This window comes from Hippopotamus amphibius, chromosome X (genome assembly GCF_030028045.1).
Source record: "Hippopotamus amphibius kiboko isolate mHipAmp2 chromosome X, mHipAmp2.hap2, whole genome shotgun sequence".
Classification (NCBI taxonomy): Eukaryota; Metazoa; Chordata; class Mammalia; order Artiodactyla; family Hippopotamidae; genus Hippopotamus; species Hippopotamus amphibius.
The window spans coordinates 9,635,057-9,707,145 of NC_080203.1; the positions used below are offsets into that span (position 1 = coordinate 9,635,057).

General features: G+C 40.9%; 1 protein-coding gene across 1 annotated transcript; it reads right to left on the minus strand.

Moving 5' to 3' along the window:
• Window positions 1–29,408: 29,408 nt before the first annotated feature.
• SLITRK2 (SLIT and NTRK like family member 2) lies at window positions 29,409–32,299 on the minus strand. The gene has a single exon (XM_057718684.1). The coding sequence runs from the start codon at window positions 32,285–32,287 to the stop codon at window positions 29,750–29,752; it is 2,538 nt and encodes an 845-aa protein (XP_057574667.1). The 5' UTR covers window positions 32,288–32,299; the 3' UTR covers window positions 29,409–29,749.
• Between the last annotated feature and the right edge of the window lie 39,790 nt (window positions 32,300–72,089).

Here is a 72,089-nt window from a genome sequence, read left to right on the forward strand (position 1 = left end):
GAAAGCTGGAGTAGCAATACTCATATCAGACAAATTAGATTTTAAGGTAAAGACTATTACCAGAGACAAGGAAGGACACTCCATAATGATCAAGGGATCCATCCAAGAAGGACACATAACAATTGTAAATATCTATGCACCCAACATAGGAGCACCTCAATACATAAGGCAAATGCTAACAACCATAAAAGGGGAAATCCACAGTAACACAATAATAGTGCGAGACTTGAACACCCCACTTACATCAGTGGACAGATCATCCACACAGAAAATAAGTAAGGACACACAAGCTTTAAATGACACATTAGACCATCTCGACTTAATTGAAATTTATTGGACATTCCATCCCAAAACTACAGAATACAATTTCTTCTCAAGTGCACACGGAACATTCTCCACAATAGATCCCATCTTGGGTCACAAATCAAGCCTCGGTAAATTCAAGAAAACTGAAATCATATCAAGCATCTCCTTCTCTGACCACAATGGCATGAGACTAGATATCAATTACAGGAAAAGAAGTATAAAAAATACAAACACAGATAGGATTAAGATGGAGGAGTAGGAGGACATGTGCCCACTCCCTTTTGCAAGAGCACCAGAATTACAACTAACTGCTGAACAATCATCATCAGAAAGATACCAGAGCTCACCAAAAAAGACACCCCACATTCAGAGACAAAGGAGAAGCCGCAATGAGACGGTAGGAGGGGTGTAATCACATTACAATCAAATCCCATAAATGCTGGGTGGGTGACTCACAAACTAGAGAACAGTAATACTGCAGAAGTCAACCCACTGAAGTGAGGGTTCTGAGCCCCATGTCAGGCTTCCCAACTTGGGAGTCTAGCAACTGAAGGAGGAATACTCAGAGAATCAGACTTTGAAAGCCAGCGGGATTTGATTGCAGGACCTCCGCAGGACTGGGGGAAACAGAGACTCCACTCTTGGAGGGCACACAAAAAAGTGTGCTCACCAGGACCCAGGGGGAAGGAGCAGTGACCCCATAGGAGACTGAACCAGACCTACCTGCTGGGGTTGGAGGGTTGCCTGCAGAGTTGGGGGGCAGCTGTAGCTCACGGAGGAGACAGGGGCACTGGCGCAGGGGTTCTGAGAAGTGCTCATTGGCATGAACCCTCCCAGAGTCCACCATTAGCCCCACCAAAGAGCCTGTAAGCTCCAGTGCTAAGTAGCCTCAGGCCAAACAACCAACAAGATGTAAACACAGCCCAACCCATTATCAGACTAGCAGATTAAAGTTTTACTGAGCTCCACCCACCCAGCCCTACCCACCATCAGTCCATCCCATCAGGAAGCATGCACAAGCCTCCTACATAGCTTCCTCCACAAGAGGGCAGACAGCAGAATCAAGCAGTATCAGCAGTATTTTGTCTTGTGGAACTGAAAACCACAGCCACAGAAAGATACAGAAAATGAAAGAGCAGAGGACCTTGTACCAGATGAAGGGACAGGATAAAACCCCAGAAAAACAACTAAATGAAGAGGAGATCGGCACCCTTCCAGAAAAAGAATTCAGAATAATGATGGTGAAGATGATCCAGGACTTTGAAAAAAGACTGGATGCAAAGATCGAAAAATTTACCAAAGACCTAGAAGAATTAAAGAGCAAACAAACAGAGATATGCAACACAATAACTGAAATGAAAAATACACTAGAAGGAACCAATAGCAGATTAGCTGAGGCAGAAGGGTGAATAAGTGACCTGGAAGACAGAATGGTGAAAATCACTGATGCAGAAAAGAATAATGAAAAAAGAATGAAAAGAACTGAAGACAGCCTAAGATACCTCTGGGACAATGTTAAACACACCAATATTTGCATTATAGGGGTCCCAGAAGGAGAAGAGAGAGAGAAAGGACCCGAGAAAATATTGGAAGAGATTATAGTTGAAAAGTTCCCTAACATGGGAAAGGATATAGCTACCCAAGTCCAGGAAGTGCAGAGAGTCCCAGGCAGGACAATCCCAAGGAGAAACATGCCAAGACATATAGTAGTCAAATTGACAAAAATTAAAGACAGAAAAGCTATTAAAAGCAACAAGGGAAAAACGACAAATAGCATACAAGGGAACTCCCATAAGGGTAACAGCTGATTTCTCAACAGAAACTCTGCAAGCCAGAAGGGAGTGGCACGATATATTTCAACTGATGACAGGGAAGAAACTACATCCAAGAATACTCTACCCAGCAAGGATCTCATTCAGATTTGACAGAGAAATCAACAGCTTTACAGACAAGCAACAGCTGAGAGAATTCAGCACCACCAAACCAGCCCTACAACAAATGCTAAAGGAACTTCTCTAAGCGGGAAACATAAGAGAAGAAAAGGACCTACAAAAACAAACACAAAACAATTAAGGAAATGGTACTAGGAACATAAATATCAATAATTACCTTGAATGTAAATGGACTAAATGCACCAACCACAAGACACAGACTGGCTGAATGGATACAGACACAAGACCCATATATATGCTGTCTACAAGAGACCCACTTCAGACCTAGGGACACATACAGACTGAAAGTGAGGGGATGCAAAAAGATATTCCATGCAAATGAAAATCAAAAGAAAGCTGGAGTAGCCATACTCATATCAGACAAAATAGACTTTAAAATAAAAAACGATACAAGAGACAAGAAAGGACATTACTTAAAGATCAAGGGATCCATCCAAGAAGAGGAGATAACAATTATAAATATATGAGCACCCAATATAGGAGCACCTCAATACATAAGGCAAATGCTAACAACTATGAAAGAGGAAATGCAAGGCAGAAATAGAGACACAGGTGTAGAGAAAAAACACATGGACACCAAGTGGGGAAAGCAAGGTGGGTTGGGGGGGGTGAATTGGGAGATTGAGATACCAAATTGTACACTTTAAATATATGCTGTTTATTGTCTGTTAACTGTATCTCAATAAAAGTTCTAAGAAAAAAATAAAGAAAAATAAAATAAAATAAAAAAAATACAAACACGTGGAGGCTAAACAATACACTATTAAACAACAAGAAATCACTGAGGAAATCAAAGAGAAAATCAAAAAATATCTAGAAACAAATGACAATGAAAACACAGCAACCCAAAACCTATGGGACACAGCAAAAGCAGCTGTAAGAGGGAAGATTATAGCAATACAGTCCTATCTCAAGAAACAAGAAAAATATCGAATAAACAACCTAACCTTACACCTAAAACAATTAGAGAAAGAAGAACAAAAAAACCCCAAAGTGAGCAGAAGGAAAGAAATCATAAAGATCAGATCAGAAATAAATGAAAAAAGAAGGAAGGAAACAATAGCCAAGATCAGTGAAACTAAAAGCTGGTTCTTTGAGAAGATAAACTAAATTGATAAACCATTAGCCAGACTCATCAGGAAAAAAAGGGAGAAGATGCAAATCAACAGAATTAGAAAAGAAAAAGAAGTAACAACGGACACCACAGAAATACAAAAGATCATGAGAGACTACTACAAGCAACTCTATGCCAATAAATTGGATAACATGGAAGAAATGGATAACTTCTTAGAAAAGTGCAATCCTCCAAGACTGAACCAGGAAGAAATAGAAAATAGGAACAGACCACTCGCAAGTACAGAAATTGAGACAGTGATTAAAAATTTCCCAACAAACAAAAGTCCAGGGCCAGATGGCTTCACAGGAGAATTCTATCAAACATTTAGAGAAGAGCTCATACCTATCCTTCTCAAACTCTTCCAAAATAGAGCAGAAGGAGGAACACTCCCAAACTCATTCTACGAGGCCCCCATCACCCTGATACCAAAACCAGGCAAAGATGGCACAAAAAAAGAACATTACAGGCCAATATCACTGATGAATATAGATGCAAAACTCCTCAACAAAATACTAGCTAACAGAATCCAACAACACATTAAAAAGATCATCCACCATGATCAAGTGGGGTTTATCCCTGGAATGCAAGGATTCTTCAATATACGCAAATCAATCAATGTGGTACATCATATCAACAAATTGAAGGATAAAAACCATATGATCATCTCAATAGGTGCAGAAAAAGCTTTTGACAAAATTCAACATGCATTTTTGATAAAAACTCTCCAGAAAATGGGCATAGAAGGAAATTACCTCAACATAATAAAAGCCATCTATGAGAAACCAAAAGCCAACATCGTTCTAAAGGGTGAAAAACTGAAAGAATTCCCTCTGAGAACAGGAAAAAGACAAGGGTGCCCACTCTCACCATTATTCTTCAACATAGTTTTGGAAGTGTTAGCCACAGCAATCAGAGAAGAAAATGAAATAAAAGGAATCCATATTGGAAAAGAAGAAGTAAAAGTGTCACTCTTTGCAGATGACATGATATTATATATAGAAAACCCTAAAGATTCTACCAGAAAATTGCTAGCACTAATCGATGAAGTTAGTAATGTAGCAGGATACACAATTAATGCACAGCAATCTCTTGCATTCCTATACAATAACAATGAAAGAGCAGAAAGATAAATTAAGGAAACTCTCCCATTTACCATTGCAACAAAAAGAATAAAAGACCTAGGAATAAACCTGCCTAAGGAGGCAAAAGACCTATATGCAGAAAACTATAAGACACTGATGAAAGAAATCAAAGACGATACAAACAGATGGAGGGATATACCATGTTCCTGGATTGGAAGAATCAGCATTGTGAAAATGACTATCCTAGCCAAAACAATTTACATGTTCAATGCAATCCCTATCAAATTACCAATGGTATTTTTCACAGAACTAGAACAAGGAATTGTATGATTTGTATGGAAACGCAAAAGACCGCAAGTAAGCAAAACAATCTTGAGAAAGATGGAGTTGGTGGAATTAGGTTTCCTGACTTCAAACTATACTACAAGGCTACAGTGATCATAACAGTATGGTACTGGCACAAAAATAGAAAGGAAGATCAATGGAATAGAATAGAGAACCCAGAGGTAAACCCACGCACGTAGGGGCACCTTGACAAAGGAGGCAAGAATATACAATGGAAAAAGAAACAGCCTCTTCAATAAGTGGTGCTGGCAAAATTGGACAGCTACATGTAAAAGAATTAAATTAGAACACTTCCTAATACCATACACAAAAATAAACTCAAAATGGATTCAAGACCTAAATGTAAGGACATACACTATAAAACTCCTAGAGGAAAACATAGGCAGAACACTCTATGACATACATCAATGCAAGATCCTTTGTGACCCACCTCCTAGAATCATGGAAATAAAATCAGGAATAAACAAACGGGACCGAATGAAATTAATAGCTTTTGCACAGCAAAAGAAACCATAAACAAGACAAGAAGACAACCCTCAGAATTATAGAAAATACTTGCCAACGAAGCAACGGACAAAGGATTCATCTCTAAAATATACAAGTAGCTCATGCAGCTTAATACCAAAAAAGCAAATAACCCAATCCACAAATAGGCAGAAGACCTAAATAGACATTTCTCCATAGAAGACATACTGATGACCAACAAACACATGAAAAGATGCTCAACATCACTAATCATCAGAGAAATGCAAGTCAAAGCCACAATGAGGTATCACCCCACACTGGTCAGAATGGCCATCATCAAAAAATCTAGAAACAATAAATGTTGGAAAGGCTGTGGAGAAAAGGGAACTCTCCTCCACTGTTGGTGGCAATGTAAGTTAGTCCAGCCACTATGGAAATCTTTTTGGAGGTTCCTTAAAAATCTAAAAATAGAACTACCATATGATCCAATAATCCCACTCCTGGGCATATACCCAGAGAAATCCATAATCCAAAAAGAAACATGTACCATAATGTTCATTGCAGCACTATTTACAATAGCCAGGACATGGAAGCAACCTAAATGCCCATCAACAGGTGAATGGATAAAGAAGATGTGGCACATATATACAATGGAATATTCCTCAGCCATAAAAAGGAATGAAATGCATCTATTTGTAATGAGGTGGATAGACCTAGAGTCTGTCATACAGAGTGAAGTAAGCCAGAAAGAGAAAAACAAATACTGTATGCTAACTCATATATACAGAATCTGAAAAAAAAAATTGTACTGATGAACCCAGTGACAGGGCAAGAATAAGGATGCAGATGCAGAGAATGGACTGGAGGACACAGGGTTGTGGGGTGTGAAGGGGAAGCTGGGACGAAGTGAGAGAGTAGCATAGACATATATACGCTACCAACTGTAAAATAGATAGCTAGTGGGAAGTTGCTATATAACAAAGGGAGATCAACTTGATGATGGGTGATGCCTTAGAGGGCCAGGGCAGGGAGAGCGGGAGGGAGTCGCGGGAGGGAGGGGATATGGGGATATATGCATAAATACAACTGATTCACTTTAGTGTACCTCAAAAGCTGGTACAAAAGTGTAAAGCAATTATATTCTAATAAAGGGCTTAAAAAATAAAAAGTAGTACCCAAAAAGAAAACAAACAAAACAAAAAAAACTTGAGGAATGTTGAGATAAAGACTCAGTTGATGTAAGTTATAAAAGGAAAGGTAATAATAACAGTAGAGATTAATTGAATACTTACTATTGTCAGGCATTATTTAAAGTACTTTGTATGCATAATCTCATTTAATTGTCACATCAACTAATAATATAATTATTTTCCATATGGGGAGACTGAAGATCAGAGAAGTTAAGAAATTTGCCCAACATCGTACAACTAGAAAGTGATGAAACCAGGATTTAAAATCAACTAGTGTCACTGCAGATTCCACATATTTTTTGTTTAATTATTTTTTATTGGATTATAGTTGATTTACAATATCGTGTTAGTTTCAGGTATACAATAAAGTGATTCAGTTTTGCAAACACACAAACACACACACACACACACATTATATATATTCTATTTCAGATTCTTTTGTATTATAGGTTATTACAAGATATTGAGTATAGCTCCCCGTGGTATACAGTAGGTCCTTGGTGGTTACCTACATTATATATACTAGTGTGTATCTGTTAATCCCAATGTCCTAATTTATCCTTCTCCCCACCTCTCTTTCCCCTTTGGAAACCATAAGTTTGTTTTCTATGTCTGTGAGTCTCTTTTTGCTTTGAAAATAAGTTCATTTGTATCTTTTTTTTTTTTAAGATTCCAGATATACACAATATCATGTGGTATTTTCTTTGTCTGGCTTACTTCACTTAGTATGATAATCTCTAGTTGCATCCATGTTGCTGCAAATGGCATTATTTTGTTCTTTTTTATGGCTGAGTAAAATTCCATTGTATGTATGTGCCACATCTTCTTTATCCATTCATCTGTCAATGAACATTTAGATTGCTTCCATGTCCTGGCTATTGTGAATAGCACTTCAATGAACATTGGGGTGCATGTATCTTTTCAAATTATGGTTTTCTCCAGACATATGTCTAGGAGTGGGATTGCTGGATCATGTGTTAGTTCTATTTTCAGTTTTCTAAGGAACCTCCATACTGTTCTCCATAGTGGCTGTACCAATTTACATTCCTGCCAACAATGTAGGAGGATCCCCTTTTCTCCATATCCTCTCCAGCATTTATTGTTTATAGACTTTTTGATGATGGCCATTCTGACTGGTGTGAGGTAATACCTCATTGTAGTTTTGATTTGCATTTCTTTAATAATTATCAATGTCGAGCATCTTTTCATGATTCCATATTTTAAACCACCATAATGTACTGCCTCCTCATGAGGGAGCTTTTCTCATTATCCCAAAATGGTATCTCGGAAAGGAGCAGAGGGCCACTAGACAGCAAAATATTTCATAAAGACAACTCAGCTATGATGCGGACCTTGGCTTACCCAAGTAGAATAGTGTGGGCACTTCCAAAGACCTAAATCTACTTTGGCCTGGCAGGCAGGGAAAAGAGAGCTGTAGTTGAAATCAGGTGACCTAGATATGAGTCCTTCTGATGCCACTTTGAGTAAATTTGTACTCCTCTTTGGCTCAGTTTCCCCAAATATACAATGAGGGTTTTGAACCAGAATGTGAGGGTGAGCAGTGGTCTCAACCAGGGGAGCACATTGCTCAGGCCCAGTCCCAAAATTACTGAGTGCCCAGTGTGGGCTGAGCTAGGTGCTGGGGAGTTTAGAAAGTTAAGCTTGCTTGCTTGCTTGCTTTGTTTTTCATTTATTTATTTTTTAAATTTGTATTTTATATTGGAGCATAGTTGATTAACAGTGTTGTGTTAGTTTCAGGTGTACAGCAAAGTGATTCAGTTATACATATACGTGTATCTATTCTTTTTCAAAGTATTTCTCCCTATAGGTTGTTACAGAATATTGAGCAGAGTTCCCTGTGCTATACAGTAGGTACTTGTTTATCTATTTTAAATATAGCAGTGTGGAGAGTTCAGTTTTCTAAGACCAGCTTCTCCTTTGCAAAAAGTCTTTATGGCTTGATGCATAAAGAAACAATTCTACCGATACAGGGGTTTTTGCTGTGTTAAAAGCTAGAGGTGCATATGTGAATCCAGCTAAATCTGTAAAAGCAGCAATGCTGTCACACTTTCATGGTAAAGGACACTTGAAAAGGCGCCATGGGGAAAAGCTGAGGCTCAGCGGCCAAACCACACCTATAAGGACCCAGAACAGCCTGCTGAAGTGAACAGACCTCGTGCTCTGACTACTGGAAGCAGATCGCCATATTCGAAATCCCAATAAAGTGGTGAGGAACAAGGACAAGGCCACTGACTTTGCAGTCATGTGTACTCACTGGGAATCACAGATTTGTGATTTACCAGCTCCGTCCCTTTGGGCAAATTTATTTCACTTCCCTGAGCTTCCATTTCTGCAACATGGAGATGAATAGTACTGGACTCATGGGGTTTTATTCCTGTTGTGTTGTGTTGTGTTATTGTTCACATTTATTGTGTCCTTTCAATTTGCCAGGTGTTGTTCTAAGCGCTTCACATGTGTGATTTCATTTCATCTCGACTGAACCCCAAAGATTGTGTCCAAATCACCCACCTGGTAATCAGTCAGCCTGGATCCAGCTCGTCTGATTGCAGGGGACATGCCATCTCTGAAAGAAGGTGGATGCTCCGGGATTACTCGTTCCACTCTCCCTTCTTTCCGCTTAGCATGGACCACAGCTCCAAATGGACGGAAGCTACTAAATTGCCTCTTTACAAGCTAAGGCCATTAAATCCTCTCCATTATGAAAATGGCTTCTCTAGTTCCAGAAAGTGCTTTTTACAAGATTCATTAAACTCCCTTTCCCCATGTACATGTCATTTTATCAGGGTGTCAGAAATATAACTATTAGTGGCATGGGTTTTCATAGACTCATAGAATAACAATGTTAGAGCTAGAAAAGCCCTGAGGCATCATTTAGTCTGTTCCTCTCATTTTACACATGGGGAAACTGAGGTTCGGAGGGGATAAATGATTTAACCATGAAAACCCACCAAACTTGTGACTGAATCACAATAAAAGCCCAGGTTCTCTATCACCTAAGTCAATGCTCATTTTACTTTATCCACTCACTAATATCAGCAAGAGACCTTGCAAGCAGGTACCACTGGTGATTCATTCATTCATTCATTCATTCATTTACTCAAGAGATATTTACTGAGCACTTACATGTGCCAAGCACTGTGCAAAGCCCTGGGGTGAGGAGAAATAAACAGTGCTTGGTTCAAGCAACCCATAGTCACTCTTACTAGAAAAGGTAGGAGGGTTGGGGGGAGATCAGGGGAACCCTGTAAATCAGCAGTTCTTGATTCTGACCTCAGATTAGAATTACCTTGGAATCTTTTTAAAATGTCTAGGGACCTACCCTAGACAAGTTGGATAAGAATCTCTGCAGGTAGGGGCCTGGCCTCTGTGGCACCTGAGTGTAGCAGTGAGCCCCTAAATGTGGTAACCTCTGCTCTAAGTGCATGCTCTTCTGAACGTGGTTGAGAAGAGTAGAGAAAAGATAGTGCTTATGCTAACGCTTCACAGGAAATTGCTGCTGCAAGTTAAAGGAAACCTGGCTGCAGGGTCAGTGGGTCTAGGAACAACCAAAATATATTAAATTGGAGCTCATAGCTTAGCACTCGCAGGAGTGGGACAAGCCACATGGCATAATACTGACTACTTCCTCATTCCTTATACTGACAGATTATCTTAAATTTCTGAATCAACAATTGGGTGCCAAGTCCTATAAGAGGCACTTTCACATCCATGAGTGCGTTTACTCCTTATTTCACTGTGAGGTAGGTGCTATCATTATGCCCATTTTCCAGCTGAGGAAACTGAGACTCAAGGAGATGAACCTGCTTGAGATCACAGAGGAAGTGGCAGAACCAAGGTTTAAAGATACGCTTTCTGACTTTGAGACCCTTTTCCACCACATCATGTTGCAAAGGGAATGCCCTTTTATCAAAGAGACAGGATATGCTCTTGGGTCCTGTGTGATTGAAATTGTACAGTTGGGATGCTGATTAATAGCATGTTACGCTGGTTTCCTCCACCCTGATTCTGTTCTCCCTCATCCTCCCTGCCTGCTTCCAGTCTGTCTTCCTGCCAGACCAGCCAAAGGTGCTGTCCTGAAAAATAGAGCAAAGGACGACACTTGTCATTCAACCCTCCCTCTTCTATGAGGCACGAACACATTATCTCCCATGACTTTGGAATCACTTCTCATAATGAGTTTTGCCAGAGAACAAGCACAAAGAACTGTGTCTTATTCTTAGCACACATTCTCAGCAAGCCTTTTAATGACTCCCGTGGAACCAGTTCCATGCATGCTGTGTTTCTGTCTATACTGAACATTAGCAAGCACAAACAAACATTTCTCTACAGTGGTTTGAAATTAGCAAGACAATGTTGAGCACATTTCTGCTCTTTGGTTGTTGAGAACTAAAATATGTATTTACTCTCTTCTGAAGCAACCAAAATTCTCAGACCACACTGTGCTTGTCTGTTTTGTCTGCGTTTAAGATTGAAAGGAAAGCACAGCAGTTGACATACTATGTACTGTGTACGTAGTATGTAGATTTGAGCCCTGGTCTGCAATATTTTCACCTACTACCTAGGAGATGGTAGGAAGAAGGATGGAAGTATTTTTATTTCATCTGTTGGCAGCCCATTCCCACATCCAATGTGCTCATGAGAAGTCTCTGCAATGAAAAGCCAGCATAGGGTGTCAGAAGAAATAAAAGGCAAAGCAGATTTAATCGTGGGATTTTTATGGGTACTGCGAGGGAAAAGTAAATGTCACCACGCTGCCTGCAAGATGCTACCACTTTCATGCCAGCTTCCCTTTCCAGTATGACTTATCAACAAAGTTGAGTAGCCACTGAATGAGAAGCTTTTTAGAATAAAAACATGCTGACACATACAGGGGCTCCCAAGACATTCACACCCAAGCAAACACAGACCCAATCTCGCAATATCTGTAGTTGATACTGCACTGAGGACTTTGGGGGACAGGGGCATAGGTAAAACCCACCACACCCTCCAAGGTCATTCATGCTTAGGCCGGGGGTAGGGTGGGTGAGATGTAATCATAATCAGAAAATAAACTCATTACCGCAAACCACCCCTATCGTTTCATGAGACTCCTTAGCAGAAGGAGGCCTCCGTGCTCAGGTTGCCAGAGTAAATGAGGTAGTCAAAGCCATGTCCCAAAACTCTCACTAAAGCTGGAGCAGATAAGGGATCCTTAGTGTCTCACAATACAATGTTGAATTTCCGCTCACTTGCTAGTGACTGTTCAGACCTGGTTTTAACATTCTATTCATGGACTTCAAACATCATTAAGCATGTAGGCTTCCATAAACATTGTGTTGATACAAGTGCTTTTTTTTTTTTCTTGAAATGGCAACCTTATTTTTTTATTTTATTCTATTTTTTCGATCTTTATTGGAGTATAATAGCTTTACACTGTTGTGCCAGTTTCCTCTGTACAACAAAGTGAGTCAGCTGTATTTACACATATAACCCCATATCCCCTCCCTCTTGAGCCTCCCTCTCACCCTCCCCATCCCACCCTGCTAGGTCATCACCCATCATCGAGTTGATCTCCCTGCATTAGGCAGTTGCTTCCCACTAGCTATTTATTTTAAAAAGTGCTCAGGGAGACCAGGACAAGCGCACTGTCTAGGTAGCCAAAAACTCTCCCCAGAAAACTAAAAAACACCATGCACATTTCCAGCATGGCCCAGCAGCCGGGCTCTGCGGGCACCCTGGAGCACTGTGTCACTCTGTCACTGCCCTCATACACTCCGGATGAGCATCTGAGCTGCGGCCCGGCTTTCACGGAGAACCTGCTCTCGCGCACTTGGGGGAGAACGGCTCTGCAGGTCGCCTCTAAAAGGGGGCTCTCCGTTGGTCGTACATCTGCCTAAGCAAGAGGAAAATTGGAACAGCAAGCACTCTGCGCCGGGAGAGGCCCGCGGGAACCTGTGCACGGGGCAGAGCGGTGCCCCCAGCAGAACATGGCAAGAGCGGCCGCTCGGGCTCTTGGCACCAACAAAATATTTCTTGGGCATGAAAGGCTGCCAGGCCAGGGCGGAGTGCCATGGTAAGAGAGGAGAGAAATGAACCAATGAAGGGAATTTCGCTTGCCTTTTCTCAGAACCTCAAACTAAAAATAAAACACAGGACACTCTGAACTACTGAAAATACAAGCCACACAAGGGGAGCACACCCCCAGCCCTGCACACAGACACACAGGCGTACACACTCGCTCAGGTGGGTGGGAACATGGCCTGGGCACTGGAATATCGTGTGACACAGATTAAGTGCTATGTGACTGTTATCATTATTACTTGCACGAAGATGGGCCTATCTCCATGTTGGACCAAAGGAAGAAAACACACTGAGTGGCTCAAGATATTTGCTTCACAATCCAGTCTTGACAAGAATAGATCAAGTTGTAAGAGGACTCACCTTTGCACATTAAAATTAATACAGAAAGAGAAATAGAAGAAAAAATGGGAGCAATTAGGATCATGCTACACATTGAAAACAAAACATCTAACAATATCATAAGCAGAATCCCAGAGAAAAGCGGGTATCAGGTGACCAAATAAGATCAACAGACTTGGGAAAACCTTTTTAGAACCTCCCTCCTCTTCTTGAGTATTAGGAATCTTGTCAGCAGCCATGTGATTACAGAGGATAAAGGTTCCCAGACTTACAGAAATCAAATGCTGCAATTATTTTCCTACCTGCTTACCTTCTCCTGGAGGCCAGAAAGGCCCTGCTTTAGTCAGTATGGTAGACAGACTGTCTAAGTGTATTTAACACAACTCAGACTGAACCTTCCCTGTTTGACATCTGGGTCAGGAGAGGCCCTATCCACCAGGGTGCTTCTCACACATAAGCCTCATTCATCACCCTCTTCAATTTTCTCTTTAAGTTATCACCCTTGAGAGATATTTAGAATTCTAGAACGTGAGAGCCGAAAGGGGCCTTTGAGATCAACTGATCCAACCTCCTTGTTTTACACTCACAACTGATAACTGCATTCCAAGTTGTCACCAACGTTGCTTCTGGCATGATGAGGGTTGCTAACACTGGGAAAATGGTAAGCGTTCCTCTTCCCCGCATTGTCAGAAAGGCCAAGGTCATAGTCACCCCTCCCCCAGCCAGCCTCACACACAGTTTTCAGTGTTTCCTTTCTGCTGCTGTGTGAGGCAGCTCACAAAGCAACAGCTCTTTGTTGCCCAGGGAAGAACAAAACCCAGGCCTCCCAGCAGTGGAGAGATTTATAAGAGCTCAAGGAAGGTCAAAAGGGTAAATTACCCTGTGACTTGTATGTAATCAGCATCTTTCTAGCATACTACAGGATGAGGCTGATTACAGGGAAGGCAAAGGTGGAAAAAAAGGAACATAAATAATCACAGAAGATGAAGCTTGAACAAGTTATGGACTTCATCTTTTTTTCAGTCTTTACACAGCATTCTGCTAAATCTTTTTTGGAAAAGCATTTAGGAAGAACAAATATTAAAGATTCTTTCTGCACTTATTTAAAAGTAGGAATAGGAAAAAAAATAAAAGTAGGAAGAGGAAATAACGTGATACTGTGTGTGATTTTCTTTAGTTGTAGTCAAGAAAGAATATGCCCATAAATTGGAGGGGTGGTCCAGAACTGGGAGCTGTAATTATCGAGGAATCACTTCTGTTTGGAGCAAGCAGCAAAAGCTTCACGGAGAAGGTGTGACTTTCACATTTCTTTCTCCTCTTCCTGTTTCATTCTTTATTGTTTCCTTTTACAAATTTCTGAAAGAATATGGCTATATTTAAGTAAAATTTGGATAACCATACCTTAACTTCTCTCTCTCTCTCTCTCAATCCTATACATCATGCACAGAAGTCTCAAGTGGGATCCTGGAAACTTTCAGTCTCTAGTTAACCCCCCTTAGCACTCAGAGCACTGCACTGCAAGTGCTCCCTAGGACACAGGAAGCTCCATGAGGGCAGAAGCCTTGTCTGTGTTATTTACCACTGTGTGCCCAGCACAGAGAAAGTGTCCAGTTGACTGAATGAATGATTACAGCAGCAGCTCTTTGGAGAGCTATGTGGCTATGTGGCTGTGATTTCAAATTGCAACTAAGAAAAATATATTCCTAGGCAGTGTTTTCCCATGTCCCCTTGACCTTTATGAGGGCCATTGCCCATCTGCCCCATCCATGCAGGATTCTGGTACCTAGCATGGGGCAGGCACTTGAATATTGGTGTAACAGCATAATGAATACATTATAGAAATCATTTAGTAAAGCAATCATAGTAGACCTAAAGGTTTTGGGATAGCCCCTTTCAATATAAAATATGTAAGCCCTTTTAAGTAACAAAATTGAGAAAGACTCAAATGTGAGTAATAACCCTACAATCCTCTATTTGAGTGCTTTCCGATTGCTGTGTGTAAGACATGATTGACATCCAAATTATATTGACCTTCCACCCAAAAATCACCCAAGTTTTACAATAAATTCACATATTACCAGGTTCCCATAGTCCATATATAATTTATATGCTTATACAGTCACCACATACACGTCCATTGTAAAGAATAGATACAAGCTAATGTTCATGATTTGGAGCAACTGTTAAAATATTCATTACTTAGGGCTTCTATCCACGTCTCTGATGGAAGTACAGCCATTTGTTTGAAGCAAGTCATTTATCTACGAAAGGCCTTCAGTGCATGTGAAGAAGTAAAAATGTCTATGCTTTACACAGGTACTTTGGAATTCCACACAAACAGGGATATGGGCTTAGTTAATGCTTTTTATGCCAAGACTTTATTATGCAAAGCTTTAGTTACATATATGTGAATATCTCATACAATATAAACATACAAGATTCTAGAAAGATTTGACCCCTCCATTTTTCTGACCTTGCAAAGATAACAATAATAGGTCCTCCAACTCTTTACCTCCTTTTCTCATTAGATTTCCATAACCCTACCTTCAGCTGGTCCAGCTCCTGTTTTGACTTCTAAATTGTTTTCCCATCGCAGGTTTCTCCCTACCCTAGTCCATTATTCAAGGCACTAAAGAGATTTTCCTAAATACAGATTTCATCTTGTTACTACCCTGCTCAAACCCACAATGCCTTCAGTCTCCTTAGCATGATGTTCGAGGGCCTTCATGAGCTGACTGCAGCTTCTCTTATCGCCTCCTCCTTGCCATTCTCCCTCTATGCTTCAGCCTACGGTTAGTCCCACTGGATGTCTCACCTTAACCAAAACAGGTGACGCACTTTAATCCCTCTGTGCCTCTGAATCTCTGTTCCCTTTTCCACCTTTCATAGCCAACACAATTCTACTCACTCTTCTAGGTCCAGCTCTAGGGTAAGTTTTGCTAGATCTTCTGCTCAGACAGTCAGTGGCTGCCTCCTCTCTGTTCTCAGTGCACTCTATATATCCTTTTGTTGTGGCATTTATAGCTCCGCATTAGCATTCGTTTTATGCATGACTTTCTGCACCACTTGATTGTGAACTCCTAGAGGATTAGAGACAGAGTTTTGCGCAGTGTTTAATAAATGTTTGTTACATGAATGAACGAGTGAGCTAATGAGTTAATTATTTCCCCCTGCTATGGACATTAGTCAGCATTCAAAACAGTCCTTTTCCATTTGGGAGTCTCTTTATTTCCATTTGGTATAATGAGGCCTCAAGTCTACCACAGGTCTGGGAAAAGGAGATGTAATAAATGGGAAAATATTTTTAAGTAGGCATGTGTGGGCATTAGCTTAAACCTTTTAAAGACAGAAGTTACATGCCGGAAAATATCATGAATGAGAATGTTGAAAAAATGGTTTGTTGAATAGTAGCTAGGAGTGAAAAGCTCTTGTCTTTAAACCCTGGGGGCAGTAAGGGGATAGCCTATACTTTAGTCCTCTCCCCCTACTTGCTCTTGCCAGTGTTTACCGGATGAAAAAAACCCATCGAGTTCTTTCATCTAGACTTCTGGTCTCTAAAAGTGAAAAGGAAATACTTTCATATTAATTGTTCTTGATTTTCAAAATTTTATGAAAATCAGGTGAATTTACAAATATAGTAGTACAGTTTAAAAAATAAACTGCTTGTTGTAGGCAAAAATTAGTTGTTCAGTTTACAAAACCATGGAAATTTCTTCATCCAAAATTTAATTCACAAGTTTATTTAATATAATTCTAATCGTGGCACAATTTGTAAAGTAAGCCATAGAATCATGCATTTTTGATCAAAAGAGGTTTTTAGGACCATTTTTGTCCAATGTAGATAACAGTTTGGGGAGATTCTGATGTCATTACTACTTAAAGAAAAGTAATTGGCAATGAGATATGTTGCAAATAGCGACACAGCAGTTTTTAATCCATCAATTCTAGGGATAACAGAACAAATGGAAAGAATTCTTGATTTGTCTATTTAAGCATCAAGTCAGACACCTTTGTACTTATTTTCCAAATCTTTCTTTAAGATTTATTTTTATGATCTTTACTTGGTTTGATTTTTTATAACAATCATGAATGGAATTCAGTAACATTAAGGTTATTAGGATAAAACAAAACAAATAATGCCAGAATTTTTTTTTGTCACAGGCTAGTCTCTACTGTGATTCAGCAACTTTTAGCAGTTGCAGAGCAAAGCTTTCTGAATCTGTAGCCATCTGACCAGTCTCAGAGCTCAAGGAGAGAAGCTTCTGGTGCCTGAATCCACACTTCCATGCTTGAGGAAGCAAGGCAGCCAGCCCCGCAGCGGAGCTTGCCTCTCCTCAGCTCAGCGCTCAGGGCCTCTGTGCTACTTGGCAATATTGAGATTTTGTCAGCCCAAGGAATCAATGGGCAATGTGCTGAGTGCTTTTATTAAAAAAAGTAGAAGAAGAATGTAAGCCCCAAACGTTGAGCCTGACATACAGTGTGGACTTTCCTAAGTCACACCCATGCCCACACAGCCCTTCAATAATTGATACGTTTTCAGGTCAGAAAGCCCAAATACATCAATCAAAGGCATGGTTGTCCCTAGGGCTCATTCATTTGCATTCCAAGTAAGACCCACAGTTTGTGGGTCAGATGTAAACAGAAGACCGATATGTGGCCCAACATCTCAGGCTTCCAAATGCTCCCGGCTTCAGAGGCAGCTGTGACAGTTGCCTCCAAGCTCCTCCTATGCGCCTGACAAATGCTTGATAGAAATCTGTGCATGGGCGTCGGGGGAGGTTTTGCTTGTACAGTGCTGTCATGATGTGACCTTTCTCGTTTACTATTTAAAGAGTTTTGCTATGAATAACTGTGAAAATTTATCTGGCTGCCATTTAATGGAAATCCTCAAAGGCTTTGGAACAATTTCATTTACAAGAAAGCAATAGAAAACAATGGAAGTATCCTGATCCCGTGAATCAGGCTTTCATCATATCCAGCTCTGCTCTAACTTACAGTGTCAACTTTCCCTAGTTCCCTTCCCCTCAAAATGTTTCCATTTCTTTATGCTCGTAAATGGAGAAAATTCTGCTTTCTTCTTTTCCATTTCTTTCTAAGGCTGTTCTCATGATGAATGAAACCTGGGCCCATTGGAAGTTATTCTTGTGATCACAGTCTAGATGACAGAGATAAATGGAGAGTTTAAAAAAGTACACAATTTCCTTCCCACAAAGCCTATCCAAACCATACAAAGCCATTTTTTTAACCTGCCCTGCAAAAACCAAATTGCTCTTCTCACATTGCAGGATCATTTCACCGCTCTCACCAGCTGTACACTGTTAAGATAGCAACAAGGCGTGCACAGAACAGAGACGCTGCCTCCCCCCACCACTGCCGCCTCTTTAGCCCTGGGAGCTTTCACTTACCTTAAATACACATGTGCACACACACGCACACATTCTGAATTAGGTTAAAAGTGTGTCAAATGTAAATAAAATGTGTTTAAAAGGAGAAGCACCCACACTTTCATTTAGTGTGAGATGGTGTATGAGAGACACTTGGCCAGAAAGATGAGAGAGGGTGGGCTGTTCAGAAGGTAGAGGTCCTGGTACCCACAGATCTGCCTTAGGCAGGAGGCACAGGTGACACGTTCGAGTCCTTGGTGTCACAAACCCTGGACTAGTCACATCACTTGTGAGGCCCAGTGCAAAGTGAACACGTAGGGTCTCTTGTTCAAAAGTTCTTCATAATTTCGAGAGCCGTCAGAGCAGCAGAGCATTAGAGCAAGAGTGGGACACTTCTAGGCACTTCTAAGCTTGAGTCTTGGCCCTGCACGGATCTTCTACCCAGAGGCCAGTGAGGAGCTCGGGGAAGCCTGAAATGCCTCCCCAGATTTCTCCGATGGTCGTCATCAAGCCCTTTGAGGTTCTCTCCCTTCAGAATCCATGAAGTCCTTTTTTCCTTAGCCATTTTGCCTTATGGTTTTTCCTTAGAGAATAAAAATATTACTAACCTAAGAATCTGCTGGTGATAAAAAATGGACGTGTTACTAAATATGGCTCCCTAAACCATCAGCCTATACTCATGGACGTCTGCAGTTGAACATAAGAGCCGGGTCTCTTGGCTTCATCTTCCTCCCATTTACCTCATCACGGGGCCCACTTCCTTCATCCCAAATCACCAGAGCAGCTTCCTGGACCCCGATCTTCTCTCTGCCCAAATGCTCAGATCACTCTTTCTGCCAGATGACTCACTACTTCTCTGTTTTATCCAGGGAGACCCAGTGATGGCGTGGATAGGACATGGGTTTCAAGTCAGTCAGAACTGGTTTCAAAGTACACCTTTGTCACTTTTTGTTTTGTTTAAGAAATATATTTAATTTTGCAAATATTAAGTCACTGATTCTCATAACCACCCTGTGAGGGCAAATATGATCATTGTCTCCTTGTTTCAGATGAGAAAGCTGAGGCCCAGAGAGGTGGAGTGACTTGCCCAAGGTCACACCATTGATGAGTGGCACAGCTGGGTTTCAAATCTCAGCATGTGGGCTCCAGAGTGCCTGCTGGCTTGGGAACACCTCTCTGTGCTGACTCATTGAACTAGGTGGCCTCTCCCTACACTCACTGGGTCACAAGGCAAATACTGAAACTAGCCTCAGTTTTGTCATTGTAACCCAGATATAATCATCTCAAATGGTAATTGCAGGCATTACTGTTAGAAATGCATGTGAAATACTTTATAAGGCCCTATACAAATAGTAACAGTTCTACAATTTTTTACTTTGCTTGAAGAACCTTCCATTATTTGTGGAATCGAGTTCAAATTTCTTACTCTGGCTTTCAAAGCCATCAAAAGGTACATCAAACCAGCCTTCCATGCTCTTCACTATTCTTCACAGGCCTATTTTTTTTTCTTTTCTTTTAACCTTTTTAATTAGTTTTTATTATTTGTTATTTCTATTGAATTTTCAAAGTAAATTATGTCATCTGCCATTATGGGCAATATCTTTATCCCATGCCATTGCCTTGTATTTTTTTAAACTAATTTTTATTGGAGTATAGTTGCTTTACAATGTTGTGTTACTTTCTGTTGTATAGCAAAGTGAATCAGCTATACATATACATATATCCACTTTTTTAGATTCTTTTCCCATATGGGCCATTACAGAGTATAGAGTAGAGTTCCTTGTGCTACACAGTAGGTCCTTATTAGTTATCTACTTTATATATAGTAGTGTGTATATGTCAGTTCCAATCTCCCAATTTATCCCTCCTTTCCCCCTTGGTAGCCATAAGTTTGTTTTCTTCACAGGCCTATTTCTGTCTTTACATTTTCAAGCTTGCTGATTCCTCAAGCTTTTCCCCAATTCAAGGCTCTTTTTTATGCCCTGCCTCCTTCCAGCAGCCTTCTTAGATAATTCCAGTCTAATCTGCATTGATCTTTTTCTTTTCTGACCCTGACCTCTCCTATCCCTTTCAAGTATAAGTAGCTCACCTTCCCATGCTGGTTATGTATTCCCTGAGGGCAGGAGCCACGTCTTCCTTCTAGTGTACATGTATATATCCCCAACATATAGGAGCCGATTTTTTCATTTCCCCCCAGTCTCGTCTCAACGCCGGGCACTTGCAGGGCCTTCAGGAACACTTGTGGATTCGTTTTAGATGTGCACAGCAGCTGCTAGAGTGCTCAGCACACAATGAGCACTCCATAAATCATATTTTTAGAGACAATCTGTTACCACATAAGGACTACCAGAAATTACTCATACTCTTTGTGTAAATGGATTTATACAATTATAATGTTTTGGAGTTCGAAGAAGGATGAGGGAAAGAAAATCATGAGACTGTTTTTTTTTTTTAAGCTGAAAGGAACAATAGAACTTCTAGTCCAAATGTTTTCACTGGGGTGTCACAGAACAGGTGTGAGGATTGTTGAAAATAAATTGTTAGTAATGATAGTTAACGTGTCAAGTTTGCAAATGATTTACTACTTTTTATGAATTGAAGTGGATTTCAGGTTTTCCCAGTAGTAAGCTGGTTTTTATTCAATTGTTTCCTTGACTGGCAAGGCTAAGTCTAACTACTTTCTTTTTCAGATGAGGAAACGGGCTCAGACACAGGAAGGAACTGGTCCAGTGTCACCTGGAGAGTTAGCAGAGACATGGAGGCTAAATCCACGGGCTCCTTGTCTTCTGGGGAATGGTCCGCTCACTGTTCTCAGATCCTCCTTCGTCAGCAAATCAGAAAGAATCAGTGTGATTGAAGACCAAAACAAAGCAGATCCCAGTAAAACCCACAGTCTTACTCACATAGGAAAATGTTTGTCTCCTGGTCAGGAATCAAGGCTTAAGAAAGATTTCTTTTGGAGAGGCAAGGCAAGAAGATTTTGTGACACTCCCCATTTCCTGGCACTGTGTTACAGATCATTCTAGAAAGTATCTATTTACCCCTCTCTTCCTAAGACTTGACCTTGTCTTTGTACAACTATCCATCCTTGGACATAGAAACTCAGAAAGTGTGATTGGAAAACAACAAACTATATCAACACAGGCAGAGCCTCCTCCCCCCCCATTTTAATCTGTAAGAGCAGAACAGTTAGCTTATTTTTTAAATTTCAGAACATTTGAACTGTTTGAGTAGTAGAACTGAACAACTTTGTGATGAATTTGCACAAAAGAAAATCTGAATAAATGCAGTTTAAAACAGAGTCCTTCAAAAAGCCCTGCTCTCAAATTACCCAGATTATTGCTTAAAATGTATTTGCTTTTCAGAGATCTATTTAGTACATAAAATAGGTTTTGTTCCAAAATTTCAAGTTAAACATTTGAAATGTAATTATGCTTTAAATCCTTATTATCTCAGTGGCATCCTATTTTTTAAAATTTTTAAGATGATGCCTTGGACAAGAATAGCCTACATATCCTTTTTCACAACCTTCTATAATGTGGCAGAAGAAAACCCAAAGCAAAGCATGGCTGGATTTTCCTTTTATTCACTAGTGCTTTTAATAAGCCACTCAGACACCTGGAAAGCAGAGGAAGTTTTTGAGTGAATGTTTTTCTCCTCTTTTCTATCCTTGCAAAAATTGTGTCAGCTGACTGTTACAAGATTGAGGGCTTTATTTCTTTGTTTCCAGTTAAAATCTGTTTGACCAACTAGAGACACGTTGACCGAGCATTAAAACTATGGCTGAAGTCTATGATCAGGAAGAAGCCAAACACCACTTGTCAGCTAAGAGCTTTGATCACTGGAATGAATCATTGAATTTCTGAAGCTCAACTGAGTTGTCCAAGGGTCCATCAGTTTGCCTCATGATAAGAAACTTGACAGTGTTGGATAAAAGGGTGAGATGATGAGCAACCACATGGGAAAACTGCTTTGTGCCCTGAAATGTGATAATATGATCTTCCTAGACTGATGCATATCCTTAACTTTCCCAATTAATCACGCAGAATAAATTCATCAACCCCACAGAAAATTCCCCTGCAACACAGCTAAATGAAAATCCCATCACCTCCCTCCCTTCCCAAAAAGCAGTAGAATATTGTGATTTACAAAGAAGTAAGAAAAGTGGTTTAAACGTTTTTAAAGTCAGGTTTAGGAAGAGAAGTTAATGCAAGGCAGATGCTACATTTGAATCCTGTAAAAAATAAAATCAGAGTATGGCTATCCCAAATTAGACACTGGAAAGGAGAAGAAGGGTAAGAGATTTTCAGGCTTGAATTTCCAGAATAATTGCCTCAATGCGCTGTTTGTGTGTACAGTCACTCCCCAAATAGCCTAGAATCATAGAGCATGGCCATTGAGTTCATCCCAGCCAACACTGTTCCCAGAGGGGAAAACTGAGACCCCAGTGAGAACTATGACTTTTCCTCACAGTTTGTTAGCTGCACAAAGATCAGCATCACAGATCCTGGGCTCTGTTATAGAACACCACCTATAGGTTCTTATTTTGTATAAATCACACTTTTTGAGACAACTGCGTTCTGACAGAAATATGACTTAACAAACCAAATACACAGAACCTACGAAGAACTAAATGATAAGCTCTGGAAGAATTCATCATTCAAACCTGTCAGGGAGCGTGTTTTGTCTCAACTCAGAATCTCCGATTCCAAAAGCCAATAACAAGGCAATCTCAGCCCTCAGCAGTAAAGCTACTTTTAACTCTAGCATGAGATCATTGGGTTCAATAGACAGACTCAGGTATCACTTAAAATTGGGTCCACCAGCATGTAATAAACTTTGAACCTTGGCTGTGTGTTACCATAACTTCTCTGCCATCCTCATGTGGGGTGTGTGTGTGCGTGTTCTTCCTAAGTTCTGAAAATGGTCCAACTAAATATTTGTTTAGGACTTCCTGGAACAGCTAAGAACACACTGTAATTGCTTTGAACTTAGATCCTTCAGTTTTTGACCCTTCTTCACTGTTCAAATGAGAGCCAGAGTCTTATTCATTTATTCATTATGGAAATATTTATGGAAGGGTTATTATGTTCCAAATCACTATGTCGGGTGTGAATGATGTGAAGGTAAAAGGGGCTTAAGGAGTAACAGACTTGGCCAAGGATTACCCGGAGCAGACCCCATTCACCTCTCTGGTCTGCCCAACAGTCACCTTGAGCCAGAAATTACCTTATATTTTATGTTGTAGCCAACATTCTGTCCAGATCAAATCTGCTCCAAAATGCCAGGTAACTAGATCTGACAGATAATTAGCTTAAATGTTCCTTTTTAGGATAATGTTGATAGCAAACATAAAATAATATTTGAAAAATCAAATTAATAAAAATGATGTATAACTAATCACATACTGGTTGCCCAGGGAAACAGGGATCAGGTGCATTTCCAGCCCCCTTTCAGTAATGACATCTATTTTGATGGTCTTTTCCCAGTATCAACAGACATATATGACTTGCTGACGTCTTATATGACATCTGTTCAGAATGGCGAGCTGTACAACCCTTTCATTCCTATTCCACTTCCACTCATCTTTGGAAAGGATGAGATAATCTAGTGTACTAAGTACCAACTCTCATTCTTCAGTAAAACACTCTCGAATGAGACTGTTCCAATTGCTTTACCAACTTGTGAAGGCCACACAAATAAACTGAATATATCGTGCATCCAGCAAATTAATAATCTCAAGAGATGATAATTTGTTTCAAATCCTCTTGGCCGTCACACAAATCTCAAATCCTTTGTTATTTTATACAGTTGTGAATGGAGCATACCTGGCAGATATATTCTGACGTTCAAACAGTGCAAAAGCCAAATAAGTCACTTTGCTATAATAGTACCACAATTACAGCAACAAATGCATCTCTCTCCTCATTTTTTTGACTCTAGTCTTTAGGAATACAGTAATAACATCTTCTTTAATGGATTCGTGATTTATATTCCTTGGATATTCCGTCAATGTTTCTCTTATTTTACGGATATAAATTTATTAGATCACTTATGGTATTAGAATTTTATAATGAAAAAGTTGTCTGTTGTGTGGGTGGGTGTGTGTGGTAGGGGGAGTGTGAGATCAGACGTTCCTTCAGTCCCTAGGGAGACATCTCTACTTGAATTGTTTTTATTGTTCTTTCTACTTTTCATTTTTAAGGCTGATACTAATGGGCATTAATGGAAAGGTATTAATATGTTTTTAAAAGCACATTTACCCTTAATATGTAAATTATAATCATATAAAGAAGAGCTTAATTTGTAAACACTTGAACAGTATATATGAAGGCAAAGAGGATGTAATACTTTGTCATTAACTCCTCTTGAGAGTCTAAAGAATTTTTCTAACTAATTCAAATGTTCATTTTTAGTGCATATTTATTTATTAACTGAGCGCTAACTACAGCATAAAATAACTGTATAAAGTGTATCCAATAAAACACAATATCATTTTCACACACATTTTCAATATTTCATTTGCCTATTAACAGCCCGAAATATGGCATTCAGTTTTTGAAACAATGTCACTATTTGGCACAGAAGTCTATTTACACGAGAGCTCATTTCATTTGCCATTTATTCCAATAACTTGAAAACAATTATCTGCAACTAAATCTAACAGTATTTGTACAAGTACCTTCAAGCTAAAATACTGCTAAAAAATCCCAACACACATGCAACTTAATAGGTTTACATAATAACATACTTATTATAAAACCTGTGACTCTAAGCACTTTATAGAATGTGAATACAGGAGTCACTCTACCCTCTACGGAATCATGGCCACGTCTGACAGAGAAGACGCTGCTGAGCAGAAGAGTCCTGTGTTCGATGGAGCTGAAATGGGTTGACTACTCAGACTGTTCAGGAACGCTACTGCACCATCACAGGATCGCTCTATAGCTCAACTGAAACTGCAGTGGATTTTCAAGTATAAGGCCTTAGCAACCAAGAAACTGGTAGCACAAGCAGCATTGGCAAAACACTCATTATGCAAGTGGGCTCTGTTTTAAGCAAAGTCGATATGAAACTCCAAACATACAAAACAGATAAATTAGAGAGTGATTATTTGTATTATAAAATGGTTTTCTGCTTTATAAAAGGATTCACAAGTTTCTTCTAAATGGCAGCTCTCCTAATGCACTTAAAATACAATTTAACTTACAAAACTTCAATTTACATGTGACTTTTCGCAACAACCATCGTGAGAAGCAAAGTACACCTATATACAGTACTTAATTTTCTCTCTCAGGATTTAGGTAAGTGTCTTATTGTCTTTGTAACAGACACTTAAGCCAAAATGCTATATTTTATGCCACTGAAATAGAAAGTAAATATTGCCTCTAAAACATGGATATTCCAGAAAATGTAAGTATGTTTGTGATTCTTGTATTTACAATTTCGGGAGTCATCTTTACAATGTAGATCTTTAGATAGCACAAGTATATAGCCATCTTCAGGCCATAATATTGGGCCCTATTCTGCAGAAATTTGTTTTATTTTATTTTTGTGGGTGTCCCCCCTTTTTAGATGTGTAACACTAAAGAGATGCTAATGGTGGTTACACAGTAGCTAACCCATGATCTATCAGTCTTATACTGTACTGCACAGAATTACCTTTAAAAACCCAGCTTCCGGGCTTCCTAGGTGGCGCAGTGGTTAAGAATCTGCCTGCCAATGCAGAGGTCACGGGTTCGATCCCAGCTCCAGGAAGATCCCACATGCCGCGGAGCAACTAAGCCCGTGTGCCAAAAAAAAAAAAAAATAAAAAAATAAAAAAAATAAAAACCCAGCTTCCTGCATTTCACTGCTGTTCCTACTGTTTACTCTGGGTGATTGTCATTCAGATATGTTTCTCCTTTATTAGCACTAAACTCTCTGTGTGGGTTGGGGGTGAGGGGTGGGCAGAGAGCCTGTCTACTCTATCTCCCTGGCCCTCAGCACACAGCACAGAGCCTGGCACCTGGGAAGCAAGCACTCAAATACTTATTGAATGAATGAGGAAATGACTGGATTAGGAGAATTGTCTGGAAGGCTTTCTTCAGTCTAGCATCCAATCCAGTATGTTTCTGGAATGTATAAAATCAGAATGAATTTCCAGAGTCTGAAAAACCACAGAACCTCCCTCTTTTTCATTATACACTTTTTGTAAAATCCATAAAATATTGAGCCCTTGATGACATGGAAATAGAAAAATTAAATCCCCTTAGAGGTCAGAGGACAAAGCAGAGGAAACTGAAGGGTCATTTCCTTACTCACCAACTGCTGGAGGGAAGTAAGGCACACAGGTTGATCAAAGTCCAGAACCAAATCAGACTTTTGGCAATTGTGTCCAGACTGAGAAGTGGTGCTTTTGAGTGTTTAGATACAAACTTAGACACAGGTATGTTCAGAAACAGCGGAAGCAACTAATTAAGAGCTAGAATCAAAGGGAATTACCATTTGCGAGACATATAGACCTGTTCCAGGCAGGGCCAGGGGAGATCCTATTCTGTTGGCTGGAACCATTTCGCTGTGCTGATGCTCATACCCATTACAAGCTGCATGTAAGATAAAAGTGAAATAGCAAAATCCAGCTGTAGGAGATAAAATATAAAAATCCTAAAATAAAATATGTTTGAAAGCACTTGAGTGGATAAAGCAAAACAATAGTCAGTGGGAATGCTAATAAGTTAATAAACTTAAAGTGTCTGTGATTGTATTAAAAAATAAAGCTTCACAGTATATGGTGTATTATGCCTTTAAATGAAATAGTCTGGACCACATTCAAACGATTTCATCTTAAAACCTAATATAAAATAAAGTACAAATCTAAGAAGCATGAGAATCTAAAATTAAACCATAGTTATTTAAGCAAAAGTTTATGAAACTGAGTTCTTCCAGGAGGCCTCTTTAAAATCACGTAACAATGAATAGTAAGCTATCTCTGCTTACAATTAATGAATTAGTTTTTCTATGGATAATGGTATTTTACAGGAATGACTTTATTTTTAGGAGAGTACGAACACTGAAGTGGAATCACCACATCAGTAGTTCTAGTCATAGAGTTTAAACCAAAAAACTATCTTAACAGAATATGTATACTAATTTTCCTTCATAATCATTTTCCCAAATACCTACCTCTGTATTCTGTATTTATCATTGCACCAAATGAGAGCAGCCACGAGAGAATTTTTGAAATTCTTACATATATAGGAAGAGGTGATTTCCAGGAGCTATCTCCAAGTTCAACTGGTATAATACTCTTGCTCCTCTTCTATGAAATGTAAAATCTCTGTGTATTAACTTTCCTGTAGATCATTTCAGCCCACCATTTTCAACTTCAATCTAATGGATTTAAATAAGAATTATGATCTCTAATCAAAGAATGAACATGTTAGTTTGTCATTGTAGATATTTGGTGATTTTAGGGTATTAAAGGCATTTTTTTTTCTTGAATGTCCTTTACATTTATATATACACAATTACCTTCTATTGTTTAAGAAAAACTATTTTGCACCAGTAGTTATTAATCCAAATAATTTGGATTACAGTAATTTCTAATTGAAAGCCTATCACATGAATTGTTTATAGTGACAGACAATAAACTATTAGTCATTTTAAAGCTTTAAAAGTAAGTTATCAGGATCCACTTCAATCTCCACATGATAATAAAGGATTATTATGTGCAGTAACCTATTTATGAAAAGGAAACAGTGTGCTTCTTTCAGACGCCATCAATTGCTTTAATAAGGAATTGAAAAGCTGGACTACTTTATATGCAGATCACCATCCCAGTTGCATAAGGATTTACAATAGACAAAACAAAACTATTTTTTGTTGTAAAGAAGGGCTGTTTGTTTAAATCACACAATAATATTTGCATCTAAAAATTATTTACAGGCTAATAAGGCTTCAAAAATGTTATGTAGACTTGGTTTGTTAAAATTATTTTAATGCTAAGACCAAAACGAAAAGCTTGCTCAAGCCGACAAGGAAAAATTCAAGTAACACTTGCCTAAAGAAGGCAGGGAAACAAAGATGCCTACTTTCTTGATTTAGGTACTTATTAACAGGGTTGGAGATGCAAAGAGTACATGATTTCATAGCACCCCAGTAACACTTCCATAAACTCAAGAGGAAAACGCTGCTTTCTTTGAAACTATGAACATTGAGAAGGATTCTGAGTCTAAACTTTAATCCTAAAAGAAACAGAAACTAACGTATACATTTGTCTCTGCTGCCTTGAATTTGCAGAGAATTTACTTGGGAAGTTTTAATCTCACCTTTGAAGTCTTCCTTCAAGGTATTTAATGGCTCATATGTCTTTATTAAATGAGGTGTGTGGCGGCCTCTACTGGTGTGTGTTCATAGAAAATGTTTTAATAGGCAGAAAAAATATTAATTTCAATTAAAAAGTTAGAAATACAGACTCTTCCATTTAAATATATAAAAATATCTAATTTAATGCAGAAAAAATATATTACAAGTTGTGTAATGTACTCTTAATTAGGAAAATAACCTAAAACTGACCATGTTAGTGTAAAATAATGATTTACGGAAGGGCATTAACTGTTCAATTCACTCTGATATTGGGTTAAATATATTTTATTAATGAATTACTAATCCCAACTGAGGCATTTTATTACCTCTAGTCCACTGTTAAATTCCCTTAGTTGACTTAAATAAAATCACTTAGAACAAACCCAAAGGAAAGGAAATATTTTACAGTTAAATCTATAAAGTCCTAGAACTAGAATCATTTGATGACAGGCTGGTTTCTATAACTCAAGCAAACTGTACGTTGACTTAATATAGCTGACATTTCAATCTATTTTACAGTGTTTTTAATTTCAAAAATACAACACATTAAAATATGCTCAATTTATCAAAGCTAAAAGCAACATTTAAGTAATGTACTTAAAGTGCAAAGGCACTTTAACACGAAGAAGTGATGCCTAGTGGCTATGCTTGGTAACTGAAGACGGAAATACCATATATCATTATTTACAAAAGAATTTATAGTCTCAAAAGATCTTTGGAGATCTTCTACAAAGTACACTAAATATCCATTTTCATTTGACAAGTTTGCTAACTCTTTCTTCATTCACTATAATCTCCTCTTCCCATTCCCACACTGGAAAAATAAAAGAAGAAAAAGGAAACAAAACCATAAACAAAATATATGAAAAAAAAATGCATTGTAGAAACACTCATGTCCAATGATGATTCCTAAGGAGAGAATGAAAAAAAAAAGGTGGGGGAGGGAGAGAGCAAGAGAGAAATAATTTAAAGGAAAACCTGAAAAAGCAGTATCATTGCTTCACCCATCCCCCAAACATCTTCAAAGTTCCCCATTGAGGCTGGGAAAGGGAGAACACAAACACACACAAAAGCAAATGCAGTGCTTCCAACAGTTTGGAGCAGCATCCTTTGATGCCAGAGGGTTGTAAATGATTTCCCTTCACAGCTGACTGATTGCAGTTTGTTTTTCCAGAACTTCGAGGTAGTCTGGTTCTGATTGCGGCTTAGCTTGCAGTAAAGGGTGGTCTGGTTTTGACTGCCCCACAAAGCATTTCCTGGGAGTTCCATATAAAACGGTTTTATTGATTCTGTCTTGGTTTTGGCGTCGAGATTCATATGCAGGGGCGAACTGCCTTTTAGGTAAGGTACAAAAGTTATAGTGGACGAGTCCTGCACTGGGGAGTTCCTTCACCCGCTCAGCGATATTCTGATACAGCAGCTCGGGCTCTCTTGGGGTGGCCTGCTTTTCTAGCAGCTCGGTGGCACTTATAGTGTAAGCAAGTGTGGCTGGCTCTTCTTTCTTCTCCTCCAGGTTGCTGTAGCTGAATTCTTGCAGGTTTCGGTAATAGGCCACTGGATCTCCTTCCTTCTGCATGTAGATGGGGTTTTGGCACATCTGACCCACAGGTGGGGGGATGTAGTTATAGACGTGGCCGTCCGCTTTCTCCTGAGTCTCAGTGTTGTAAGACCCATACTGTAACTGGAAGGAACTTACGTCTAAGTTGTTGGCACTCCTGGGAACACTTGGCACCCCCTTTCGGCGTTTCAGGACAAAGACGAACAAGCCAGCCCCGAAGCAGACAGATAAGATAAAGACAACCAGCAATCCTAAAATTAAGACAGAAAGTGGAACTTCAGTGTGTAGTTCAGGATAGGAACTGGGAGACACGCTAAGCGAGCGAGGTGTGTCTGTATTGTGATTCATTGACAAAATGGTTCCGTCTGACAAGTTTGGACCATCTGGACAAATAGCCTCCCTGCCCAGAAACTTCAGGATCTCCCCAGCGTGTTTAGCGGGAGATTCACAGGTCACCTCATTGATGATGACGGGGGAGTTGGCATGCTCTGTCCAGTCCTTTAGTCCCATGATGTCACAGGTACAGTCCCATGGGTTCTCTTGCAGATCTATCTGGATAAAAGCCGGAAGCTGATCCAAGACCCCTTTCACAGGCAAGTGAGAAAAATGGTTGTTTCTCAGATTCAGCCTGGTGAGGGCCGTGCCCCCAAAAATATTATCAGGTAAGGACCGCAGCAGGTTGTTATTCAGAAACAGTAGCTGTAGGTTAATCAAAGCATCAAAGGTCAGCGGCTTAATTTCCTTAATGACATTATACTCTAAATAGAGATACTGCAAGCTCTGCAGTCCATCAAACATAGCCGGATACAGCACTTCAAGGTAATTGCCATTCAGATAAAGTCTGCGTAAACTGGTCAGGTTTGTGAAGGCACCTTCCTGAATGACTGCAATCCTATTGTTGCCTAAATGCAAGAGATCCAAAGAACTGTATTCTAAGAGGTCGTTCTTATAGACAGTTTGAAGATAGTTCCCTGTTAGGTAGAGTTTCTTTGGACTGGTTGGTTTGGGCTGCAGGTCAGAGATATTAGTGAACTTCCTCTCTTGACAGTTGACATTTAGACCGTTGTCTGAGCTCTGAGAGGTGCAGACACAGCTACTGGGGCAGGTGAGGGGCACCGGGGACTTGGTCTGGTACACCATGATGGGTCCAAAGCTCTGTCTGTCCTTCGACACCGTGACCCGGGGAGTTGGACGATTTCTCATTTTGGGTGGCCGGCTGGCTTTTGGAGCCCTAGTTGGGTTGAGAGCCGGATTCATTGTAGGTGACAGCCTTTGGACGTGTGTGTCAGCGTGGCCACCCCTCTGACTGGAGTCACCGGTACTTTTTCTGGGACAGAGGTCTTGCCTGGTCAGCTGGGTCACATCCTTCCCATGCAATCTGAAGGGAGTTTCACAGACAATCTCCCCCACAAAAACAGTTATGGTGTCCAGCCAAGCCTTGAGAGGAAGTAAGTCACAAGTGCAATTCCACGGGTTTTCCTCCAGCTGAATCTCCATGATGCCTCCGATATGTTCGAGGACGCCAGCGAAAGGCATCACTTTCAGCCGGTTCCCTCGCAGGTCTAAGTGGGTCAGCAGGACGAAGCGGAACACATTGCTGGGCAGCGACAGCAGAAGGTTGTCATTCAGGATGAGCACTTTGAGCTTGTTCAGTTTGCTGAAGGCCCCAGCCTCGATGGCACTGATGTAATTGTAGTCGGCCTGGAGGTACTCGAGGCTCTCGAGGCCCAGGAAGGTGTCCTCCCTCAGCACTTCGAGCTTGTTGTTGTTGAGGTGCAGCCTCTTGAGGGTTTTCAGGCCGCTGAACGCCCCGGTTCGGATCTCCTGCAGCCCGTTGTTACCCAGGTGGAGAGTCACCGCGTTGGAGTAATTGACGAACTCGTTGGGGTACAGTCTCGTCAGGAGGTTTCCATTGAGGAAAAGCTGATAGATTCGATACTGGGGGGGCTGGAGCAGACTGACAGTTGTAAATCCTTTGTTTTCGCAGTTAATATTCAGTACGTTTTCCTTCTCTTCGCACAGGCAGCGGATCTTGCAAATGTCTTTGGCAGTTTTGCGACTCTCCGTCTGTAAGATCCCGGCCACGGTTAACACACTGAGGAACCAAACGCCGCTCAGCATCTTTAGGCACCGTCGGTGTCAGCTCAGGTACCTACAGGCAAACCTTGGGGTGGGGGGCGGGAGAGAGCGGGATGCGGGGGAGAAAAAAACACGGAAGCCCGATTAAAATGGCAAAGCGAGGGGGCGGAGTGGGAAGGAGGAAGAATGCGGGGAGTGGGCAGCACGGCAGAATGAAATCACTGTGTTTTTCAAAGCGGTTTTTGCTCTCCTCCCCTCCCCCCCCAGCCCACCCACACACGCGTCCCGGAACACACATGCTTGCACCTGATTTCCCGGCGGGTCGCAGCCAGCCGCGGAGTCATTAGTAACCGCGTTGTCCTACTAAATCCAGCCCATCTCCTCCTCCTCCTCCTCCTCCTCCTCCTCCCCTGGGGTATCTTGAAGAGATCTCGGGCGGCTCGCCCTTCCTGGGCTCGCAGCAGAAATTGCTTTACTTTTTTTTTTTTTAACTGCGCAAAAAGGGGGTGGGAAAATCAGGGGACTGGCGGCGGGGGAGGGGAGAGGGTGGAAGAGCAAAGACAGCGCGGGGTGGGGGTTACTCACACATCAGGAGAAGACGGGACCCCTCTCCTCTGCAGTCCGCCGGTAGTTTAGCATCTTCGGAAAGAGAGGGAGAGCAAGGTAAAAGGAGACGCCGCTTCCGGAGGGATGCCCTGCTTTTTATCTGTGGATTTAATTTTGCTGGGGGGTGCGCACAAATTAGGAATCCGGCAGGCGGCAGGAGAGGAAGAGGAGGGTTGGAACGGCGGGAAGCGGAGCCCACGGGGACCCGGGGGTGCGACTGCGCAGGGAGGTCGCGAAGCTGGCCGGCCCTGTTGGCGGGCAGCGGCGACGGCCGAGCCTGGGCGCGCACTTCCAATCTGGTGGCAGTTGCAGCGGTGCGCCCGGCAGTTTGAATTTGAGAGGCTTTGCAGGTTCCCCGGGACAGGACTAGGGTGACGTCACGGGAGGAGGGGGCAGGCTGAGGATGGAGGGCGCGCAGTGGGGGAGGGAGGGGCAGATACTTCCCTTCCCTGCGAGCGGCTTTGCAAAGCTCAAATCCCGGCTGCGTCAGTTGCTTCTGAACTACTCCACCTCCAGCCCGGCGGGCGGCGAGTGGCTGGCGGAGCTCCTGGAGAGCGAGTTCTCCAGGAGGGGCCCCGCTAAGGCTGGCACCGCCGGGACTCCTCTGGCCCCTCCGAGTGGTTTTTTCCACCTGCCCCTCCCTCCTGGCCCTTCCAGCAGGGGTCGGGGGGGGGGGTGGTGGGGGTGGGGAGTGTCTCATTCCAGATTCCCGTGCAGGGGTCCCGATCTTCCGAGTAAGGGGTGTGTGTGTGTGTGTGTGTGTGTGTGTGTGTGTGTGTGTAGATGTGCCTGTTTGCTACAGGACTGGGGCCTGCCTGCCAGCCTCCTAGCTCAGATGCTCTTGGTGCGGAGAGCAGGGTGTGTGTGCACCAGTGTGTCTGTGTGGGAGGGCGAGGAGTTCTCCTAGGGGATTAATGCTTCACATACAGAGCTTTGTTTCAGTGCTGAGAGAATTACTTTCTTGGTGGTGACTGGCCAGATATTTGCTTGAATTCTGAAAGCCAGCTCAACGTTAGCTTACAGACTGAGATAAACAACAACAAAAACCCTTCTCCCCCCGAGGTTTATACTTAGCCAGATAATGAGGTTTAAACGTGTGCTTTTAGCCTGAAGGAAGGAGAAGAGGAGTGGGTGTCAGACAGGCACTGCCAGGCTGAGCCTCAGCTGGGAGTAGGAGCCCAGGGAAGGGTGCTGAGCCCTCCAGGCTGCAGGGGCAGGGGAGCCAGGGAATAGAAGGCAGTGATGTAGGAAGACTGGCTCCAGAGAATGAGGAGGGATGAAAGGAGTCCTGGCCTGAGACTCAGGAGACCTGGCTTCGGGTCCAGCTCTGTTGCCAGGTGTCACTTGTTTCTGGATCTTCCCGCCCCCATGGGCAAAAGGGGGTGGACTACACGGGCCCTCCCAGCTCTGACATTTAATCGGGATTCAGATAACCTTTCCTTGGGATTATTAATGGCCAGGTGTTGGGTTTTTGCCTTCAGTATCTCGTTTCTCCTTAATTATCTTGAGGTTCCCCTGGACCCAGGAGTCTCCCAGTTGGAGTCCATTTGCAAGATGGGAACGTCTGCTGGTGCCCAGAAGGGCCAGGGGCTGCCTCTGGTGGGAATGGGGGAGATGAGGCAGCAAAAGTAGGGGATGAAAGAGAATAGGAAGAGGAATTGACCAAGGGACATGCCAGTCCCGCCAGACACTTTAGCTGGCTCTCCCCGCCTCTTGGGCCCTGCCTGCTGCAGTCGACACAGGGTCCCATTGCCGGGCCAAGTGCGGCAGCGAGGCAATCACTATGACAAGCCTAACCTTCGGAAAACAGAAAGCCTTCTGCTTCTCCCCTCCTCCTTCCCTGCAAAGCTCAGGTCTTAGGATTGTTCCGCCAGTACAAGTTCTTCCCTCCCTAAGAATGGCTCTGATAGTTTATAAACTTAGGCACTAAAGCAACCTGTGGCTCTGCAATTTGTCACAGGAGTTCTTCTTTCCCCTGCTTTTCCTTTGGGGAAGAGCCTTGGGCCAGACATCAGAAGCCCCTCCCCAACCAGTAATTCTTGCTTCACCTTGGGCAACATCCTTTCCTTCTGGGCTCTCAAATTTCCCTTCCCTGTGGCAAAGGGCAACAGGAGAGGAACTGTCCGCAGAGGGGGATTGGGCAGCCCTGCTATGGTCTCCCACCCTCCATGGCAACTGCATCATTAGATGCTAGCAGGGTGATGCAGTGGGACCACCATTAAGCTTGCTTTCATAGCAAAGGGGCATTTGTTTCTACATATTTCCAAATATTAAATATACATAGTTCCTAGAGAGATACGGTTTATTCATTCAGTCATTCATTTAACAAACACTTATTAATTAGGTTAATATTTCACTGAAGTAGAAGCCAACATGAGAGCTGGACAAGACCTTTGAAATCAGATTCATTTTATAGATGAGGACATTCCTCAACCAGGGGAAGTGCTGACTTGCTTAAGTTCAAGAATCTATAAAATTAGAAACAGAATCCAGAGATTCTGAGTCCCAGGCCACCAGTTCTCCAAAAAACTCATTCCTGCTTACTGTGAATTCGAGAACTATCTACCTAAACTTCAATAGTGGTGGTGGTGTTTTACCTAAATGTGTTCTTTTTTAAAAATTGTATTTGAAAGGGAAATGCCAAATATGAGTTTCAGTTCTCAAATATCGTAATTTCCTTCAGGACACTGATGACTGTCACTCCTTGAAGACAGGCTGTTAGGAATCTGGGGGGGGGTGGTAAATGGATGAGGGGGCGCCGGGGCGCTTGAAATTCTTGACACTACGCAGTGAGGGAAACGCCTAGGTGAGCTGGCTGGGGGAACGACACCGGGGACCCCACACCGGGGACCCCGCGGCGGGGCGGCAGCTCCCCCCCACCCGCCGTTAGCTACCGACACCGGTCGGCAGAGCCTCCCACCACTACTGCGTCTCCCGCTCGTCCCTGAGCCTCGGCAGCCGCTTCCCCAAACGCAGTCATTGGGAACAAATCAGCCTCCGCCCCGATAAAGCACTTTAAGGAAGTTTCCTGCGGCCCCGCGTCTCGGGAGGAGCGGCCGCGGCACCGCGCCGGGGAGAGCGCGCTCCCAAGGCGGCGGAAAGGAGCCGGGTGAACGCGGAGCCCGAGGGAGGCAGAGGCGGACGCTAAAATAAGGCAAACGCTCCCCGTCCTCGCGGGGGCGACGGAGGTAGAAACGGGAACTCCGGCGCCTCGGTCTCACTCGCATCTTCCCGAAGCCGGGCTCAGGTCTCCCGGGCCGCCGGCGGGCGCGGCGAGTGCGGGCGGGCGCGCAGCCCCCTCCGTCCCGGCCGCGAGGGGGTTAACGGAGCCCGGCCGGCCCGGGGAGGGGGCTTCTGCTGCCGCCTTCGGCCCCTGCTCCGCAGCCCCCGGCCCAGCCCTTCCCGAAGGGCTCTTCCCGGCGACCCAGGGGCCGGGCGAGTCCCCCGCGGCCGGGCCCCGGGCACTGACCGCTCGCGCAGCCCCCCCGGCCCTTGCCTCCCATCGCCGCGACGGCCGCTCGCGCCGCCCTCTCCCGGGGCCCCGGGCGCCGCGTCCTCCTCGGGAGCGGTGGCCGCAGGGCCGCGCGACGCCCCAAGCCGGACCACACCCGCGCGGACGGTCCAGGGGCCGGGCAGCCGGAGCGGGGGCGGCGGTCCCGAGCGGATCGCGCCGTCTGCCCACGCCCGTTCCCTCCGCCGGGGACGACGGCCGCGAAAGACAGGGGTCCGCGCGGAGCCCGCTTGCCGGCCGCGTTGCCGCGGCGTCCCCGAGTGCTCAGAACTTACCCGGCGAGCGCGCCGCCCGGAGCTTCCCCCGGAGGCGCCCGCGGCATCCGCGACCCGGGGAGGCGCGGGAGGCGGCGCGGCAGCGGCCCGGCGCGGCCCGGGAGCGAGGGCTCGGCGGCGAGCGCGGGCGGCGCCCCCAAGGGCAGGCAGATCCCCTCTGGAGCGGCTCGCCGCCGGGCAGCGCTTCTGGCAGGAAGGAGGGAGGGAGCCGGGAGGGAGGAGAGGAGGAGGGGGGAGGAGGAAAGAGAGGGGGAGGGAGGGCCGGCGGCCCCTCGCCCGCACTTATCAATCACCCCGCAGATCAAATGTCCCCGCGATGCACCCGGGAGGGGGATGGACCGGTCCACAAAGAAGCCGCTGCTCGGTTTCTCCGACAAGCGCCGCGGAGCGCTGCTCACGCCTCCCGGCCCCTCTCGCCTGGAACTCTGCCCAGTCCCTGCAGCTTCCACCGGGGGCTGCGGCTCGGACGCGGTCAAATGAAATAAGAATGGCACTCGGTCAGGACCGTCTGCGAGGGGACACTAAGACCACTGGGTGGAAGTTACGGACAAGTGAAAGCAGCCAGCCCTCCGAGCCGGACACGGTCCGTGACGGCTGCCTCCCCTAACTAGTAAGCGCCCGTTTCTCGCAGCTCGCGGGCAGATCTGTGAGGACCTCCTACGAGGACGGTAGACGCGGCATTTCCATATATCGTAGAGCCGGGCGAGACCTGTGCAAACGCGTTCACTAGAACCAGCCCTTCGCAGCATTTCAGTCCCTGTTTCCCTTTGATTCTTTTCATTCTTCACGACGTTGCCTGGATCTACTCGAGCGGACTTTGGGCCACCCTCCCCTCGCTTTCCTCCTTTCTTTGCCCTCTTGTTAGTAGTCCAGGTGCTTGTGTTTCGATGACGGGAAGGCGCTCTGGGTCATTGTAGTTCAACAGGGAGGTGTGGTTTTCGCCGAGAGCGTTGCGGTTCCCTCCAGACCTGCTTTCCCCAGGGCCTCTCCTTCCATCTCCAGGGTCTTACGGAGAAAGTTGCAGTGGTATTAACTGAAGACAGGAGCAGGGAGTTGACCTGATGGCACCGAGACATTGCCCCCTCAGTCCTGGAGGAGAGCAACCTTAATTAAAAGTCGTCACTGTCCCCTGTCCTTTTCATCCCTCCTACGGAGTCTTTAAGACCCCAATTCTTAAGAATATCCACAAGCTTGGTGGCAGAGAATAGAAGGGGATGGGAGGAGAGGGGTGCAAAATTAGAGCAAAAACTAGCTCAGGGGCTAATGAATCTGCATTGGGAATTGTCTGTTTCAAGGTTATATCCTATACGTTTAAACCTCTTTCTCCTGGCACAGACCTCTACCTCATTCTTGTCCTTACCCTGGGGAATCTTTTGTGCTTCTTTCTCTTCTAGGCTTTCTTTTCATAATGGTTTTCTAAGGAGAACATGCTGGGCCTTTTTAATAGAAAATTACTGATAATCTTATATTATGCACATATGCAGTTTACTTTAGTAATAGTCCAAAGAATTATCTCTTATAATCATATCTCTGAGGTCTTAAGGATCATTACTGTTCCTTTTACTTCAGTCCTGAGAAAGCCTTTTTGAGATTTCCCTGCTATTCAGATAAGCAATTTCAGAATAACACAGTTCTCACATATGCACACGGGCAGGCTGTTTACAGTTACATATTCAGAAACATTTCCTTTATTAATATCCTTATTTGTGTAAAACATCCACCGTGCTGTTCGCTACAGACTATAGCAGCAGCCTGGGCACATCACATTATTACTGAGAACAGTTAATACTGTTTCTTCTGTCTTTACCTCATTTCTGTGTCATCTTTTCCTGTTTACTTGGGGCTATACACAACCACAAAACACAGAGCTGAGGGGCTATTCAAAGGCAGAAATAATGAGACAGTCTTGCTGAAAAAAAGGAGACAATTGACTGAGAAGAGTGGTGTGTCCCTAGCCAAAGAGACACACACAGAAGCCATAACATATACAGATTAGGTGAGGAATATGCTATGAATGATATAGACCGACATTTTATTTTGATCCAGTAGAAACCTGTACAATATGGCATGCATCCATTTTAATTAGCCTTGTAAGCAAGTCTAACATGTTTATCAGCCTTCAGAAAAGCATTTAGCAGCTTGCTTTTCTGCACAGGACCACGCTGATAGTAAGATAGAGAAAAAGAGCAGACTTTTCTTTTTGTCAGCAGAACATCTCCAAGTAGGTGGGTAGCTATTTCAAAGTGTGTCCTGAATGCGTGCGCGCGCGCGCACACACACACACACACAATGATGAACAATACAGAACTTTCTGTGAGGGTTGTTGCACAGGTAACTACAGAAGAGAGCTTGAAGCGTGTGAAAGTTTAAAATGTACCAATGTATTTGAAAGCTGCTTTATACTGACTTCTCAAAAATTTTCTGTGTTAGGGGGAAAATTCCTGATATAATTGAATATCAAAGACATACATGTTAACATACTTCTGTGAATTAATAAAAATGGCATTCTTAGTTCTTTGCTGTAGTGGCATTGTAAAGGCATCTCTGTGTTTGTGTGCTGTTCTCTGTTGATTAGTTCATGTTACTAAAGGGCTTAGAGATCCCTGATTGCAATGGTGGTGGGACAATAGAGAAATAAAATTAAATTTTGCTTGGACTTTTATAACTTCAATCTAAGATTAGGAGAAAATCAGAAATTTCATCTAGGACGAATGTTTAAAATGTGTATACATCACTAAGACAATGCAAATGTTGCCCAGTTACTGCGTGATATACAGTTTGCCTGACAATGTTGCTTCTCCACCTTTCCACACCTATCCAGGGCTGGGAAGCTTTAAAAAATTTACAAAATAAGACAAAGTAGAAACCTCATGCAGAGTCAGTAAGTCTAAGACCAATGTGAGGTGTTTTCTGAGAATACTCTCCCTTTGAACCAAACGTTTCAAAGAAGAGTTCAGACAGAGACAGACAAATTCCTAAATAAAGAAACGAGACACAGAGGACATGTTGTTAATACCGGTAATTATAGTTTAAAGGATATTGTAGACGTTGGTTCTGTGATGCTATTGAAAGTGTGGATATTTTTAAAGTCAATTCAATTATTTTGATTATTTTGGCAGGCATGTTCGCTGGTTGGAAGAGTGCTGGACCAGGACCCAGAGTAGTTTGTGTTTTAATCAAATACATATCCAAACCCTTGGAGACCAATGACCTGGGTTCAAATCCCAAGCAGGTACGGCCCCTCTAAGTGTCCCCACGTGTAAAACTGGGCACTAGCATCTGCCGTATGTCATCAATAAGGATGGGATTCATAAAAAGCCCTTGAAAGTTGCAAAGAGGTACACATATGTGAGGGGAAATCTTGAAATGAGGAATTCCTACACTCCCTTCTTAAGGAAAGTAAATTATACAAAGCAATGACTTTAGTGAGCAAGCATTGTTTTAATTGAAATTGGGTAATAGAATAAGGATTAGAAAGTTACTTACTATTCTAGTTGGAGCTATATGATATCGAACATTCAAATGAAAACTTGAAAACATTTCATCTTTTCCCTAGATTTCTTTTCCAGATAACTGAATAGATGTGTATAGCAGGATTTCTCAACCTTAGTGCTATAGACATTTTGGACCAGATCGGTATTTGTTGTGGAGGGCTGGCATGTGCGATGTGGGAGGTTTAGCAGCATCCCTGGCTTCTCCCACTCTCCAGTGGCACCAGTATGCATACACTATATGTATACTATATTATATATATATATGTTTTATGTGTATATACAGTGTGTATGTGATATGTATATGTGTGTATAAACACCTTACGTTTATTTCACACTTCAATACATTGAAGGAACATAATGTACAGAGAAGATCAAAGTTCCAGGCTCCCCGAGGACAGCTTCATGATTTCCTACACCCTGCAGCCCGCCCACCACCTCTTCTATCCCAAGCACCGTCAGTGGAGGCAGACAATGCATACTGGTGCTGCTCTTCCCAAAGAAATATATTTTCTATCATGACCCAGGGCACAGTCGTGGGTGGAAATGAGAGTTTCTGAAACAATATGACCCTTGTCATCCATGCACCCTGAAATATTCTATCGTAGTTGATTTTAAAAACTGCTGGCCGTGGCCTGCTAAACTGATTTCATGAGGGACTAATAGATTGTATCTCACAGTTTGAAAAACACTGACATACTGAATTGGGCTGAGGAGGAACAATGGGACAGAACAGAGCGAGGGGGCAGTAAAGCAGAAGGAGGAGACTAGAAAAAGAGAGGAAAAGAAGTGCATGTGCTGCAAAGTTATAGTTAAACTTATGGCTCTCAACCGATTGTATTCCAAACAGATGGCACTTAGTGATGGCCCCTGCTCCCTGAGGGCCCCAGACCCCCTCTGTGATGACTGAGTCGAGTGATTCATCAGTTACAACCATATTGAAGCTTACTGGACTTGGGAGTGAATATGCATGGTGAAAGCCATAGATTTTACAGATCAGGCTTAGGACAGCATTAGTAGCTATTTCATGTATCCTGACACATTCTTTCCTATTAATCTCACTACAGCTGGAAGTTATGTTTTGGTCTGGAGTTACAACCTAATGCGTTCAGGAGGAAACCAAATTTATTGGGTTTGACACTGCACATTATTGGAAGAGTATAACGCAGTCGAGCCTCCGTACTAAGTTCTGTTGATTTTATTTATGTATTTATGTTTGGCTAGTATAAATATATGGTAAAGTATGTGCTGTGGCAGAGAGTTTAATGCTGACTCTGCTGTAACATTCAAAAATGTCTGCACACAAGGCGCCCAGTTCTAAAGAGTTACAGCCAGAAGAGCAGCTACTAAGGATTTGCATTAAGTATTTCTGACTTTTTTAAAAAGTCACCGTTTGTGAAGAGGACAAGGCCATTAATTTTCAAAAATAGCAAGGATGACACACTCCAGATCTACCCTGAAGTTGTGATTTGCACAAAATGAAGCAGGGTTTAGAAATTGTGGGTTCAGAGGGGAGGTGAGTAAGATTTAGAAAGTAAATAAAATCATTTCCAAGTAATAGCTGGATGCAGCATTCAACCATCATTGCAAATCAATGAGAGGAGAAAGGATTTTTTTTTACCTTGAATCTTGATGATTTATTACTCAGATGTGATGTCAGTTATTTTTTTTTCCTTCCATTTTTCATCTCCCAGGAAGTTGCCTGAGTGATATTACAATGCCACTCGGCACACCCCCCAATTCACCTGATTATTGCAGGTGAGGCCACCTTTAAGTCAAATGTAATGTCTCCAGGACATATATCAAACAACTTTTGCAGCTGTCTGTGGTTGTACCATGGTTCCTAGGCAAATTAAAAAGAAAACAAAGCTTCAAATTTCATGACACTTTTGATAACCTAAATATCCTTGAAGTTCTCTCAGAAAAATAGCTTGACGTTCTATCTGGGGTGGAGGAACCATACGAAATTTCTCAAAAACATCACTTTGGGGCAACTCCAGGAAACCACAACAAAATTGGAGGCATAATCATCAACAGATTTGTCCCCTACCCTGGACATCGCCACGGCAACTCAAGTACTGTAGTAGGGTCAGTGTCATTTATTAATATTTTGAAAGGAGGGAAAAGCAAGCTCTTTTTTTTTGCTACGCATCATTGCTTCAGAATAATGAGTTCAGTATGCTGACCCTTAGCTCTTTATATATTGATCTAGTTGGTACAGGTCAGGAAACAGCACTTTTTGAAGTAGACAACTTATTTGCCATCATTTAAATATATTGAATAGCTTTATCTTAGTGTGTTTTTTTCAATAGAAATACTAATATTTAAGGAGACGTGTACAGTATTGCTAAATGATGAATGCTGGCTATTATTTGCAGCAAGAAAGGACGATTGTCAAATTAATGAATCGACGTTCTGCTTACGAGTTTTATAAAATATAACCACTCAACCTAAGATAACTCTTATCTCTCAAATACAAATAAGTAGTACAGAACAATTTGGGGTAAGCCCGAGTCCCTGATTTAAGGTTTCATTTGCTTGGAATTCAAATATATGATTTACTCAAGGGTCAGAACAGATCTGCTATGATTTACGTTGACAACATCAGGGTGTATTAGGCAGCAATGGAATTGTTCGTTACCCCTACTATGGCCCTTAGCCAAATTCAGTCTTGGGCTATAGTGATGAGATTGATCACAGGCTTCCTGGCTTCATCAAATTGTGCTTCTCCACTGATTTTTAAGTCCGTGGTTTGTCCAAAACGAGTCCTAGAATGCTAATGAAACATAATACCTATAAGGAGTTAAGTTACCCAATTTCTTGATCCATTATCACTATCAATATGCAATAGCACCTTAAGTCATTAAAAAAAAACTACTATGATATATTAATATAACAAGTCTATGTAGAAAGATCTCAAAATATAAGGGTGTAAGGCGAGTGATCTGCAGTTAAACTGCAGATTTACAAAGCTGCTTTCATGCATGTTCAATTATTATCTTTCATTGAAATACCAAAGTAGTTAGTCATCTTTAAGAATTTTTTAGTTGCAAAACGTCAGTGATTATTTTGGGTATAGATGTTGACTAAAAGCACTTGATGGCCTAAGAATTTGTGTTGTGTATGTTTGCCTGCCTGCTTTCCCTCCTTCCTCCCGCCCCCTCCCTCCTCCCTTCCTTCCTTCTTTCCATTCTTCCTTCCTTCCCTTCCTTCTCTTCCTTTTTGCTTCTTATTTGGGAATTCATTCATCCACAATTAGATATTTTGTCAAAGAAAACGATCAACACCTCAAGCAGCAGTCTGTATCCTGAGAAAATGATTATTTGAAATGAGCCAACATCACATAGAGATTTCTGTGAGAAAGATACATCGCAATTGCTCATTTTACTGAATTTTCCATACATTGGGAAGGTGGTAGAGCTGGAAGGGATTTACAGTGAGAGGACTTTAGCGTGTGATTGGTGTGTGCCTCCAGCATCTACATCCCCTGGGCCCTTGGTAAACAGGCAGATTTCTGGGCCCCACCCTAGACTCATGGAATGGAACTTTCTGGAGGTGGAATCTGGGAATGACATTTTTATAGGATTTCCAAAGGACTCTGATATAATTTGCAGGGCCAGTTCTAGTCCAACATCTTCATTTTATAGATGGGGAAGCTAAGGCTCAGAAAGCGGAGTGACTTATTCAAAGTCACACAGGCAAAGCAAGAGTCAAACTCAGATCTCCCAACTCTCAGGCAAATGCTGGGTCGTTTGATGTTTTGATACTTTAGTTTTAGAACTGTAGTTTCAATGAAAATCAGCATTAAAATTTAATGCAGCACAATACACTCTGCTTATGAACCATGTTACAATATGCCCATAAAAAGTGGCTTGCTGGTCAGCCACAAGAAGCAATAACATTTTATTTCTAAACTCGTTTGACTAAAAGTTTATTGCTATCTATTTGTGCTTTGGGTGATAAACTATATAAAATGGAATAAAATGCTTGATAAATACTTATTGAATTGAAAAAAAATGAGCACTGACTTCGGTATTGAGTTTGAAAGATTTACTTTATTAAGGGCACAGAGATGCTAAAATGTCAACTTTAATGGAATCTGAAGTAGCTTACTTATCATGTTAGCATTCACTAGGTCTACTGAATAATTTTGAGGATATGGCAGGGAGACCAGGGTCCATAATAGCTTTTGTTTTTTTCATTTTGCTTTTTTCTTCATTTCAAAATTTTGAGTAAAGTTACATAAACCCTTCAGAATAGGCTTCATAAGTGTGGGGGTTGAGGACGCTATCTTGAAGCTCTCTTGATCTATAAGTGTCAACTTCAAGAAAATTTCTGCTAGAAACTTTTGAAGATAAAATAGAACATCTAATTAACATTTAGAAGAGGAAGATATATATCCATTTCAAGTAACAGTGACCTGGATTTCAGCAGCAGGATCTCTTCTTGACACATTTGTAACTCATTTTAATTGCTAATAGGTACTGTGTGTACACACCCAAGGCAGAGCGGGACTTAACCTCTCAGAGTTACAAAGGTGAATTAACTTGAAATTAAACAATACATTTTTGTGAAGAGACATTCAGTTTGGCATAATCTAATACTGAATCAAATGCATGTGATTGACAAGCACCAATTTTCCAAGAAAGTTGAAAGGCCTAGTGACATTTTTTTGCCCTGTCTGCATCACTATAATTATTTTCAACAGAAATCAGGTGATTTCACTGGTATGAAGTGGAGATAGTAGAAATGGTGTGGGCTTTGGAGTCATATAGACCTAGGTTTGAACCCCTGCTCAACCATCTAACCAACAGTGTGAGTACTGGGCAAGTTACTTAAATTCTCTGAGTCTCACTTTGTTTTTTGTAAAGTCTGGGTAATTATGTTGACTCTGTGAGGGTTGTTGTGAAAAACATAGAAAATAGATATAAAATGTTTCATACTGTGCACATTTAATAGGTGAAGCAGGAGCCATGTTCTCTTTCCAGTGTCCTTAGCTTGGTCCATAGTGTAAGGAATACCATCCTTTCATCCTTTTTGCAAGTAACAGGAAGAGATTTCCTTCTCTCTTCCTCTCTCTGTCTCTCTCTCTCTCTGTGTCTCTCTCTCTCAATCCCAAAAGACAAATGACCTTGCTACTGACTTTGAGTGAAGACTCTGACCAAGCTCAGCTCAGTGCCTTTTGTGTTCTCTTCTTCAGGGCCACCTACCCTCAAAGTGTGCAGCCCTGCCTGGGGTTGGGTGGCTACATCCAATTCAGAAGTCTTCACTGGGAAGTCCAACTGTGGCTGTAGACCAAACCAACTTATTGAATTCAAGCTTAATAGTATGAAGCTGGTATTTTGATCTCCATCTATATCAGGAGTCCCCAACCCCCGGGCCATGGACAGCAGGAGGTGAGCGGCAGGTGAGGGATAAAAGTTTCATCTGCCATTCTCCATCGCTCCCCATTGCTTGCATTACTGCCTGAATCATCCCACGGCACACACAGCCCCACCCCACCGTCGTGGAAAAATTGTCTTCCATGAAACCGAAAGGTTGGGGACCACTGATCTATATGATATCTTCATTTACTTCTCAATTAGTTGTTAACCCACAGTGGATTTAAAGGACGGAACCCCCCAATCCCCAAGAGTAGGGGGTCAATAAATTATAGCTACTGTTATCGTGGGGGGGGTTGATGGCATCTTCATTCTTTCTATAGTAATTTGATCTACTCAAAATATGAAATCTCTGTAATCTAGTGAACTCTTTATGAGACATTACCGTATACTTTAATTCTTTAATTAATTGGGAGGAAAAATTGACTATTGATATCTTTTATCTAAATGAGTAGCATGATTTGGCCTCTAGTTTGTCAAAATTGAAATCCTTTTTACAACTTCAAAGCAAGAGGAAATGCTTTGTTTGGTGCTTCCTCAAGGTCAATTCTGCTTAGTCATGCATTGTATGTGTTCTTTTTAAACTCAGAAAATGTCGGAGATATCAAAAGATACTGAATTTAGAGGCATTATGAGGTAATAATCTTTATCATAGCAAGACCAATACTCCTATTGTAGTTTCACTTGCTTTGTAAGAATATGTTTGTGTGTGTGCGTGTGTGTGTGTGTGTGTATGTGTGTGTGAGAATTTAATTGTCATTTATGCTTTGTGACATAAATACAGTCAGTGGCAGAACAGAAATATATGACTCCAAGAGAAAATATTAGCAGTAGCATCCTTGCTCCTGGGTGGGCCAAAAAATTAAAGTTATCACTTATTTTTTTGAGAATGAAAGATTGAAAAAGGAGAGAGAGAGAGAGAAAAGAGAAATATGGAGTATGGCAACAATATAACAGCAAATACCTTTGTTTCCATTACCCAAACTGACGATGTAAAAAAGACCTAAAGCAAATAGGAAATAAACATGTGAATATTCAGGTGAAGCCACCTTTGTATCCCATCCGCAGCTGCATTCTTTTCACCTCTCCCCAAAGGCAAATGCATGGGGGGGGGCGGTGGGTGCATGTGTGTGTAAATATAAATATAAAAATATGTATATATATATATATTTATCCATGGACAATCTATAGGCTTGTTTTCTGAGAAAACACTGCATGTATTATTCTTTTTTTTTTAATTTAACATTTCTTTTAGATCTTTCCATGTGGATGCATAGAAATCTAATTCATTCAGCTCGACTGCTATAGTCATCATGTAAATGTATCGTTATAGTTATCAATTTCACGAGTGATAGACATCGAAGTTGTTTCCAATTTTTTCACCAATACAAACAAGCCACATCCTTATAATAAACACCTTTTTTTTTATCACCTTGTCTTCACTGTGATGAGTAGGTGCTCGTTTTTCTCCTATAGTACAGAGTCCTGTTTATTTTTTCCATGGCATCTAACAATATCTATAACAATGTATTTAGTTATTTTATTCATTATTTACTTTTAAAAATAGCTGCCTCCCCCACTAGATCGGAAAGTGTGCGTGCAGGCACCGTGCTTGTCGTTGCTGTTGTTCTCCAATGTGTATATGTTCCGTGACTGACATACAGCGTATACGCAATAAGTATGTGTTGAATAAATGAATGAAACGAAAACAACAAATGAATCACTCTTTTCTGAAGGTGAACTTGCTGCCAGGAATCTCCTCAGTTCTTCCCACAAATAGACTTCTGGCAAGCCTGCTCCTAGGGTCAGCTAAAAATACGCAGTCCTGTCTCATTGCCCATGGCCAACGTGGTTTAGATTTATGCTCAGAGTTCTGCTGTGCACGGCGTAATCTACCAAGAAACCAGACCCCAGATAGGCATGTCATTTCCCTGAATTCTAGAGTCACTGGGAATAGAAGTGGCTGTCATTCCTTGTGAACATAAACTTGTCCTCAGAAGTCTTAAGACAGACCTGAAACAAGCAAAAGCTACTGCTGCAGCTTTGGCTGGTAGCCTCTCAGTGTCTGTTCGCTGTTCCTTGCTTAGTCTAAGAAGCCCAGTTTTCATTCCAACACGTTATCTCCCAGAATCAAGGCGGTCATTACTACACTGCTTTCAGGTACTCATGACCGTGTGGCTGAGTCCTGGCCAGTGAAAGTGGAAGTGTCGTTTGGGAGTTCTGGAAAGTCTGGAAATGAGAATTCAATGTCTATACTCAGGTGACACTAAGCCAAGCAGATATGTGTAGCTGAAGCAATACCATCCTAAGAATCTAGACATTTCAGAAAAAAATGTCTGCACCCTGGCACAGGAGCTGTGTACACCTGAGCAACTCATTCTTGGGACCAATTTTTTTTTTCTACAAAACAACAGAATAAGCTTAAGAATATATAAGATCTTGGTCTACTAGAGAATTCTGTGACCCTATCTAAATACAATCATTCTGGATTGTTGAACTAGTATTTTAGTAAGAAACAAAGCCTGTCTTTACAGTTTGGCAAAAGCTCATTATCTTGATTTCGGGGCGGCGGGGCGGGGGGCGGGGTTGGGAATAATTTGAGTGCAGTCTAGGCTGATGTTTATCTTTGTACGATCTAAAACAAAAAAAACATCCCTCAACAAATCTGCTGGTAATTGTTGGCTTACTTAGAAACCAACTGCTTTCTATTTGAAAGTTGTCAGCTTTCTATTTGCATAGAAATAGTTAATGTACTAATTTTAAACGATTTTTAAAAGTCTATCTACTAAAATAGTCTAGCAAGACCTTATTAATGTTACTCATATTGTAGTGAGGTGGTCCAAAACTGAAACTCAATATTTCTGATTCCTTGATGACTAGCAGCAGGGATAAAACTGCTTTTCAAAAATTACAGGAAATTTGCTTCCTGAGGCTGGAAGAGTGAAAGTGGGAATGCGCCTTGGGAGTAGGTAGTCTTTCTCTTTGTTCTGGAAGGGATTAATCATGAGCTTTATTGACATGCAGAAGTGAGCTAAGTACTTATTCTTTGTTCTCTGATATTGGAAGTAATCTAAGTGTAAATAATTCCAAGTGGAATGCTAACTTATTCTAGTAATGCAAAGGTTTACTTTTGGTGGGGGGGGGGGGTGGGGGTGATGGAGGGACAAAAGCTGAACAGCCTTGGAACTGGGGAGAGAGAGAGATGATGGGAGAAGAAACTCCGGCAGCTGGTCTGCAAGAGTCCTTGCATATTGGACTGTGTCCTATGGATTTGGGGAGCAATGATATCTGATCTTGAACTCAATTTTCCTTTTTTGCCCTGTAATCACGTTTCCAGCACAATGTGTTAACCACCACAGCGTCTTGTGTTAGTACTACCTTGGGGAGGGGAGGAAGGAGCTCTGTTTCTGTATTCAGTCAGAGGTTTTTGAGGACTGGAGTGGCTTGGCTTAGTGGTAACTAGATAGACCAAAATTAGAGTGATCCAGAGACATTGGAGGCATCAGTTTAGAGCCAGGTGTCATAATTAAAAGCAGGTGTTGACTGAAAAAAATGCACAATGTGAGTTAAGTTTTATTTGGGGTGAAATGAGGACTATAGCCCGGGAGACAGCATTTCAGGTAGTCTGAGAAACTGCTCTAAAGAGGTAGGGGGAAGGTCAGTGTTACATATGATTGTAGTGAAGGGGGTACCTGCAGTCAAGCACACATTTTGGCAGAGGCTTGCTGCTAGCCACAAGGAGCAGATGTCACTGTTAATGATTTTAGTGCTTTTCTAGATATGAGGAGATGCAAGAATTGGACTCAAAATCTTTTCCTGAAAATATCCAACTATCTAAAGACCTGTTCTGCCAATTTTTCCCAGAGCACAGAGGGCCTCATTCCTGATCTCCACCCTGAACTCCTTTCAGGGGATGTTGAAGGTCAGTGGCTGCAGCAGTTTGTGACTTAGTCCTTGTAGAGGCAGCTGGAAAGTGCCAATTTTTAGTTGGCACAGGAGAGAGAGGTTTATACTCCCCAGGAATCATTTGAGATACACAAGAAGACTCTGTGTTACTCATGGTCACCTAGGATGAGTTCTCAAGTTATTTTATTTAGATATTCAAGAAAAATTATTCTTAGGAGGCTAGAAAACTTGGGGCACTAGGGTTTCATAATAATACAAGTACTATTTCTCTTGAATATCTACTCTAGCACCTGTGTAAGATGTTCAATGCACATGATCTCATTTATTGCTCATAACACGTGAAAGGCAGCATTATCTTCATTACCAGAGAGGCAATGGCTTAGAAATATTTTAATTGGAAATTTGTCTTATTCTATGTTATTGTAATAAAAGTATTTTTCTTTACCTTTTTTTCATTAGTTCTTGCTGATCTTCCTTGCAGTTAATGTGAACTGGTGACATTTTGATAGTCAGATTACAATACAACTTTCATGAATTATCTATCAATAGGATTCATTTCCAGGAAGAACATGGAACTATTTCTGCAATTCCAGAGTTTTAAAAAAATAATAATTATTCTTAAAATATCTAATGGAAGAGTTTCCACAGCTCATAGTTAATATAAATGTTTATTTTTTTATAATCATATATTTTGGTTTGAATCATGATGCAAAGTGACAATGAGAATATTGTGTTTAATATTCTAGTTTTAAATGACCACAAGTTACTGGTATTTCCTAGTGAGCTTCATGATTCACATTTTATTGCCAGGTCTTAGAATGAGTAAAGTGAATGTTGCTATTACAGTATACTGTATGCAGCCTTACTAATGAAAAAATGCAGCAAAAATAAAGGGCTATATTAGTAGTGGATAATAAAGTCAGAGAAGCTCTTAATGGTGAGCAGTATTACAGCTCCTGAGTCTGCTGCTTTATTTTTTTTTACTGTTTTAGTCTGGAGGGCTTAACACTTATTTATTCTTTTCTTCTTCCTTAACCAACTAGATGGTTAAAGATTCTATGTAGAAATGCACTCAAGTGTAAGTGGAAATGCCTGGCAGTAAAAGTCGATTGGCCTTTCCTAAAATTAGGAGAAATATTTATAGCCATTCAAAAAACAGAGTTGGTTGATTACAAAAGAGAGTAGTGTGTGAACTTAAGTGAGCTCCTGGAGGGACCTTGTTGTCTCTTTGTCATATGCACAGTGGCACAGAAATGAGCTAGTAACTTGGTGTGATTTGAGAAAGGGGTGACTATAGGATCCATGTTACTCTGCTGCCCCCAGTAGCTTCCAGCTCCTCATTGGGAAGCCCCTGGAGTTGGATGTCCAGTGCCAAGCAGCACTGTAGCCTGCCAAGCAGATTAGGATTCACACAGAAGAGAGAGATACCTGGAGACAAGGTGAGTCAGAGCATGGACAGAGCTTCTACTAGAGGTGCAGTCATAGAGGGCATTGGCGGGGGCACAGGTCCTGGCAAAATTGAGCCGAAGTCTTGTTCTTAGGCAGGAGGTGAAGCAGCTTCAAATGATTTGGCAGCTCAAGGCATGATCCTAAAGAAAGGATCAGTAGGCAGGAGATTGTCAGGCTGAGCATAAGGCAGGAATGATGCAGGCCAGGACTAGTTTCTAAGGAGTCTTGTGGCTGCCCTGGGACCTTACAGCAAAGACAGCATCCCAAGATGTAAAGGGTCAAAGCCTCTTTGGACTGATTGTCTCTAATCTCCGCAGAAGGAGACTGGATCTCTGTACTCTGAGAAGGCGCCAGCGCCTATTGCTGTGATGATCCCACACTGTCTGGGTGTATTATGGCCTGGCCTTGGCTTGGGGAGTGTTTGTGTTCTACCTGGATACGAGTTCCTTATTGGGGTCATTGCCATCCTCTTCTGTACAAACTTCTTGGCCTAGGACTGTAATTTTCTGTCTCTCTCAGGTGTTGACAGCTAGACTCTTGGAAGTATGTTTTCTAAGATGCTATGTTACTTGAGTCTAGTGACACCTTAGCCACATGAGAAATGGATTAGCAGTATCTCTGGTCATTGTCTCTGCCTCTCCATCTCTAATTCAAGGCCTTATACAAATGTCAACAAATATTTATGGAGTGTCTTTTTAGATAAACTGATGTGTATTTAGTAGTATGAAGGATACAAAAAGGCACATGTGATATAGCAATTCCCACTGAGGACCATTCAGTCTTGGAGAAAGACAGAAAATACATCCACAAATATTTCAATAACAATTCAAGCAGTATGCAATTAGGTGCCAAATTAACTTGACAGCCAATAGATATTTCTTGTGGTTTGGAGTTGTCCCAAAGGTTTCATGTAAGAGGGGAAAATCTCTAGGGTTTAAAAAATAAGTGGGTAGGATTGAGGTGGGGAAAAAATAGGGCAGTCAAATCTACTTATTCATCTGACAAAACTATATAATGCTTACTATATACAAGACACTGTTTTGAGTATGTCACAAGTAGTAACTCATTTAATGCTCACAAACACCCTATGAGGGAGATCAAATTATTAGTAAGCTCAGGCACAGAGAGATGAAGGAATTTGTGCAAGGTCATGCAGCTGAGTCATGGAGCTGGGAGTTGGACCTAGATGGCCTAACTTATGAACTGCAGTGTCCAATCTGGTGGCCACTGGTGGCTATTTAAATATAATGCATTAAAGTGAAATCAAATTAAAATTCAGTTCCTTAGTTGAGTTTAACTACATTCCATATGTTCAATAGCCACATGTAGATGGTGGCTACCATACTGAACAGCACAGATATAGAGAATAATTCCATCATCATAGAACTTTCTGGTAAACAGCATTACTTTGCCCTCTATGCATTTAACCATTCCTCTATGCCATCTCTTCCTGGGGTAATGATCTGAGCAAGCATATGGAGGGTGACTACACAGCTATGAGTCCTTGCCTAGAGAGTTGTCTTGGGCTAGAACAAAGAGCAGTAGAAGACAGTTTTGGAAAAACAAGAAGTAGAAGCTGTTTTGAAGGCCAGGCAGAAATTGGGCTTAATCCCTGCATTAGTTTTCTATTGCTGGGTAGCAAACTACCCCAAAATTAGCAACTTAACACACATTTATTATCTCATAGTTTATGTGGGTCAGGAATCCTGGCATGCTTGTCTGTTCAGGTCTCACCAGGGTATAATCAAGGTGTCAGCTGGGGCTGCAGTCTCATCTGAGGCTTGGGGTCCTCTTCCAAGCTTGGTGATTATTGGCAGAATTCAGTTTTTTGAGGCTGTAGAACTGAGGCCCAAGGCCCCAGTCTCCCTGCTTTGTAGAGTCTGACTGCCATTCTCTGTCACATGACCCTCTACCTAACATGGCATTTTGTTTCTTCAAGGTCAATGGAGAATTGAATATCTGCTGCTCCTGCTCTTGTCTCTGAATTCCAGTCCCAATTTTAAAGAGCTCTCCTGATTAGGTCAGGCCCACCTGGGAAGATCTCCCTTTTGATTACTTAAAGGCAACTTAATAGGGACTTAAAAACATCTGCAAAATCCCTTCACCTTTGCCATGTACATAGCATACTCACAGGTGAGTGAAATCCCATCACATTTACAGGGTCTAATCACACTTAAGGGGAAACGATTATACAGGGTTTATACACCAAGTAAGTGTTTTAGATTTCTGCTGCCACAATTCTATGTTTTAAGAAAGGAATGGGTTTTCTGAGTATAGAAATTACAAGTGGACCTGCTATGATTTTAAGAGGCTGTTAGGCTGTTTATTTCCTCTAAGTTGGCCTCCAATTAACATATAACGTCAAATTACAACCTTGGTCTTCTAGTTCAATCAACTTGTCTATTAATACCCAGCCTCAAAAGGAATATTTACATGTTTTTGAGACCTCATTATGCTTAAAATTCAAAATAATAACTTCTGAGCATAAATTTTTAAGTACAAAAGTAACACATGCTTACTGTTTAAAAAAAGTAAAATGATACAGAAGCCCATTGACTATACAGTAAAATGTAAAATTTACCCATCTCCTACCAATCCCCCTTTCCCACTCCCCAGGGATATTCTTTTAAATTCTTTATTAAGCTTATACAGACACACACATTCCATATATTTATTTTTACACTTACTTTCTCCAGTACAACGTGGATAGAGACATTCTTCCATGACAATACCTACAGACACTCGCTACATATAAATATATAGGGAATACACATACACACATACATACAAGTACAATTGACAATACATATATAGGGAGAGATTATATAGATATGAATATATACATCCATATACATATAAAATCATGAATGGAAAGATTGAAAGAGAGGTCATTCTAAAGGAGAAGCTATTATAAAGAAGGAACGCCCAGCTAGATACAGCTCCTTATCTTATCCCAGTAATAAATTGTTGTTTGGTCTAACTCTGGTTTTAGCCTCCTTAGAACTAAGGAGAACCCATCTTTAAACTCACCTGAATCTTTAATCTTTGTTTTATGTCAAGAGCTATTTTCAGACCATAATCACAGCTCTGGAGCTTTAAAGTATCGAAGCAATTCGATATCAAAAGGATTTGACTTTGTTCTTTCTAGGGAGACAGACAAAAACGCCTGCTTGAAATAATCAAATGGCAGCAGAGTTGGATCTTTCTAATCCCTGCTTTCTCCCTGGATTAGGGAGGATGAAGAAGAAATTGTTCAAGGAGAAGAGAAATACAGCATCTATTTGAAGTCTTCTGTCTGTAGCTGTTTCTATACCCTTGGCCTGTTCCGGAGACTCAGTCCCTTCTCTGGTCCTCACATCAGTCCTGTTCCTCAGGCAGGGAAGATGGAGAAGCTCTGAGCCAGATGTTTTACTTTAAATCAGCTTTTTTGTTGATGCTGATCTGATGACTGAATTCTAATAATTAGCTTCTTGCCTCGTTCCTTATGATTAAGGTGCCATTTGGGGACATTTTTGTGAGTGAAAAGGGGGCTCTTTTTCTGTACAGTAGAAACTAACAACATTGTAAAGCAGCTATACTCCAATAAAAATTATTTATAAAAAATGTTAAGGTATAAGATTAAAAAAAATTAAGGTATAAGATACAACTTTATGTAGCTTATATGAATTTTGGGATTGTGGGCTTTTTAATTACTTCAAGATACGGTAAAAATTATGTGAAAATGCAATATATCAAATAATGTGTGAAATATTTCAATTTGCTAAAATTAAAATAAAATGCAAAAAAGGGGTGCTATTAATAACTAATCTGGGAAAGCAGGTGTAAACCTGGGCTGCCCTGTGCAAACTGGACATATGATCTCTCTACTTATGATCAAAAATACCTGGTCCTAATAAATGATAATAACCTTACCGCACTGTTATTGGCTACTTACCAGGCACTGGACTAAGCACTTTACTTAGTGTCTAATTTAATCCTCACAGCCAACTCCCCTGCCAGATCAGTGCTGTTAGCCTCTACATTTTACAGATCAGGAACCCACAGCATAGAAAAGGGAAGTTCCCAAGTGCCCAAGGCTAAATTCCCATTGGCAGAAACAAATTGTAGGGGCTTGGAGAAGGTGAATGGGAGTACCAGTTAGCTTGAAAATAAGGAGCAGTGGGCTGGAATGAGGGCATGAGGGCATGAGGACAGACGAATTCTACAGATGGTATGACAGTGTCAGCTGGGATGCTTGGGGGCTGGAAGTTTTTCTTAAGGAGGCCAGGAGGGTATGGGCTAACAGACTATTTTTGTTGCAGTGTTCAGAGATTGTTTTCTGTATATCAGAACGTTGGTGTGGAGGTGAAAGCCACCCATCACCCTCCAACTCCCTTCAGATGCCCAGGGATCTCATATGTAACACGCCAGGCCTGCAGCATGCAGTACAATGACAGATAACCCAGCTGTGTCAGCAGTTCTCCAACATCATCCTCCTGTACCTACAGAACTCTCGGCTAGGAGCGAGCGCTAGGTCCTGTGATTTCTGTCTGTTTATGTGGTCAGAATTCCAGGAGCATTTATCCTCAGTATCCCTCACTTTAGCTCTAAACTCTCTGTCATCTTTTATTACCCCCTAGGCATTCCTTGTGTAAGCTTTGTGTTCTCTAGCAGATGGTGAGCAACTTAAAGGCAGGTACCAAACCATTTTGGCATCTAAGTAACCGTCACAGTGCTAAGCATAGAGAGATATTCAACAATTTTTTATTTGTAGGTTAGTTTTCTCATGCTGCCATAATACATTACTACAAACTGGGTTGCTTCAAACAACACAAATTCCTTATCTTACAGTAAGTCTGAAATGAGTCTCACTGGGCTAAAATCAAGATGTTGGCAGGACCACATTCCTTTAGGAGGCTCTGAGGGGAGAATCCATTCCGTGCCTTTTCCAGGCTCTAGAGGCCGCCCACATTCCTTGGCTCGTGGCCCCTTCCTCCATTTTTAAAGCCAGCAGCAGAGCATCTTCAAACCTTGCTGATTCTGACCTCTCTTAGCCTCTCTCTTTCACTTCTAAGGACGCTTATGATGACATTGGGCTCATCCAGATAATCTGCGGTAGTCTCCCCATCTCAAGGTCAGTTGAGTAAACAACCATAAGTTTCCTTTGCTGTGTAACATAACACATTCACAGTTTCTGAGGATTACAACATGGACGTCTTTGGAGGGCCTACTGCAACCTTGCCCGAGTGGGAAGGGGGAGGATGCTTGTTTCTCCCATTTTTTTTTTTTGGCCTTGCCACGCCTAGCTTGTAGGATCTTAGTTTCCTGACCAGGGATTGAAACTGCATCCCTTGCATTGGAAGCGCAGAGTCTTAACCACTGGACTGCCAGAGAAGTCCCAGTTTCCCATTGTTGATGTAACATATTGACAATAAACTTAGTGGCTTAAACAGCACAAATTTATTATCTTACAGTTCTGTAGGTCAGGAGTCTGAAATGGCTAAAATCAAGCTGTCAGCAGGGCTACATGCCTTTGGAGGTGCTAGCACAGAATTCATTCTTTGCCATTTCTAGCTTCTAGAGGCCATCTGTGTTCCTTGGCTTATGGCCCCTTCCTACATTTTCAAAGCCAGAAATCTGTGATCGAATCATTCTCATATTGAACCATTATAACCCTCCTTCCAGTGTCACATCACTTTCCCTGATTCTCATTCTCCTGCTTCTTTGTTGTACTTATAAGGACCTTTGTGATGACATTGGACCTACCCAGATAATCCAGGATAATCTGCCCATCTTAAGATCAGGCAGTTGGCAACCTTCATTCCCTTTTGCTGTGCAACCTAACATATTGATAGGTTCTAGGAATAGGATGTGGCCATCTTTGTGGGGCCTGTATTCTGCCCCACATCTTCTACAAACGTTCTAAAAATATGTCCAAATATGCACAAAAGCAGAGAGAGACAGAGTACCATAAATGCTCATTTACTCATCTTTAACTTTGGACTTAGTTCATTTTTGAGGGTTATTCTATGAGTGATTGTAAAATTATTTCATGCAACGGATACTAATTCACTTTATTTCTGTTATTTTTATTTCTTGTTGTATAAACATTGAGATTATAAAGTATCATTTAAAAGTTATTTTGTAGACTTTACTGCTAATAATGGTTGTAAATGATATAAAACAGTACTTCTAAATACCCTTAAAGCAGAATATTGTATTTAAAAATCAGGAAAAGTAGGAAGAACACAAAAAACCTAATATTCTGACACCCCTCTGTACAAAAGAATACTCTGGCCAATACCTAGTGTCTAGGTAGCAATTGGGGTTAGTTTAGACTTTTCCTAGCATCATCTGGACCAATCTACTGCCTAGTGGGAAAAAGAACCTCATCAACAGCACTTTTCAAGTCATGGACTAGTGTGGCATTATTTTATGATAATGAAAGTTTTTTGCTCATTAATGAGTTTTGTTCACATTAAGTAGCATTTTTGCAAAATATGCATGAGCTATAAAACTAGAATACTTAGTGCTCATACTTGTTATACATTAATATCTTGCCTAAGAGTTCAGAGAGGAAATGGCATTTCTGTCCTGCATATGCCAGTATTTCCAAACCTTCCCATTAGTATTCACATTAGAGATAAGTGAATGAAAATAAAAATTATATGGAAATTGACATGTTTCTCTATTTCATTTGAGGTTTTCATTTTCTAGAATATATTATTTTATCATTTCAACTCTTGTAATCTTGTTATTACCATGTGGCCAATACATAATACATAAATTATACACGTGGAAAGATTTGTTGGGTGGGCGGGTTGGAGTGGGGTAGCAAATGAAGAATAAAGAAAAATAGAAACAGGTTCTGTGAGATTATTTCTTCTTATCAAGGGAGCATCAGAGCTCTCCCCAGTGCTACAGGGGGATGAATACTATTGCTCCATACTCATCCTATCAGCTCTGAGCCAGATTCTGCATGTTTGTTGAAAAATTCTTGGAGAGCTTGGTTTTCCCAGCTTTTGTTGAAGCCCTTCCTGTGGCTATGTTCTTCCACTGTAGGCTAGTGTTTGTCCTTGCTACCTTGATAGAAATGTGATGTACACATCTTATACCACTTCTAGGGCATCATGGGCACTATGGAATGCTACACATTTACAATAACAACCACAGAAACAGAACAATGATAACAAATGATTATTGACTTATTATCCACTCAGTTATTGACTATGTGCCAGCCACTGTTCAAAGCAATTTATATATATTAGCTCATTTCATTCTCAAAACAATAGTCTATCTCATGTTCCTTTCTAAGAAAACCTTCCCAGAAGCCTCTAGCAGATTTCCCCTAAAGTCTCATTGGCCAGAATTACATCTTTTGCCCATGCCAAACCAAGCACTTAGCAAGAGGAATGCTTGGCTTGGAAAGTCTAATCAAAAACTCATCACAAATATCATGTGATATCACTTATATGCAGACTTTATTAAAGATGACACAAATGAACTTATTTACAAAACAGACTCACAGACTGAGAGAACAAACTTATGGTTACCAGAGGGGGAGGGCGGAGGGGAGGGGTAGATTGGGAGTTTGGGATTGACATGTACACACTGTTATATTTAAAATAAAAAGTCTTTCCATGAAAAAAAGAAAAAGAAGTCATCACCTAAGTACAGAGAAGGACATTACAATTCAGAGAAGGTTGAACAAAAGCTCAGTTGTTCCAGTAAGGAAGGAGGCAGAGGTATAGCTACTGGGCAGGAAGCCAACAGTGTTTACCACAATAGCCAGGGGTAAAGGCGCAGATATCAAGAGAATCAAATTTGGAGACATTGCTCAAACACTAAATATCGAAGTGAAAATAAAATTCCATTTGTATTTGTACCATTTAAAAATAATGAACCTCAACCAAAATAGCTGCAAATTTTTTAGGCATTACTAATTAATTTCTTCTTAATGCTTTGCAGTGTGACTCCAGGCAAGTTCACTGAAGCAGTTGGCATTTCTTCTCTGAATATGACAACCCAATAATGAGACTTTTTAATTCAAGAAACTAGAAATGTCATTCTGGGTTCTGTCTTGGTCCACCCCAGATGTCCACAGCTTGATCTATTTTACTTATCCCATCACCAGGATCCAACAAGGGCAGGAAGAAACATTTGAATAAGCACTAAAAGCATTTAGAAAGACCCTTAACTCTCCCAGAGAGCCAAAGGGCCTGATACCCACAGGCATTTATGGACAACAAGGTCTGTATAGCCCTTTTTTGGCCCAGGTTTGGGGTACAATCTTCTTCCTTGTCTCCTGTGCCTAACCCCACCCAGTTAACATTGCAGCAATTTTGTCCCAATCATCCCAGGCATCTGGGACCACCACCAGTTTGCACAACTGTGGGAGTAGCTGCGAAATTTGGCAATCTTGGAGGAACATCTTTCTCTGAGACAGATAGACAGACATAGACATATTTTTCCAGACATAATATTTTTTAAAATTTGTAAAGCTCTTTATTGGAATATAATTGCTTTACACTCTTGTGCCAGTTTTTGAGGTACACCAAAGTGAATCAGCTGTATTTATACATGTATCCCCATATCCCCTCCCTCCCGCGACTCCCTCCCACCCTCCCTGTCCTGGCCCCCTAAGGCATCACCCATCATCGTGTTGATCTCCCTTTGTTATACAGCAACTTCCCACTAGCTATCTATTTCACAGTTGGTAGTGTATATATGTCTATGCTACTCTCTCACTTCAGCCCAGCTTCCCCTTCGCCCCCTCCTCAACCCCGTGTCCTCAAGCCTGTTCTCTACATCTGCATCTTTATTCTTGTCCTGTCACTGGGTTCATCAGTACCATTTTTTAAGATTCCATATATATGAGTTAGCATACGGTATGTGTCTTTCTCTTTCTGGCTTACTTCAATCTGTATGACAGTCTCTAGGTCTATCCACCTCATTACATAGAGCTCCATTTCATTCCTTTTTATGGCTGAGGAATATTCCATTGTATAGATGTGCCACATCTTCTTTAGCCATTCATCTGTAGATGGGCATTTAGGTTGCTTCCGTGTCCTGGCTATTGTAAATAGTGCTGCAGTGAACATTATGGTACATGTTTCTTTTTGGATTATGGTTTTCTCTGGGTATATGCCCAGGAGTGGGATTACTGGATCATATGGTAGTTCTATTTTTAGTTTTTTAAGGAACCTCCAAACTGTTTTCCATAGTGGCTGTACCAGCTTACATTCCCACCAACAATGCAGGAGAGTTCCCTTTTTTCCACAGCCTCTCCAACATTTATTGTTTCTAGATTTTTTTGATGATGGCCATTCTGACCAGTGTGAGGTGATAACTCATTGTGGCTTTGACTTGCATTTCTCTAATGATTACCGATGTTGAGCATCTTTTCATGTGTTTCTTAGACATCTGCATGTCTTCTTTGGAGAAATGTCTATTTAGGTCTTCTGCCCATTTGTGGATTGGGTTATTTGCTTTTTTGGTATTAAGCTGCATGAGCTACTTGTATATTTTAGAGATTAATCCTTTGTCAGTTGCTTCGTTGGCAAATATTTTCTCCCAATCTGAGGGTTGTCCTCTTGTTTATGGTTTCTTTTGCTGTGAAAAATCTTTTAAGTTTCCTTAGGTCCCATTTGTTTATTCTTGATTTTATTTCCATGATTCTAGGAGGTGGGTCAAAAAGGATCTTACTTTGATGTATGTCATAGGGTGTTCTGCCTATGTTTTCCTCTAGGAGTTTTCTAGTGTCTGTCCTTACATTTAGGTCTTTAATCCATTTTGAGTTTATTCTTGTGTATGGTGTTAGGAAGTGTTCTAATTTCATTCTTTTACATGTAGCTGTCCAATTGTCCCAGCACCACTTATTGAAAAGGCTGTCTTTATTCCATTGTATATTCTTGCCTCCTTTGTCAAAGATAAGATGCCCATATGTGCTTGGGTTTATCTCTGGGCTCTCTATTCTGTTCCATTGATCTTCCTTTCTATTTTTGTGCCAGTACCATACTGTCTTGATCACTGTGGCCTTGTAGTATAGTTTGAAGTCAGGACGCCTAATTCCACCAACTCTGTCTTTCCTTCTCAAGATTTCTTTGGCTATTCGGGGTCTTTTGCATTTCCATGCAAATCGTAAGATTTCTTGCTCTAGTTCTGTGAAAAATGCCATTGGTAATTTGATAGGGATTGCGTTGAATCTGTAAATTGCTTTGGGTAGTACAGTCATTTTCACAATGTTGATTCTTCCAGTCCAAGAACATGGTATGTCTCTCCATCTGTTTGTATCATCTTTGATTTCTTTCATCAGTGTCTTATAGTTTTCTGCATACAGGTCGTTGCCTCCTTAGGCAGGTTTATTCCTAGGTCTTTTATTCTTTTTGTTGCAATGGTAAATGGGAGAGTTTCCTTAATTTCTCTTTCTGCTTTTTCGTTGTTAGTGTATGGGAATGCAAGAGATTTCTGTGCATGAATTTTGTATCCTGCTACTTTACTAAATTCATCGATTGGTGCTAGCAGTTTTCTGGTAGAGTCTTTAGGGTTTTCTATGTACAATATCATGTCATCTGACTGCATATATAATATTTATTGTATCATACCCTATACAATTGTTTCCTAACTTTTCACCTGCCTTCATTCTCAGCTTATAACTGTGTTAGAGTTTCCATAAATCTTTTTGGACTTTACCTCTGATATGTGAATCTTGCCCTGGGGCCAATACTGTGTCTGCATCCCACTGCCTTTGCTTGCCAGTATTCCCAGATCCCTCCTCCCTTATGAGTCTTTCTCCCTTGTTCATAGGTGACCAACTAAGCACCATAATGTGTTTCTGTCCTCAGGTGTCACAATTGACAAGACCCACTTTGTCCCCAGAGGGCCTTTCTCTCGTTGTGGACACTATCCACTTATTTTGGGATGTTGACCCATTCTACTTTGGAATCATCTTCCCATCTATTTTTCCGGGAACAGATAAAACTAATGTCATTATTTTCTCAGCCGATATGGCTTTTGACTCAAAGAATAATACTTAAGTTGATCATTCACCTTTTTTTTTCTATAGATTTAGCTCCTAATGGCATCTGGCTTTTTCTAAAAATTTACCTTTAAAGGATGAAGATCAGCTGATGAATATTAAATATACTTTCTAATAAAGAATGCTGGGGGTGTTTTCAAATGACTATTAGGTTTAAGAGAGTGCTAAGGACGGAAATCTACCCATTGTGGAAGGTCCTGTTTATATCCAGCCCCCATCCCATAGGGCAGTCCTTAATCATTGCCAGAAGTGATAGTTCCCTCATTGTGGATTACTCACAAGGCACTTAATTATTTGTATGCACAGCTTCATGCCGAATCAAGGCTAATCATCACTAGCCCACCTGCTCGTTCCTCTCCTGTGCTCTTAAGTGCTGCATCTTTATGCGCAGCCGCAGTGCAGAGGCAGAACTTACAGGAAGTACACACACCTGAGCGCTCCAGAAGCTATTTTATACAAATGGATTCTTTATAAACAACCACAAGCTCTTCTTATCTATCAAATCTCGACCCAGCCTCCCCTGTGTTCCCTGGAGAAGTATGCCCTTCCAGAGGAGTGCCAGCAGAGGCCAGAGAAGAAAGCCTTCAGCATCCCACCTTTGCCTCTTCCCCCATGAGCTGCCAATGTTTGCATGTGCCATGACAGGTGACTCATGATTACTGAACTCCTTATCTTCAAGAAAAAAAATTAGGATTGAGTTTACCTGCATTACACTACTTTATCTGCGTTTCCAGAAATAAAGTGTGCTTCAGGGAGGAAAGAAAAGGTCATCAGACCACATTCATTATCAGGAAAAGAAGATTGTAAGAGGAATTCTTGAGCACAGGGCTCTTCAAACTAAATTTTGAGCAAGAACTATCATTTCTCCTTTATAATATCACATATTTAAAACACACTGTGGAGCTCGAGCTTCTTGATGTTGAAGAGGGAGGAGGCTTAGAAGGGGGCCTACTGATCTAAAGATAATGGACACTCAGGTTGCCCCCAACTTGGTCCTGACCCTGGAGTCTTCTGCGTGTGCTCTGGGTGGCGATGTGCACTGTGAAGTGACATGTGACAGGCTTCCCAGGTCAAATCCTATCCCTGCATTTCTCAGCCTCTTCTCAGCTGGTTAAGTGGCCCACAGTCTCTCCTGCCCAGAGTAAACTTTCTGTAGTATCTCAAGTCTAACAGGGCTTTTAAAACCGCCCATTTCCTTTGCTTGCCTTTCAAAGACTCCACTGACAAAAGGTCAGAATGTCCCACAAGTGTCAAAAGAGGGAAGATCCTACACTCTAGAGGAAAGGGAGGGTCAGTGTACTGCACTCTTGGATGGAGCTTTTTGTTGTTTTGCTGTTGGTTTTGGTTTTTTTCATCTGTATTTTTCTCTTGGCGCTTCATGTGAAGATTCAGAATTACCTCACAATCCTCTCTTTCAGGCCCTAACATCTACCCTGGGCAGAACACTGAAGGAGGCAGAGACAGTGGTGGCTACTTTAGCTATTCCAAGGCACTCCCGTCCACAACTACTACCATTAGTGCCCCTTCCTCTATCCCTCTGCTATTTGGGCTGTGGTTTTCCATCTTTTTTTCTCAGTCATTCCGATCTCATCTATGTTCTACAATCTTTCTACCATCTGGGATTTCTTCGAAATCTCTAGTCTACTGCCGGCTGCCTTTCTGAATTCTCTGGCACTGCGATAGCTTTTTCTCCCTCCCACTCCCCACCCCCAAAAAATTATTTTTAATAATTTCAGAGGATCTTGGGAAGGAATAGAAGTAGATGTGTGTTCAATCCATCTTTTAATACTTGAAGCTCAGATTTCTCTTTATCTCTTTTTAAAATTTAAAATCATCTATTAGTGGGAATGTACTTCATGCCTTATCTATCAGACAGAAAGAAGTCAACCTTCAGTCTTATAGTTTAAGGAGCTTCCTAAGCACTTTGTACAAATTATCAGCTAACTTATCTGATTACATAGCCATCATCTGAGCTAATGGCCTTTCCATCAGCCTCTCTTGGAGCTCAGTGGGTACTCTGTGGGACTTCCGCCTCACTCATGACAAATACTGATTCGGTAGCTTTCTGTGGTGATTTATGCTCTGTCCTTTTGGATGATGTCCTTTCTAAATATCATAATTGTAGAGATAAGCTATGGTATTTAGTTTGAGCACAAAAATGTTATAACATTATCAATTTTCCTACCATTGCTACATTTTTGGTCTGTTGAACACAGAGGTGTGGAGCATCTGTGGTTATTGAAGGCAACAAAGAGATTTTAAAGGCACGTTGAGCTGAAATCTCCCATTAAAAAGCACTCTCTTCCCTTACAATAGTGATTATTTTTGGATACACAGATAAAGCCAAGCTGATTTTATTCCCGCTCTGTCCGCTGCCAAAAACGGCTCTATCTACAATATTCTAGAAAGTCATTTTCTTTCTGTTTCTCCATTCCACTTGAGGTAATTTAAGCTGTAAGCACCCATGAAATTTCTCAGCAACACAACCTGATGCTCCTCAGTGTAAACAATACGTATATTGGAAAATATCAGTAATTAATTAGAACGGATCAATGAGGTCTTCTCCTCATGGTGTAGCTACTTTTGTACTTGCCTAAGAGTGCGGCGCATAAACAGAAAAAGCTGCTTACTGTACAGAAATCTTACTTCTTAATTAAAATCACTTCTAGTATCTGGAAACACTGGAGTCATCTTCAACTCAGACACTAGTTACAACTAGTAGTTTTGCTCAACGGCCTTTCTTCCATGTGCACTGCCAGTGTCCTGTTCAGGTTAGTTAACCCTCTATTTCCCTCATGTAATTACAATTCTTTTTTTCCAGTTTCTAGGTCTTTTAAAAAATATTAATAGACTTTATTCTTAAAGTCTATTTGTGGACTTTATTTTTCTTTTAATATTGAAGTATAGTTGATTTATAACATTGTGTTTGTTTCACATGTATAGCAAAGTGATTCAGTATTGGTTTCTGATTATATTATAGATTATTACAGGACATTGTGTATAGTTCTGTGTGCTATACAGTAACTCCTTGTTACTTACCTATTTTATATGTAGTAGTGTCTATCTGTTAATCGCATTCTCCTAATTTATCCCTCCCCCCTTCCCCTTTGGTAACCATAAGCTTGTTTTCTATGTCTGTAAGTCTGTTTCTATTTTGTATAGAGATTCATTTGTATTATTTTTTAGATTCCACATATAAGTGATATCATATAATATTTGTCTTCCTCTGTTTGATTTACTTCACTAAGTATAATATTCTCTAGGTCCATCCATGGTGCTGCAAATGGTATTATTTCATTCTTTTTTATGGATGAGAGATATTCCATTATAAATATATACCACATCTTCTTTATCCATTTATCTATCATCAATGGACATTTAGGTTGCTTCCATGTCTTGGCTACTGTAAATAGTGCTGCAATGAACATTGGGATTGCATGTATCTTTTTGAATTATGGTTTTTGCCGGATATACGCCCAGGAATGGGGTTGCTGGGTCATATGGTAACTCTATTTTTAGTTTTTTGAGGAACCTTCATACTGTTTTCCATAGTGGCTGTACCAGCTTACATTCCCACCAACAGTGCAAAGGGGTTCCCTTTTCTCCACACCCTCTCCAGCATTTATTGTTTGTAGACTTTTTAATGATGGTCATTCTGACCGGTATAAGGTGGTATATTATTGTAGTTTTGATTTGCATTTCTCTAATAATTAGTGATGTCAAACATCTATTCTTGTGCCTGATGGCCATCTGTATGTCTTTTTTGGAAAAATGTCTATTTAATTCTTCTGCCCATTTTTTATTGCGTTGTTTGTTTTTTCAATGTTGAGTTGTATGAGCTATTTGTATATTTTGGATATTAACCCCTTGTCAGTCCCATCTTTTGCAAATATTTTCTCTCATTCTGTAGGTGGTCTTTTCTTTTCATTGATGATATATGCTTTGCTGTGCAAAAGCTTCTAAGTTCAATTAGGTCCCATTTGCTTATTTTTACTATTATTTCTTTTGCCTTGTGAGACCAATTCAAGAAAATATTGCTATGATTTATATCAGAGAATGTTTTGCCTATGTTCTCTCCTTGGAGTTTTATTGGTATCATGTTTTACATTTAGTTCTTTAAACCATTTTGAGTTTATTTTTTTATATGATGTGAGGGAGTATTCTAATTTCACTGATTTACATGTAGCTGTCCAGCTTTCCCCAAAACACTACTTGTCTTTTCTCCATTGTATATTCTTGCTTCCTTTGTTGTAGATTAATTGACTGTGTGGGCTTATTTCTGGGCTCTCTATTCTGCTCCATTAGTCTATATGTCTATTTTTGTGCCAATACCATGCTGTTTTGATTATTGTAGCTTTGTAGTATAGTCTGAAGTCTGGAAGGGTTATGACTCCAGTTTTTCTCTCTTTCCTCAGGATTGCTTTGGCAGTTCTGGGTCTTTTGTGGTTATTCTTTTTTTGATGATACAACTAAGGTTTACTCTGTTAACAGCTTTCAAGTATACAATACAGTATTGTTAATTACAGTCACTATGCTATGCTCCTCAGAACTTTTTCATATTATAGCTGGAGGTTTGTACCCTTTGTACCATTTCCCCCACCCCCGGTCCCTGGCAACCATCATTCTACTCTCTTTTTCTATGAGTTCAGCTTTTTTAGATAACACATATGAATGAACTTATACAGCATTTGTTGTTCTCTGTCTGACTTATTTCACTCAGTGTAATGCCCTCAAAGTCCATCCATATTGTCACAAAAGGCAGGATTTCCAACTTTATGGCTGAGTAATATTCCATTGTATATATACCACATTTTCTTTATCCATTTATCTGTCATCTATTTCTCCCTTCAGGTCTGTTAATATTTGCTTAAAATATTTAAGTGATCCAATGTTGGGTACGTATGTATTTACAATTGTTATATCTTCTTGGTGAACTGACCCCTTTATCATTATATAATGACCTTCTTTGTCTCTTATTATAGGATTGATTTAAAGTCTATTTTGTCTGATATAAGCATAGATACCCTTGCTTTCTTTTGGTTTCCATTTGAATGGAATATTTTTTTTCTATCCCTTCATTTTGAGCCTATGTGTCTTCTTAAAGCTGAAGTGAGTCTCTTGTAGACAGTACATAGCTGAATCTTGTTTTTTAATCCTTTTACTCACTTTGCCTTTTGTTTGGAGAACTTAATTTTACATTTAAAGTAATTATCAATAGGTAAAGACTTGCTAATGCCATCTTATTGATTTCAGGCTGTTTTGCCACGTTATTTTCCTCCTCTTTTGATGTCTTCCTTTGTGAATTGATGAGTTTTCATAATGGTATACTCTGATTTCCTTCTCTTTATCCTTTATCTTTTGTCTATCTACATAGATTATGGTTTTGTGGTTAGCATGAGACTTACATAAAATATCTTATAGATATAATAGTGTATTTTAAGTTGATAACAACTTAACTTCGATTGATACAAAAACTCTTCTTTCTTATTTTTCGCCCCCATACTTGTGTTTTTGATGCCACAGTTTACCTCTTTTTATATTTGCATCATTTAACAAATTATTGTAGCTATAGTTATTTTTAATACTTTTATACTTATTTCTTTTTACTTGAGTTAAGTGATTGACACACCACAATATTACAGTATTAGAGTATACTTAACTTTGCTGGTATGTTTCATATTTTCATATGTTTTCATACTGCTAATTATTGTCCCCTTGATTCTGCTTGAAGAACTCTTTTCAGCATTTCTTATAAGGCAGGTCTAATGGTGGTGAGCTCCCTCAGCTTTTGTTTGTTTAGGAAAGTATTTATCTAGCCTTCACTTCTGAAAGATTGCTTTGCCTGCCTAGTAAAGCATCCGTGGTTGGCAGGTGATTTTTTTTATTATTATTATTATTTCAGTATTTTCAATATATCATCCCATTTCCTCCTCTCCTGCAAGAATTCTGTTGAGAAATATGCTGATAGCCTTATGGGTGTTCCCTTATATGTCAGGAATGTTTTTCTTTTGCTTCTTTTAAAATTCTTTATTTGTCTTTGATTTTAGATAGTTTTATTTTAATATATCTTAGAGAGGATCATTTTGAATTGGAATTTTGGAGTGACCTATTAGCTTAAGGAACTTGGATGCCCAGATCCCTCCCCAAATTGGAGATGTTCTCAGCCATTCTTTCTTTTTTTAAAAATTAATTAATTAATCAATTTATTTATTGGCTGCGTTGGGTCTTTGTTGCTACATATGGGCTTTCTCTAGTTGTGGCAAGTGCGGGGCTACTCTTCAATGTGGTGTGCTGGCTCCTCACTGCAGTGGCTTCTCTTGTTGGGGAGCACAGGCTCTAGGCACATAGGCTTCAATAGTCGTGGCACATGGGCTCAATAGTTGTGGCTCACGGGCTCTATAGCACAGGCTCAATAGTTGAGGTGCACGGGCTTAGTTGCTCCACAGCATGTGGGATCTTCCTAGAGCAGGGATCGAACCCGTGTCCCCTGCATTAGCAGGCAGCTTCTTAACCACTGTGCCACCTAGGAAGTCCCCATTATTTCTTTAAATAAGCTTCCTGCCCCTTTCTCTCTTTCTCCTCCTTCTGGGAACTCCAGTAATTTGTGGATCGCTTCTGTTAATGCTATTCTGTAATTCATGTAAGCTTTCTTCACTCTTTTTCATTTTTTCTTCTTTTTGCTACTCTAACTGCATAATTTCAAATGACCTGTCTTCCCAATTGCCTGTTCTTTCTTCTGCATGGTGAAGTCTGCTGTTGAAATTGTCTTCTGAATTCTTCTGTTCATTCATTGTATTCGTTAACTCTAGGATTTCTGTTTTTCTTCTTTTAGTGGTTTCTATTTCATTGCTGAACTTCTCATTTTGTTCAGGCATTGTTTTCCTAATTTTGTTTAGTTGTCTATATTTGTTTTCTTGTAGTTTGTTAAATTTCTTTAAGAGGATTATTCTGAAAGTCAGATAGTTCACAGATCTCCATTTCTTCAGGGTCATTAATTGGAGTTTTATTAGTTTTTTTGTGTGTGTCATGTTTACTTGATTATTTCTTATCCTTGTGGCCTTGTGTTGGTGTCTGCACATTTCAGGAAGTAGGCACCTCTTCTAGTCTTTACAGACTGGCTTCAGCAGGCAAAACCCTTAGCCAGTCAGCCTGTCCAGAGATTCTGGGTGATGTCCATTGGCAGGCTTGCTTCTGGGGTCATTGGGTGGCAAGTCTGGTGCCCGCTACCTTCTTGCATCCCCAAGCAATGCTGAGGTAAATGAATTGAGGTAATCATGTGTCCAGTAATGTTTTCAGCTCTCTACTTCCTGGACTTCCTCCCTTTTAAGTCTTTCCCTGGCTCCACCATGAACAATGGAGTGTCATGACCTGCAAGAGCCTCAGGGTTTTTCTTAAGCCCTAGAGTCCTAATGAAACATTAGTCAGAAACCTATTCTCAACCCTCACCCTCAAAGTAACCCCTTTCAGTGCTTTTTTGATATATTATCAACACTGGAATGGATTTCAGAGACAACATTTAAGAACTTTCTCTTTGGAGAGATTGGGATGAGAAGGGATATAATGTACAAGGCCAGCATCACTGTCATATTTTTAAACAAATTCAAGTTCCTATCACATTTCCCTTGCTATTTTTGTATATATAAATAAAGGAAAGACTATTCAGAGATGAATAACACAGTGAAAAAACTGTGCAAGTAATGAGTACCTCATTGAACTGACATCTCAGAAAATTGAATTAGTAAAGAAGAGGATAAACTTGATAAACTCCCAGAACACAGAGAAAAAGAGAGATGAAAATAATGAAAGTAGTGATAGCAAATATGGTGGAGAGATCCAATAGATAGGAGCTACAAATAAAGACAGCTAGAAGATAGGTGAGAACACATGAAACAAGCAATACTGAAGAAAAATGCATGAGAAAATGTTTCTGATCTCAAGAAAGGCATTAAATCTAGAAAGTAGGATCATTCACTGGGTTCTATGAAATATAAGTAAAAACAGATTCCCATCACTTAAAAAATTTTAAAGTCAAAGAATCCTGGTTGTCAAGCCTCTATAGCCCACCAAAAGAAAAATGAAAACAAAAACAAAAACAAAAAAACAACAAAAAAGACAAACATGTTAACCTAATAATAGTTATGCACAAAGGAACAAGATCAGACTATGCTTAATCTTCTCTGAAATACTAAATTGAAGAAGACAGTAGATCACCAATTTCAGAGTTGAGAGGACAAAGGGTGTGGGTTAAGAATTATAAATTAGGGACGTCCCTGGCAGTTCAGTGGTTCGGACTCCATGCTTTCACTGCCAAGGGTGCAGGTTCAATCCCTGGTCAGGAAACTGAGATCCCACAAGCCACATGGCAAGGCCAAATTTAAAACAAACAAACAAACAAAAAAACAAAAAAGAAGAATTATAAATTAAACCAAGGTATCAAATTTTCACTCTTCTCTGAATATGTTTGAAAGAAATAGTATATCTCTTTATCTTTCTCTATGTGTATATCTATCTATCCTGAACAAGTGTAGGTTGAGGGCTTGCGTAGCCAGAAGCTTTTACAATTTAGGGGACCCAGTTAGGAAAAAGAATACAAATTTAGGTATGAACATGAATACAGGTTTTCCCTGCTCTCCAAAAGTAGAGTGTTGCTATGAAACCTTAGGTAAGCAAAGAAACCATTACCTTAGGACACATCTTGCTGTGGGAGGCACAGAGTGAATGGAGACAAAGCACAGATGCTCGCAGACACAAAGCTATGGTGGCTGGACGCTGAGATGCTGAGTGTGTTTCCCGGGAAGGAGCTTGGCCATGACAATCTTGATACTTGGGGTGCGTGCAGCCTCTATAAAGGCTCAGCTCGCTGCAAAACAAATGCTGACCGTATTTTCATTTTTTGCCTTTTTTTGCAAAAGGCAAAAATCCTCTTTGCATTTCTGTCAGTTAGTGAAAACAGGTACTAAAATAGGTCTCTAGCAAAAGCAAAGTGGCATAAAGCCAGCTTTTGAAAAGTAGGAGATACCTGTATTTATTTAGGCTAAGAAAGAACAACAAATTGCAAGTTACAAAACTGATAAATACTACAAATATGATTGCATTTTCCAATAACATTTTTGACAGTTTGCAATCACAGAATATATTAATAAGGATAATAGCTGGAAGTCAAATATGTTATCTTGCTATTGACATTACTTGTCAGATCCAATAGTCACTTCATTATCTTCCTTGCTCAGTAGCATTTCACATAGTTGATGACTTCTGACTTGTGAAACACTCTTCTTTCTGCTTCTACGACATGACACGCTTCTGTTTTTCTTTCTGTTTCATTGGCTGATCCTTTTCAGTCTCTTTCCCTGGTTCCTCCTCCTCTATTGAACCTCTAGAAAATGAAGTGTTCCCAGAATTTACTCCTGGGACATTTTCCTGTTCTTACTCTCTTCCTAGGTTACTTCATTTTGCTACATGGTTTTAAATAGCAGGCATATTTCAAGCACCCCAAATTTGTAGCCTGTCTGACATCTCCACCGAACTTCTGATTTATCAGGACATATCCAACTCCTACACAATATCTCTGCTTGGCTGCCAAATAGGCATCTCAAATTGAGCACATGAAAAACAGACCTTTTGATTTCCCTCTAAGCCCATACCCCTCCTAGTCTTTGTAGATCTCAGCAAACAGTACCACTGTTAATCTAACTGCTTAAGCCAAAACCCTCAGTTTAACCCTTGATTTCTCTTATTTCCTCAGCTCCCTGAATTCAATCCATCAACACATCCTCTCAACTCTGCTTCCAAAATAGTTTCTGAAAATGTTCAATTCCTTCTATTTCTTTCACCACCACTCTGGTCAAAGTCACCATCATATTCTTAGATTTTGTAATACCTTCCCAACTTACCTCTCAGCCCCCATTCCCTTACCCACAGTAGCCGGAGTGCTATTTTTAAAATGTAATTCTTATCATGTCCCTGCCATGCTTAAAATCCTCCAGTGGCTTGCCATTCTCCTTGGAATCCAATCCAAATTGTTTACCTTGGCTCACAAACAACCCCCTACATGACCTGGACACGCTGCCCCCCAACGTCAATTCCCAAAGCTCTCCTGAGCCCGCTATGCTCCAGTCACACAGGCCTTCTTCTGTCTCTTAAAAAGCCAGTCTAGTTCTTTCCTTGGGACTTTTTCACTAGTTCTTCCCTCTGCCAACAATACTTTT

Excerpts from the sequence above, each read along its gene's own strand:
- SLITRK2 (XM_057718684.1), bottom strand. The coding sequence starts at position 32,287 with ATGCTGAGCGGCGTTTGGTTCCTCAGTGTGTTAACCGTGGCCGGGATC.